The following is a 72,089-nucleotide window of genomic DNA, read 5'->3' on the forward strand; positions in this document are numbered from 1 at the left end:
GCCTGCTTTCCTGACACTTTCTTATAATGGGCGTGTTGCACGCCGCACGCTGTAAACCTCCAGACCAATACCCTGATGAGCATCCCTCAGTTCGTGACATATTTGATGTCTCGATTATTTTCGTGGAAAATGTGCAGCAGATTGTTGAGTGGGTCTTGTGTGCAAGACCTAATTATTCTGATCAATTGTACGCCAGCAAGGTGGCGGATGATCATGTTGTGGCAAGTCAAGTCATGGAACTTTCCGCAGGAAAATGGCGTGTGAACCTGAGAATTTTCATGGTCCGGTTAACTCCGTGGTGAAGTCGGACGGTCGTGATTGCAGTTTATGAGAAAAGGTGGCCGTTGATTATGGCCACATCTCGTTGGCACCTTGTAATGGCATCATGGCGCAATTGACACATGCCAGTGGCATAATAGCATGATTAACGCATGCCAATGACACAATGGCACGACCGGCGTATGCCAGCAGCATAATGACACAAATAGCGTTTGGCGTAGCCATGGCCGCTATATCTTGGCATATTAGTGTTAAACCCAAATATGGCTCGGCAACATTGGCTCCAGTTGACGTATAAAACTGAATGCCCTAGGTACCTTTATTTAGCATGGTTGGCTTAGCAACTTTATCTAAATTAGGGTTTGGCGTACCAAAACCCTAATTAGCGCGTGTGTCATGTGGCTGCGACACGGTGATATTTTTGTGCGGATGGTGCCATGGTCGCGCCAAAGGAATTATGGCAGGGCCATAATGTGGGAACGTTCACAGGCGCAAGGATGGCCGTGGGTGGTCATAGCACGGTGCCCTTTTTAGGGTTTTATGGGTCCCGCATGGCTCGTGGTACATCGTGGGGACAAAGTGGCGCAATTTTGGGCCACGACCAAGAATTAGAGTTTCGACTAATGCCACTAAAGCAAAAACGTGTTTTCTGATAAGAATGCCTTGGTTGGAGTCTGTTATAGCGTTGACAACGAACAAAAAGTGGGTTACACGTAGCTGCGCTGTTTGTGGCACGTTGGCATGTTACTGCGGTGGAGTGGCATGTTGGCATGCCGATTATCACGTTGGCGTGACATGGCACATTTGGCATGTCATTAGAATTTGTCTTGGCATGTCACATTTGGCATGCCATTAGAAATTGGCGTGGCATATCACGTTTGGCATGCCATTAGCAATTGGCGTGGCATGGCACGTTTGGCATGCCATTAGCATGTTAGCGCGGAATGGCAGTTTGGCATGTCATTAGCATGTTGGCGCGGAATGGCAAGATAATTGGCATTGTGGCCATTCGGTGTAATTTTCCTCTTTTAATACTGTGGCGGGTTTAGAGCGACCTGATTAGTCAATAGGAAATGGGGCCGGCCAAACATAGGACGTGGCCATATCTCTGGTGCCCGTGGCGGATTTAAAGCGACCTGATTGGTTGATGGAAAGAGGGCTGGCAAGGTATGGGCCCGGCCACACCTCATGTGCATGTGGCGGATTTAGAGCGACCTGATTGGTCAGTGGAAAAGAGGAGTGTCGACAAGCAGCATGGGGGCGTGGCCATCTGCAGGTGGCGCCGGCTAGCCTATGGCACGACCACACCTCCCTTTGTTGCTGCTCCTATTTTTTGCGACTCCTCTTTTATTCCTTGTTTTCTGATTTTGAGTATGACTTTGCACATACTAATCCATGGCGGATCAATTGCCTAGTTTTCTTAGGTTTAGTTTCGACCAGCAGGGTCTGATATGCTGCGCAGGGCACAAAAACCCTAATTTTTGCAAATTAATTAGATTGGTGTTTGAATCTTGTGAATTATCACAAAATTGATTGAACTCTGCATGTTGACACAGAGTTTTAGATTTATTTCCAGAGAGCAGCATGCTTTCGGACTGAGTACTTTTATGCAAACCTTAACCTTGATACATCGGGAAATGCTACTCGGCTGCGAGCGAACACTAATTATCATGTTATATTAATATTAAGGGTTCAGCCGGGGAACATAGCACAGAAAGTATTCAATGAATCCTATATTAATGAATAATACATGCAGGGTATCGAAATTTACAGAATATCTGGGATTGTTGCTACATGCACCATTCTGGATAAATTTCATGTAAACATATTGAATTGCTCAATTAATGCGCCAATGAAGAGGTTGTGAACTCATCACTTTTACATGGCTCTGTCTCTTTGCAGAATGACATCATATTAAATGAAGGGTTGTACAATTTTAGCACTGAACTAAAAACCACCATTAACAACAGGATGAACACACACATAGTTGAAGCACCAAGGAAATCAAGCATGTCGGATTTTAGAGCTGTAATGCTTTTAACAAGTACAATCCATATGTAAAATGGGTTTGTCACTAAAATTAACAAAGGGGGAGATTGTTAGAGCATTGCTGGTTGAACCCAATAGCGTTGGTATGTCAAGTTATTAGTCAATTTTAGTTTCCAAAATGCATTCTTGATTTAGTATACTAAAGATAGTTTCAGACTAGATTAAGTCTAAGAAGTAGAATCAAAGCTATCCTTGAATAGATGAAGTTTGTAGACTACAAGAAGACATCAACAAGGACTTCATCAACAAAGGTATGTGGTAATTGATTTCATTTGGATTCTTATTCAATTCTACCTTTCTAAATCTATCGAAACAAATGCTCACTCTATGGAACAATTACTATGATGGTAAATGTACATTTATGTATATATACTCGAGGTTATTTGATCCATGATTTTTGTGACAATAACCTTTATCCCTGGAAAGGTTCTCATGCTATAGTGAATGCGTACGAATTCAACGAGCCAAGAATCACTCAATTCCGAGTTATATTGATGAAGCTATGAGTGATTTATTAAAGTAACAATTATAAGTGTTGCTGTAATTGTTACAGTTCGTTAGTAGGAAACAATCCATGAGCTGTTTGTAACGGTTCAGGACTTGAGCCCAATTACGTGACTAGAAGCCATTTTTGGTCATGTAATTGATGTTTCCTTATCTATGCAAGATAACTATTACTCCAAACATATTTGATTACCATATTAAAGTGTGTGTGATTCCTTCCTAAGTATAAATGTGATTTACTCACATAAATACAATATTTGCTAATTAATTAATTATTTATTTATTTTGGAAGAGTTGTAACTTAGGAAAGACTCCCAAAATTAGGAGAGTCTTGAAAAGGAAAATAGCTTTGCGTGGATTCCAAGTTATTGTTCACTATAAATAAAGGGTTCATGAGTGCTACACGTCGTTATCCCCTTTGGAAAATTTGTGTAACCTTCATAAGGTTGTTTTCCATGTCTTATGTTCTTCGTGAACAAGAGTGAGATAAAAGTCTTTGTATTGGGGTCACAAAGCCGAGTTGGATTTAATCTTCGTGATTGATTATACAACTTGTAATCTAGGTTTTTCACATCTTGCCTATTCTAAGGTTTTCTCTTCTGATATAAAACCATTCAAGAGTTGTTGATCATAAAACCTAGGTTTTGATAGATTTCAGTTTCCGATCGTATACCAACACTTGTTAGTCGAAATCGGAAGCTAGAAAGAAAACTTCGATTAAGGTATCTCGTAAAAATCCTTAAGAAGTTTTAAACAAGATATCTCTAGATTTATTCTAGTTGTTCTTGTTGTAAAATTATATGGTTTTCTTAACTTGGAAATTGATCTTTGGAATCGCGCAAGTTCACTTACGAAAATCAGGTTCACGGATTCCTTGTGTGTACGCATACTGATTGTAAGTTAAAACCCTAATCTACAAGTTTGTTTTGAAATTACTTTTACCTAGTAATTGTTTTTCTCAAAACAAACACAAGATTTCCAAAACCTTGATTTTCATCTAAAGGGAAATCGATTCGATATTTTGTGAAAACAAAAGATTGAAAAATATCAACCGTGTTGTTGTATCTTCTAAAGAGAGCCTTGGGTTCTGCTAGAAGATTTACGAGAAGAATTCCTAATGAGAATCAGTGTTCTGCTAGGAGTTCTATAAGTGCTTGAATACAGCTGAAGAAGGTACTACATCTAATCCGAATAGGTAGTAGGAAATTGGTGTAACAACTTATAATCAGTGTGTGTTTATTCTGGACTAGGTCCCGGGGTTTTTATGCATATGCAGTTTCCTCGTTAACAAAATTTCTGGTGTCTGTGTTATTTCTTTTCCGCATTATATTTGTTTATATAATTGAAATATCTCAGGTTGTACGTAAGTTCAATCAATTTTGAATCCTACCTTTAGGTTGTTAATTAAATTGATTAACACTTGGATATTGGTTTTTGATACCGTCCAAGTTATTTCTTATATTCAATCGGAATCGCAAATTCCTATTTGTTTGATTGCGGATTAAATTGCGAAATTAAGATAGAACTCTTTGATAAACATTTCTTAAGATTGACTGTCAAGTTGATTCTCTTGAAAGTATATTGAAGTTAGTCCATACAGATTGCCAAACGAATTATTGGGTGTGGTTGTTAGACCCCCTTTTTTCAGTACGGAACGCGACTGTACCTTGATCAGTATGAGATTGGTTGGGGCTCAACTACATTCCAGTCCGAAGTTAACTTGTATTAGGATAAAGTCTGTAGCATCTTAATACAATGTGGTGTTCAAATCTGGACTAGGTCTCGGGGTTTTTCTGCATTTGCGGTTTTCTCGTTGACAAAACTTCTGGTGTTTGTGTTATTTCTTTTTCGCATTATATTTTCTATATAATTGAAATATCAGAGGTTGTACGTAGTTCAATCAATTGGTAAATCCAACAATTGGTTGTTTATTGCAATTGATTGACACTTGAACATTGGTCTTTGGTACCATCCAAATTATTTCTCATATTGATCCGACTCACAGATTCCTATCTGTTCGATTGCAGATTGATTTGAGAAATAGAGATATATCTCTTGGATATATTTTACTTGATTGAGTCCGGATGTCTAGTTGATTCTCTTGGAATTATATTGGAGTTAGTCCATACAAATTGGCTAAACGAAATATTGGGTGTGGTTGTTAGACCCACGCTTTTTCAATTGGTATCAGAGAAGGCAAACACATTTAAGACCTCATAAGTCTATGTTTCTAGCAATCTGACTCTATGGACAGAAAATCTATCTCTATAAACGTACCACCAGTCTTCGATGGCTTGAATTACTTATGGTAAAAAAATTGCTACGCGTGCCTTTTTCAAGCGCGTGATTTTCAATCATGGGTTCGTGTAATTAATGGCTACGATCCTCCGGTTGTTACAGATGGCGACGTAACTATTCCAAAGGATATTGGTGCATATGATCCTGCCGAGACTCTCGCTGCAAAGCAAAATTCCAACAGATTAAATGCTATCATCCATGCCATTACCCTAGAGCACCATGTGACTACGTGCACTAAGTCTAAAGAAGCTTGGGATATCTTAGAAACTGTATTCGAAGGAAATTCCTATGAAAAAGAAGCTAAGCTTCAAAAACTAAAGTCTGGTTGGGAAAACCTCTGTATGGCTGATGAAGATTCATTTGATGAGTTTAATCACAAAATGTCTGAAATTTTTAATGCATCTTTTATATTGGGTAAGATTATTCCTGAAAAGGACATTGTGATGAAAATTCTCAGATCGTTGCCAGCCAAATATGATTCTAAGAAACATGCCATCGTTGAAGGAAATAACCTTGATACTCTTTCCTGAAACCTACTCATTGGAAAGTTAAGAGTTTTTGATCATGATCAGAACACATCCAGAATATCCGTGTTCAATGTTGTGACCAACACAAGTACTCTTTCTAACTTGTCTTGGGCTTATGAATGTTGATCAAATCATATTGATCCTGACAGGTCATTGATTTTACAAAAGATCAAGGATATTGTGATAAGAAGCAAAATATTTGAGGAATATCTATTTCTCTCTCTCTCTCTGATGCTTTAGATGATTGAATACAAAGTAAATCAATTCAGTTGGTCAATCAGCATACTTCCGAAGTTTGCACAGAAATTTCAGTTTTGGCCACATAAACTTCTACTATCTCAAATTCTGATTCAGAATGCGAGTCTGACACTGAGATTTTTGAATTCTTGGATAAAAATGAAGAAATTCACCAAGAAAATCTTCAACTAAAAATAAAGTTGAAGAAACTTGAATCATCACTTCAGGTGAAAAATCTTGAGATTGACTGTCTTAATGATGAATTCACCAGAACCCTATCTTTAAAATAAAAAGAGATTAATGATCTTAAGTGTGACCTGGAAAGGTTATCTGGAAGCTCTGACATGATTTCAGCAATGTTATTCGGTCAGAAATCTTTTGGAACACAAATGGTTTAGGGTTCAAAAGCAAGACTATGAGCACAAATAATTCCTCCGGCCGGTTCTGGAACTATGAGTATTAAAAGTTGTGATAAACATGAGTCAATTCTGCAAAACGAAAATTCATACTTAAAGTGTATGTTTTGTGGAAATGCAAATCATTTCAAAGTAAGTGTTGGAAATTCAAGAGGAACAACAAACGAATTGCCAAACTTCGGAATGGCATGTAAAGGATGAATCTGGTTTTGGGTAATCAACAGGGAAAACTGAAGACAAGAAGAAGTCTAAGAGAACCAGAGTCAGACGAGGTAAGAAATCAGTTTATGCAACAAACCTTGATAAGTCACCAGGTGACACAAGATGTGAGCATTCTGCTTAATCCATCACTATTTAATTATAGTGATGTCTGCATCGTTATTATTAACTTGAGAATATGAGGATTGCATCAAGGTTTCTCAAGTCTTGTATAGTTGTTAATTTCTTATTCTTGGCAGTTTAAGATTATCTAAGTTAAGAGTTGCAATTGAATATTTTCTTATCAAAATAGATAATAGATCATGAACTGTGAAGACTTTTTCAAAGTTCTTTTTAGGGTTTACTTATCTGTACTCTATTGATATTCATTTGTGATCAAAATGCCCTTCACTCCTTTCTCTTTGAAAGATACAGTATCATGGCTCCTGTAACTAGAGGTACCACAAAAAGGGATGCAGTAGAAGCAGTTAATGTGTATATTTGTGAAGGAATCCTTTCGTCAAGGAAGAAAAGGGATAAATCTACAAATGATGAAATAAGTTCTTCCTCTAACTGTTTTTTGTCTATTTGAAGGATTTCATCAGCAAAAGAAATGATTTAAAATCTCAAATCATGATCTCTTTGGAAAGGATAACTCACTATGAACAAATGTTGTCTTTGACAAAGAACACCTTGTGTGAACTGAAAAGAGAACTTAGTGTGTTAACTGATATTCTGAAGATCTGGAGGAATTAAATGATCCCATAATCAATGAGTTCTTCAATAATGAGAAGGAATTCTCAGTAGATTCCCTGAGAAAGCTCTACAATGTCTAGGAAACTTCTTATGAGAATTTATTCTTGTGTTTTAAGAAGGATAACTAGGGTTTGGAATAACAATTATTGTGAGTACACATAGATATTGCCAATGATTTAATCTTGCAATGTTTTTAGATTTATTTATTTAAATTCTAAAGTTTGTTTGGAAGATGATTTTGCAGTACTTAATCTTTATTGGTTTTATATATTGCAAATAATGTTACGGGACATATGTGTTTACGTCTGTGAACTATGATTGTGCCATATATGTCAAAAGTTAAGTCTATTATGTCATTATGCAAATATTAATGGAAAATAGAATGAACTTTTGATGTCAAAGATTAAGTCTATGGTATCATTATTCAAATATTGATGAAAAATATCATCTCAGAGAGGTTAGCATATCAAAACCAGTATAGAGAGAAGCACCGAAAATTTAGGAACTTCTGAAATTTTGTGATTCTTTTCACTTATTCTCTTCGATCTTCGATCCCCATTTCTCTTTCAAATGTTACCTTGATGATTATGTTTTCCCATGATTCAGTTGCCATTCCTGTTAAAAAAAATTTATGCATTATTCTGTCTTAGTTTTGTCAGACACATTCTAAGTTTTTTCTAGTTAGTTTTTTTTTTCATCCTTTTTTTTTTTTTTTTTTTTTTTTTAGTTTTCATGGCTTTCAACCTTTATGCTTCTATTCATGCAGTGCACTATCTAATGAATTCTTAAATCTCTACTTGCAGGACCTCATCCTTTTTGAACCATGGGGGGTGTCCATTATTGGACCGGTTTTATTCTCTTCCTTGTTCAAACTCTATTGTTCACAACAGTCTGCACATCGTCTCCTTCTGTAGTATCGCAGACCATCACTCTCATGATGGACTCTAACAGTATGTTCAAGTATTTAGATAGTAATCATGTTTATGATTCCAAAGTCTCAAACAAGTTTCAGTCCCAAGTGCTCATCTCAGTTTCGCAAACTCGAGTCAACACTCTCAATTTTCTGGAGCCAGAAAAGTGTCAAATTTTGAAATCCCTTGATTGGCGGCATCGCAGTTGTAGTGCGATCTTTCAGCAGCAAACTTTTCACCCTTCTGTAGCCTATCTTGGTAAAAATAAAGGTTTCATTACGATTATCTCGTTCACAAAGTCAAATCTATACTATTTTAATACCAGATATTCGCTTTTAGTCTATGCGGTTGTAAACTTTCCGGAAATAAAATATTTTTTATATCTCTTCAAAACCAATTATGGAAGTACCGTAGATTCATTCACTATATTTAAGCAAAACTGGTGGGAATATAATACTCATTCTTTACTCTCAAATCTCTTTCATTGTATTCAAGATAAGAAAAAATGGCTTCATCTTCTAAGAGCCCTGTTACTTCTATCACCAATCAACTACATAATGCCAACATCAGGAACATTTCAGCCATAAAATTAAGGCAAGCAGCTGGGTCTGTGAAGGCACTTTCAGCAGCTACAGAAGAGAGAGGGCATACCTTGATAGGTAAGGTCTTTAATGAAGAGCCTTTAGAAAAAGATCTAGTTAGAAAGGAACTAAAAACACTTTAGAAGCCATACAAGTTCAGAGAGGTACATGCTCTTGATGGAAACATATTTCTTTTCAAGTTTCTAACAAAAGAAAGGATGGAAGCGGTGCTCAAGAAAAATCCCTGGAATGTTTGCAAGTCTCACTTAAATCTACTTCCTTATGATGATGTTATTCCTCTAGAAGATTGGAACTTTACTCATAGTGAATGGACTATTCAGTTCAAAAATATGTTGCTTGAACATCATTCTGTTCAAGTAATTGATGAAGCTTTGGTTGGACTAGGTCCAAAGATTCCGACTGATCCTCCAAATTGCCGTTCATCCTATGGAAGCATGATATTAGCAAGAGTAAAGATTGACTTAAGTAAACCTCTCTTTAGAGGTGGGTGGTGGAACACAAGAGTTGGAGGAGTTACTTGGGTAATATACCATTGGGACCGTCAACCGCATAACCTTTGTACTCATTGCTGGACATCACAACAAGGAGGAGTGTGCCAATGTTGATCATGATCTGAAAATTCATCGATATACAAACGAAGAGTATATCAATTATATTCACGGTTTGGCTGAAACATATGGAGTTAAAATCTGTGAAGACCTAGACCTGCTAATCCAAAGAATTTGTGAAGCTAGTAAGAAACAAATAACTTAACAAGGAGAGGATCGTGAGGATACCATACGACCCAAAAGATCTAGGAGTACTGAAGAAGAAAATGACGAGTCCACTGAGCGCTTAGAGAACAGTGAACTGCCTTCTTCTAATGAGCAAAATATCTCGAAGAATCCATCTTCTGTTGAGTTTGATGGAATGGAGCACGATTTGATAGAGAAGGGAGAGAATATCACTAAAAATTACCCCCAGGTGATGGATGAGGTTGCTGCTTCTTCAACTGTTTTGGTACCCTCTTTTCCTATATCTTCCTTTTTCCAGTATTTTCTTTTTCAACAAGTTTTCTCTACGGATATTCCCTGTGCTTTTTTCTATTTTAGGCTTGGAACTCACGCTATTTTCAGTATGAAAATACTTAATTGGAATTGTCAAGGTTTCTTAGGTAAAGACACTAAAGATCACCTTCTTTATCTTAAAAACCTTCATCGTCCTGACATTATATTCATATGTGAGACAAAAATCAATGACAGTAGAATCATCAGGTTATCTAACTTTCTAGGAATGCTCAATAAAGCTTTTGCTCCTTCTGTTGGTCTAGCAGGTGGCTTACTTTTGTTATGGAAGGATGGTTTCACACTAAAAATAGATCACCAGGATGATAAAATCTTTCACACTCGTGTCATTAATGATGCTAGTAGAGGGGAATGGTACTTAACTTGTGTTTATGGAACTCCTTATAATCATGAAAAAGAAGCTCAATGGTCGTTCATTAAGAATTTTGGTAGGACTATTAATAAACCCTGGGTTATCATTGGTGATTTGAACATCACTTTTACACCCAATAAATAGAAACACTAATTTCAATAATACCACCTCAAGTGATGTCCTAGACCTCATTAAAGACTCTGACCTTACGGATTTAGGCTTCCGTGGCAACCCTTTTACCTGGAGTAGTAATAAACACGGCACAAGTCGTTTTAAGTCCAGGTTAGATAGAGCATTAGGAAATAGTGAGTGGTACCTAGTTTATCCGGATTCCATTCTTAGACATATTCCTCAATATGGTCCTGACTAAGGCTGCACAAGAACCGGTCAAGATGACCTGTACCGGACTGGAACCGAAAAAATCGGACCGGGACTGTACCGGAACCGGTGTAGCCGATACAGGGACCGGTACCCATTTTGAGAACCGGGATAACACCAGGTACAGGGACCGGTTTTGGGGTGGTACCTGACTGGAACCGGCCCAAAAAAACCGGTTACTCAATACCGTTGATTTTAAAGATTATAATTAATCCTAGCTCTCAATTTCTTCTTATATAAGTTCGACTAACCTAATCCTTCAGTGCACCTCGTTACTTCCTCCTCTCCTCCTTCACTTTTTCTTCTTCAGCGAAGAAGCAAACCCTATCACCGCAACCGCCACTTTCTTCTTCATTTTGCATACATAACTCTATCAAAACAACCACCATCTTCTTCTTTACTTCTTCTTTAGTTACTAACATCTCAATCTGATTTTGGGTAAAGAAGATTAGTTTTTTAGGGTTCTTATTATATTGCATGTATGATTAAACAACATCAACAGGTAATCAATCTCTCTCTCTCTCTCGCGTTTGATTTGTATTTGCTTCACTATCTTTTGATTTGGGTTTTGTTTAGAGTGGTATGATTTTGCTGATTTGGTCTGATTTTTGCTGTCAATATTCAATTTCTTACAACCGGACCCCTGTGATTCCATGTTTATGTGATTTGATGATAGATGCAGAGAAAATGGTTATCATTAATTGTTAATAATTGATGTTGCGAAGTTGATTTGATGATGAATCTGAAGTTTAGGGTTTCATAAGAGGAATTTAAAGAAGACTTGAAGATGAAATTGAAGGTATGAAAGGGTGGGAATCAAAAAAGGGTTTTTGAGATTTGGGTTCTTATTTAAATTTAATTGCAAGAGAGGAAACATTGGTGGTGACTAAAATCAAGTGTGAAGGAGTCTGCTGAATTTAGTAGAACATGGGAATGGATCAAATTTGATGGATTTTGGTAAAGAATCTAAAGATGCAGATCAGTTCTTGATAATGCTTGATGGATTTGGTGGTTTATTTCTGTTTATGTCTCTATTCAATTTCTTTTTAATTATGTTTATGTCTCTATGCAAACAATCTTTTTATTGTATTTTTGTTCGAATTCTTAGGAACCTAGAAATGTTTAAATTTTGTGAATTTAATAAGTTTGATAGATTGATATTGGGGTTGAATTTATGGGTTGGTATTTTGTTCATAGAATGGGTAAAAACCAGGTACCGGTGTTGTACCGGACCTGTACCGGAAGTACAGGTACAACACCAGGTACAAGTACATGTATCAGTCCTCAAAATGAAGTACCGGTCAACACCAAGTACATGGACCGGTTCCATAGGAGAACCGGACTGTACTGGACCATGTGCAGCCTTAGTTCTGACCATGCCCCTATTTTGTTAGATATTTCAAACCAATATAGGTTTACTGGTAGGAATTGGAATTTTTTTGAGCATTGGCTCAAACATGATTCTTTTTCTGAGAATATCAAAACTGCTTGGTCTGCTAACTTTTCTGGTTCTAATGCTTTTGTTCTCACAAACAAGTTGTCTAATACAAGAATTTGTTGTCTCTATGGAGTAAAAGTACGTTTGGTGACTTCAATAAACGTATCACACAACTTCAGTCAGAATTAATCTCCTTGCAAGTTACTGATGTGAATAGCTCCAATACAGAAGCGGTTATTCATTTAGAAAGTGAGATCAGACAACTCATCGAAATTCAAGCAAGATCTAATAGGCAAAAGTCACGTGAGCACTTCTATAATGACATGGATATGAACTCGAGGTTTTTCTATATTAGAATGAATAAAAGAAAATGTCGAAACATAATTGATTCTCTTTTGGTCCCTAATGGCACATGGTGCAATGACATGGATTCACTCTCTAATCTTCGAAAACAGCATTTTCAGAATATTATAACTACTTCCAACCCACCAAGCAGCCAGAATTTCCTCAGACATATCCCACAGTGCATTTTTTTAAAAGACAATGAAGAACTTGAAGCCATTCCTTCAGAAAAAGATATCAAGCACTCATGATGATGGAGCCATGGACATCACCGGGACCAGATGGTTCCCCCCTGGGTTTTACCAGACTCAATTGCATGTAGTGAAGGAAGATGTTTGTAAGATGATCAAATCTTTCTCTCATTCGGGTTTTTTACTTCAACAGCTAAATAACACTAGGGTCTCTTTGATTCCTAAAGTATAAATAGCTAACAAACCGGAATATTTTCGTCCCATAGCTTTGTGCAATACAGTATATAAAATCATCTCGAAGATCATTGCCTCGAGGATGAAGAAACATATTGCAAAAATCATCTCTCCAATGCAGTCGGCTTATATACCAGGTAGACTAATCTCAGAAAACATTTGCTTAGTGCAGGAAATTGTGCAAGCCATGAAGAAAAAAGAAGGATTAAGGGGTCATCTTGCTCTTAAAATGGACATGTATAGAGCATTCGATAGACTTGAATGGAGTTTCCTATTAGACATTCTTAAACAATTTGTTTTTTCAGATAAATTTCGACAGCTTATTTTCCAATGCATCTCTACAACTCATATTGAAGTCATGTTGAATGGTTCACCCACGACAGTATTCAAGACGACTAGAGGAATTAGATAGGGTGACCCGTTATCACCCTATCTATTTATTAGAGTCTTTCTCAAGATTCTTAGCTCACTTTGAATCAACTGGGCAACTTAGAGGTATGAAAATTTCTCGTTCAACACCAAAGATCAACCATTTGCTGTTTGCGGATGATTTTCTCTTGTTTTGTAAATCTAATGATGCACAAGTTCAAAAATTGCTAAGCGTGATACATCAGTTCTCCATATGCTCAGGGCAGTTGATAAATTTCAACAAATCTGCCGTGTTTTTCAGTTCTAATCTTTCACTTGAAGAATGTCAGACTATCAGTGGAGCTTTACAAGTCAGATACTTAAATATCTCATACGAAAAATATCTTGGTCTTCCTTCTTTTGTTGGTAGGAAAAAGCGTATTCCTTTCCCAATTCTCTGTGATAAAATGGATCACAGATTTGCAAATTGGAATGGCATCAACATGTCTGAGGAAGCGAGATCAGTTATGATTAAGAATGTCTCCAACGCGATACCAATATATCATATGGCGAGTTTCAGGCTTCCAGATGTTACCATTAAAAAGATGAGTTCAAAACAGCAGCAGTTCTGGAGAAATAAGAATTCATGTAGAGGCAACTATATTATCACATGGAGAAGAACTCAAAAACCCAAAGAAGAAGGGGGACTTGTATTTCGTGATATGAAAATCTTAAATAGGTCTTTACTTGCAAAATCATCTTGGAAACTTTGTTCTGACACAGAGTCCATGATCTCTACAGGATAAATACTTTCCAGATGGTGACCTTTTAAATTTAAAAAAGAAGATCAATACAACTTGGTCCTGGAGAAGTTTGAGTTCGGAGCTAGGGTTTGTGCAATCAAACAGTTGTTGGTGTATAGGAAATGGCAGAAAGATTTTAATATGGCAGCACAAATAGATCCAAACTTTAACAAGCCCTCCAGTTCCAAAACAAGGTTGTACGTCTCATCAGCAATATAAATTTGTGCATCAACTGTTTAACCAGAACAACAGCTCCTGGGATATACAAAAAATGCAAGAGCTATTCGAGTCTGACATAGTAAACTCCATTATGGGATTACAGATTCAAAACAGCTACAAAGATAGGCTGGTCTGGTTGTTAGAAAAAAATGGAAGGTTTTATGTAAAATCAGCTTACAGAACAATGTATGAAGATCAAGAGATATCAGATTCGGTAGGGCCAAGAATGATAAAAAAACTACAAATCGCTGTGGAAACTGCCTCTTCTCCGGTAAGACAATTTCTATGAAAAGTTGTCTCTACTCTTGTTCCAATGAGAGATATTCTCAGTTCTAAGATACCTGGAATCCCTTCTGTCTGCCCTTTCTGTGAGCAGGTGCTAGAGACTCCATCTCATGTTATGATGGAATGTAACTTAGCTAGAGCGGTGTGGTTTTCTATATCTGGTTGGTCTTCGAATGGTTCCTCTTCCTTCTCATATTGGATATGTAGCTGGTTTGATGACTTTCATGATAAGAAGATCTCAACAGGCGAAATATGCAAAAGAGCTATCATTGCATGGCGCTTATGGTCTGACAGATGTGACAAAACTTTCCAGGGCACTAATCCTTATCCGTAAATAACTATCTTAAAAGCTCGCAGGTTTATTAGTGAAAACTTAGCACACAATAAATTGCATCATACTACCTCTGTTAGAGTTTCTTGTAGAAATATACATTGGCTATATCCTCCTGTAGACGTTGTTACCATTAATATAGATGGTTCTTATTTGTATTCTAACAACACAGGTGGAATTGGATTAATGGTTCAAAATTTTGACGGTGAGCAGCAAGCAGCTGAATGCATCTAACAGACATAAGGAATGCTGCGCAAGCGGAGTGCATGAGTTTATGGGAAGCTGTGAATCTGGCGCAAGTCTGAAACTGGAGAAAGTGCACTTTGAACTTGACGCAAAGACGTTGGTGGAAGAAGTCAATAATAATGCCTTCATTGATTGGCAATTGCTTAATTTCGTAAAAGATATTCAAGGTTTTTTCAGTATATTTAGTTCTTGGAAATGTTCATACATTCCCAAAGAAGGTAATAAAATGGCAGACATTCTCTCTAAACTAGCTAGAGAGAATGCTTTATCAATAGCGTGGTCTAGTTATTCTCCGTTGGAAATTAGAGCACAACTTGCTGTGGACAAATCTCTTGTATTGAATTAACTTTTCTATCAATACATCATTTCTTGTTTCAAAAAAATAAAAATAGATGAAAAATAGAATGAATCTTTGAATATTCCGCAGTATTGATCTTTCCCTGATCCAATTCTATGTGAAAGTACTGTACGGCTACGTAAGTTTTCTTATGTTGAGCATTTCTGATTAAATTAATCATTGAGGTTTCTTTGTGGTTAATTTAATTGAGTTTTCTGGATAGAAATTCATGTTTCATGTAATTTTTTAATGTCCAAATAAATCATTTTTTTCTTGTAAAAGTAAGGTCGCTCTTGTTGTTCTTTCGGGAATGACACTTTATGAGTGAGAGTTCTTAATTAAACTTGTGCTTAATTGCCAAATCTTTGTCCGGAGTGCGGTTGTGGAATATTTAGGAGTTATCTTGTATCTTTATAAACTTTTTTATGAATACACTAAGTTTCGACTATGTGAAATCTTCGAAACAAAGTCGATATGTTCTCTTTTAGTCATGAAGTATCTCTTTGAGAATTTCATTATGATCCCACTAGTTTTCATACCTTTTCCAATTTATATTGACAAAAAGGGGGAGAATTATTGTGTAGTCCACACTACAAATACATACGGTTTACGGATCATTATGTAGGAGGGGGGGGGGGGGGGGGGGGGGGGGGGGTGGTTTTCAATGTGAGATGAAGTATTGACTAAGGGGGAGTGATACATATCACCATAGTATTATTGTCAAAATTGTGATACAATTGAACTTTGATGTTGTATAATGATATTATGACACTGTATAACAATAATTGAGAACATCTGTTTTCTTATTGTTATAGCTACGGATCTTCAACAACTATGATGCTGATTTGAACACGTTCAGAATCACTGGAGTACTTGGAAGTGACGAAGATTTCGAGTAATGTTGAAGAACCAAGGAAATCAAGCATTTGGATGAGAAGCTACAAAGTTTATTTATTTAATCCATATGTATTGATAATTTTGTCATTAAAATTGACAAAGGTGGAGATTGTTAGAGCACTGCTCGGTCGAACTCTCAAGCGTTGCTATCTCAAAATTGTTTATCAAGTTTAGTTGTCAAAACTATAAGTCTTGATTTCTAGTCTACTTATAGCTATGTCTCATATTAGGAAAGAATGTGTAGCTGAGCTTTAGACTTTACGGTGTTCATCGATTGAAGACGAAGAACTAGTAAGGGGAGCTTGTGGAACTTCATCAATAAAAGGTATGTGGAGACTTGAACTCATCTATCACTATAAGTCTATTTCAATTCTATCTCCTATTGAGACAAAGTCGTATAGCTATATAGACTTTACATTATACACATGATATTTAGAGTTGAGTTTAACTCGTATACATATTTCTCGAAATGTGTGTTGGTAAGCTTTCGCTTTAACCAAGTTCATCTTTTATTCTATGCCGAAAGTCAAAAGATGATCATGTGAAAATCGCCTGGTAACATCTTATATGATTTGTGTGAGACAGTCATTTGATGTAGACTCAGAATGTTTCATATTGATCATTTGATCACTTGAAAATTGCTTTGAAGCTAATAGTTTGTGTGAGACAGTTATTCTCGTTTTCTAAGAATGTTTCAATGATTAAAATGGGAGTTTAGAACAATTAACCATTGATTGGATATAGTACAGTATGCGTACTTGTATGCTAACTGTTGCAAGTGTATTCCAAGTCCGGGAACTTAATATGCATACCCGTATGCATACTTATTCAACAGTTGAAGTCTGGGAACTATAGTATGCATACTCGTATGCGTACTTATTTCAACCGATTTCGGTCATGAACGACAGTATGAGTACCATTTTGCATACTGGCGAACAATACCAAGTCCAGGAACTTAGGTACGCGTACCCGTTTGCATACTTGAGTGGGTTAAGTTCTAAAATCGGTAACATATATTTACATACTCATGAAAAAACAAAGAATGCAATCTTTGGAAACTGTGGCTATAATGTTCATGAATTGATTCGAGCGAATCAAAAAAGATTTTGCTTCAATTGTGTCTTGTATACTTCTATGAGAATATAAACAATTGAACAACTCTATAACTAGTTTCATTTGAGTTATTTGAACTAGCTGTGATTAAGATGAACAAGGTTGATATGAAAGTGTTCATATGGCTAACTTCGATTAACTATTGTTGAGCCAACTAAGTGTACACGTTTAGATACGGTTAACCATATCTAAATGAAGGTACATTTCTTTTGTATGTAACAAACCGAGACCATCTAACGGTTGAAATATATTGGCTTGAATCTAATTAGGTTTTCATCTAACGGTCAATGTTGAATTCTTTGTTACCAAGGTGACATTGATTGCAAACACTGATTTAAAGACTATATAAGGGAAACCTAACCCCACACCTGTTATGTGATACTAGTTGCGACTAGAGTCGATTCTCCTTTAACCTAGGTTTTTCCTAAACCATTATAGGTTAACGACTTAAAGACTTCATTGGTATTCTGAAGCCAGTCCCAACTATTTTCTCTGTAGTTGAGTGTTCCGATCTTACTTTGTTCAATCGTATTGAGTATTATCTTCTCTAAGATTTGATCGAGATTTAATCTCTGATATGTAAGATAAAAAGTAATCACAAAGCTCTTCGTCTCATTCTTTGTGATTCCACAATATCTTGTTCCACTACCATACGGTTAAGTTATTGTATTGATATTACTAGGCTATTCTTCGGGAATTTAAGTCCGGTGTATCAATTGGTTCCTGTTCACCTTGATTTATCAAAATACGGAACAAAAACTCGTAGGTATTTATGTGGGAAACAAATTTATCTATTCAATAGAATTTTCGTGTGAGACAATTTTTTTTATCAAGTCTTCGACTTTGGGTCGTAGCAACTCTTAATTGTGGGTGAGATCAGCTAAGGGAATGAAGTGCGTAAAGTCCTACTGGGATTCAGAGACCTAAGGAACACGACTGTACCTTGATCAGTGTGAGATTGGTTGGGGCTCAACTACATTCCAGTACGAAGTTAACTTGTAGTAGGCTAGAGTCTGTAGCGGATTAATACAATGTGGTGTTCAAATCTGGATTAGGTCCCGGGGTTTTTCTGCATTTGCGGTTTCCTCGTTAACAAAACTTCTGGTGTGTGTGTGTTATTTCTTTTCCACATTATATTTTCTATAACTGAAATATCACAGGTTGTGCGTAGTTCAATCAATTGGTAAATCCAACATTTGGTTGTTGATTGAAATTGATTGACATTTGAACAATGGTTTTTGGTACCATCCAAGTTATTTCTCATATTGATCCGGCTCACAGATTCCTATCTGTTCGATTGCAGAATGATTTGAGAAATAGAGATATAACTCCTGGATATATTTTCCTTGATTGAGTCTGGATGTCCATTTGATTCCCTTGGAATTATATTGGAGTTAGTCCATACAGATTACGAAATATTGGGTGTTGTTGTTAGACCCCCGCTTTTTCAATTGGTATCAGAGCAGGCAAACACATTTAAGACTTCATAAGTTTGTGTTTATAGCAATCTGACTCCATGGACATAAAAAATATCTCTATAAACGTACCACCAGTCTTCGATGGCTCAAATTACTTATGGTGGAAATTTTTTATGCGTATCTTTCTTCAAGCGCTTGATTTTCAATCATGGGTTCGTGTAGTTAATGGATATGATCCTCCGGTTGTTACAGAAGGCGATGTAATTGTTCCGAAGGATATTGGTGCATACGATCCTGCCGAGATTCTCGCTACAAAGAAAAATTCTGACTGATTAAATGCTATCATCCATGCCATGCCATTATCCTAGATCTTCAGTACCATATGACTACGTGCACTAAGTCTAAAGAAGCCTGGGATATCTTAGAAATTGTATTCGAAGGAAATTCTTCTGAAAAAGAAGCTAGGCTTCAAAACCTAAACTCTGATTGGGAAAACCTTCGTATGGCTAATGAAGATTCATTTGATGAGTTTAATCACAAAGTATCTGAAATTGTTAATGCATCTTTTGCATTGGGTAAAACTATTCCTGAAAAGGACATTGTGATGAAAATTCTCAGATCATTTCCATCCAAATACGATTCTAAGAAACATGCCATCATTGAAGGAAATAACCTTGATACTCTTTCTAGAAACTCACTCATTGGAAAGTTAAGAGTTTTTGATCATGATCAGAACACAGCTAGAACATCCGCGTTCAATGATGTGACCAAAACAAGTACTCTTTCTAACTTGTCTTGGCTGATGAATGTTGTTCAAATCATATTGATCCTGACAGGTCATTGAATTTACAAAATATCAAGGATATTGTGAGAAGAAACAAAAATTTTGAGGAATGTTTCTCTCTCTCTCTCTCTCTGATGCTTCAGATGATTCAATACAAAGGAAATCAATTTAGTTGGTCAATCCGCATACTTCCGAAGTTTGCACAGAAATTTCAGCTTAAAAAATGTCTGACACTGAGATTTTTGAATTCTTGGATAAAAATGAAGAAATTCACCAAGAAAATATTCAACTAAAAATGAAGTTGAGGAAACTTGAATCATCACTTCAGGCGAAAAATCTGGAGATTGACTGTCTTAATGATGAAAGTCATATTTCTCCAAATATGAGCTTTCGCTTCAACCAAGTTCATCTTATATTCTAGACGAAAGTCAAAAGATGATCATGTGAAAATCGTTGAGTAACATCTTACATGGTTTATGTGATGCAATCATTTGGTGTAGACTTGGAATGTTTCGTTATGATTATTTCAATAACTTGAAAATTGCTTTGATGCCAATAGTGTGTGAAAACGGCTATTGTCATCCTGTAAGAAAGTTTCAATGATTGAAATAGAGTTTAGAATACTTAACCATCACTGGATTATGAACATAGTGTGCATTCTTGCATGTATGTGATCCATGACCGGAACTGTAGTATGCATACCCGTATGCGTACTTGTAGTTGTGAAATTCTGTGTACCTTGTACACATACTGGTACGCATACTTGCGTAAGGTATAGGTCCGAGAATTTCTGCTGGGTTTTGGAAGTGTGCTTAAGTATGCGTACCTGTTGTTTGTGGGTGAAAATTGTTTCTGCCGGTTTTGGTAAATTCGTGTGTGTGGATGAGAAATGAGTCTAAACCCTAAACAATGCACTGCACGGGAGTACTTTTGATTCGAGAGATCAATATGTACAATCCTGGCCTAAACCAAGAAATGGTCGTTCCAGGCTTGCTTTGGACATAAAGTGAAGGAGAAGGGTTGGTCTTAGGGAGGGAAGCGAAGAAAGTGTTGAGACCAAAATCGTTGATTCTGAAGGTGTGGTTGTTTACGACTTGTATCAGAAAGTAGAACTGGCTAGCAGAATGGATATCTATCAGGTGATTTCTGGATACTGTGTTGTTCTCTGACCAAAACTTGTTGTCTGGTGGAAATAGGTGAAACCTATTTATACAAGTCGTAATAAAACGTACCCTGGTCTCGTAGGAAGTGGAAACGATTGAGTAGTGGAAGAGTGGAGTAACGTGTAACGTCAGGAATTATGTTTCCATAATGAAGGATCCGTTTACACCATTACTTCTTGCCATTACTAACCACCCCGCTTTGTGACACTTTCTTGTAACGGGCGTATTGCACGCCGCACGCTGTAAACCGCCAGACCAATACCCTGATGAGTATCCCCCAGTTTGTGACATGTTTGATGTCTCGAGTGTTTTCGTGGAAAACATGTAGCACTTTGGTACGTGTGGCAAGTTAAAATCAAGAGGCTTGCCGCAGGAAAATAACATGTGATGCTAGTAGGCTCGTCTTGGTTGGTCGCCTAAAACTTGACACAAGTCTGCCAGTTCGGTGGCGAACTTGGATGGCTGAGATTGTATCTCATGAGGAAGGATAGCCGTTGATTATGGATGCCTTCTGTAGGCGCCTGATGATGGAACAGTGGCCCTTTGGTGTATGCCAGTGGCAATGCGGCATGGCTTGGCATGGCTCGTGCATGCCAGTGGCACGGTGGTGCAAGTGGCGCCTGGCGTAGCCATGACCACTAGATTTAGGCGGCTGGTCGCCTAAAACTTGCCACAAGCCTGCCAGCTCGGTGGCGAACTTGGATGGCTGAGAATGCATCTCATGAGGAAGGATAGCCGTTGATTATGGATACCTTCTATTGGCGCCTGATAATGGCATAATGGTGCTTTAGTGCATGCCAGCGGCATTGCGGCATGGCTGGCATAGCTCGTGCATGCCAGTGGCACGGTGGTGCAAGTGGCGCCTGGCGTAGTCTTGGCCACTAGACTTAGGTGGCTGGTCGCCTAAAAGTTGCCACAAGTCTTTCAGTTCGGTGGAAAACTTGGATGACTGAGATTGCATCTCATGAAGAAGGGTAACCGTTGATTATGGCTACCTTCTATTGGCGTCTGACAACTTTGCCTAAATTAGGGTTTGGCATGTCAAAACCCTAATTAGCGCATAAGGCATGCGACATGTGACCGTGGATGGATGAGATGATTGTCCCAAATTCAATATAAACCATTTGAGTTGGCTAGCCAAGTTGGATGGCTGAGATGATTTACATAAATTTGTGTTAACTCATGAAATTTCGTAATCATAAAATTCAGATGTGGGACACTCACTAAAATCGTTGTAGAATTCTCGTACGAACTCGGATTTTGACGGTCCGCCCCTCCATTATGATCAGAAAAGAATTTCCTATCTCCTATCACGGGAATATGTAGGTTTTGAGCTCATTTAGGAGGTGAAAACCGCCCGACAGTTTAACTCAGGAAGAATTCAGGAGGGATTCTGTCAGTTTTCAGTCGTGACCTAGCTCTCCTTTTATGTTGTATCTCTTAGCTCGTTGCTCCGGTTGATTTGAATATTTAGTATGTTATGCTAGACATCCATACGAAACTTTTGGAATGTATTTCATGCTAAAATTGTTTACCAAACGTTCCCAGTTGTTTGTACAATCTTTGGGAAGCCAATTTGGCATGGTGACCACTTGACGCAATTCCACCTCTTTTAATATTGTGGCAGGTTTTGAGCAACCTGATTGGTCAATAAAAAGAGGGGGTCGCCAAGTACGAGTGTGGCCACACTTTTGGTACGCATGGGAGGTTTAATGCGACCTGATTGGTCGATGGGGAATAGGGCCGGAAAGTATGGGCCCATCCACAACTCATGGGAGTGTGGCAGGTTTAAAGAGACCTGATTGGTCGACAAAAGAGTAAGGGACGGTTGGGTAGCATGGGGCGTGGGAAAGTGGCGCCGGCTGGCATGGCCACGCTTCCTCTCATTGTTGCTCCTACTCCGCGACTCCTTTATTCTTTGCTTTCTGATTTTGGGTAGGACTTTGCATCTACTAATCCATGGAGGATCAATTGCATAGTCTGGGATTGTTGCTACATGCACCAGTCTGGATAAATTTCATGTGAACATATTGAGTTGCTCAATAAACACGCCATTGGAGAGGTTGAACACTCATCACTTTACAGGGATACGTTTCTTTGCAGAGTGACAACACATTAAATGTGAGGTTTTATAATTTTAACCCTGAACTTAAAACCACCATCAATATTAAGTCCCCTGCTTAGCACGTAAAAGTGGCATTCTTGCGGGGTAAGCATGAGATGGTGATGTATGAGGATAAAAATCGAAAGGGAAGACATTATGAAATTTCCAGGAAAATTCGACTAACCTTTGGCATGAGGCATGAGTAGTCTATGATCCTTGTGTTGGCATACTTCTGGCTTGGCCACAGGGTGCTGATGCCATGTAGTGTTGGTGTAGTGAGCCTTGAATAGAAAGATGAGTATTGAGGTGGTGGATCCGTTAACAGTATAATGTATTGAGGCAGTATTCATGACAGCACAATTGTGAATGTTGAGGAATTTCCATGTCTCAACACTAAAAGGAGGATGTGTTGAGGCAGTATGCCTGACAATAAAGTAGTGAGTGTTGAGGAATTTACACGTCTCAACACTAAGAGGAAGGATGTGTTGAGGCAGTATGTCTGGCAACACAGTGGTGAGTGTTGAGGAATTTACACGTCTCAACACGAATAGGAAAAGTGTGTTGAGGCAGCATGCCTGACAACACAGTAGTGAGTGTTGAAGAATTTACACGTCTCAACACTAAGAGGAAAGATGTATTGAGGCAGCATGCCTGGCAATACAATAGTGAGTGTTGATAAATTTTCACCTCTCAACACTAAGATGAAGGATGTGTTGAGGCAGCATGCCTGGCAACACAATAGTGAGTGTTGAGGAATTCACACCTCTCAACACGAATAGGAAAGGTGTGTTGAGGCAACATGCCTGGTAATACAGTATTGGGTGTTGAGGAATTTACACGTCTCAACACTAAGAGAAAGGATGTGTTAAGGAAGGATGCCTGGCAACACAATAGTGGTGTTGAGGAATTTGCACGTCTCAACACTAAGAGGAGGGTGTGTTGAGGCAGCATGCCTGGCAACACAGTAGTGAGTGTTGAGGAATTTGCACGTCTCAACACTAAGAGGAAGGATGTGTTGAGGTAGCATGCCTGGCAACACAATAGTGAGTGTTGAGGAATTTACACGTCTCAACACTAAGAGGAAGAATGTGTTGAGGAAGCATGCCTAGCAACACAGTAGTGAGTGTTGAGGAATTTACACGTTTCAACACTAAAAGGAAGGATGTGTTGAGGCAGCATGCCTGGAAACACAATAGTGAGTGTTGAGGAATTTACATGTCTCAACACGAATAAGAAAGGTGTGTTGAGGAAGCATGCCTGGCAACACAGTAGTGAGTGTTGAGGAATTTACACGTCTCAATACTAAGAGGAAGAATGTGTTGAGGAAGCATGCCTAGCAACACAGTAGTGAGTGTTGAGGAATTTACACGTCTCAACACTAAGAGGAAGAATGTATTGAGAAAACATGCCTAGCAACACAGTAGTGAGTGTTGAGGAATTTGCACGTCTCAACACTAAGAGGAAGGGTGTGTTGAGGAGGCATGCCTAGCAACACAGTAGTGAGTGCTGAGGAATTTGCACGTCTCAACACTAAGAGGAAGAATGTGATGAGGAAGCATGCATAGCAACACAATAGTGAGTGTCGAGGAATTTACACGTCCCAACACTAAGAGGAAGAATGTGTTGAGGAAGCATGCCTAGCAACACAGTAGTGAGTGTTGAGGAATTTACACGTCTCAACATTAAGAGGAAGAATGCGTTGAGGAAACATTCATAGCAACACAGTAGTGAGTGTTGAGGAATTTGCACGTCTCAACACTAAGAGGAAGAATGTGTTGAGGAAGCATGCCTAGCAACACAATAGTGAGTGTTGAGGAATTTGCACGTCTCAACACTAATAGGAAGGGTGTGTTGAGGAAGCATGCCTAGCAACACAGTAGTGAGTGTTGAGGAATTTGCACGTCTCAACACTAAGAGGAAGAATGTATCGAGGAAGCATGTCTAGCAATACAGTAGTGAGAGTTGTGGAATTTACACGTCCCAACCTTAAGAGGAAGAATGTGTTGAGGAAGCATGCCTAGCAACACAGTAGTGAGTGTTGAGGAATTTGAACGTCTCAACACTAAGAGGAAGAATGTGTTGAGGAAGAATTCCTAGCAACACAATAGTGAGTGTTGAGGAATTTGCACGTCTCAACACTAAGAGGAAGAATGTGTTGAGGAAGCATGCCTAGCAACATAGTAGTGAGTGTTGAGTAATTTGCACGTCTCAACACTAAGAGGAAGAATGTGTTGAGGAAGCATTCCTAGCAACACAGTAGTGAGTGTTGAGGAATTTGCATGTCTCAACACTAAGAGGAATAATGTGTTGGGGAAGCATGCCTAGCAACACAGTAGTGAGTGTTGAGGAATTTGCATGTCTTAACCCTAAGAGTAAGAATGTGTTGAGAAAGCATGCCCGGCAACACAGTAGTGAGTGTTTAGGAATTTTCACGTCTCAACACTAAGTGGAAGAATGTGTTGAGGAAGCATTCCTAGCAACACATTAGTAAGTGTTGAGGAATTTGCACGTCTCAACACTAAGAGGAAGAATGTATTGAGGAAGCATGCCTAGCAACCTAATAGTGAATGTTGAGGAATTTGCACGTCTCAACACTAAGAGGAAGGATGTGTTGAGGCAGCATGCCTGGTAACACAATAGTGAGTGTTGAGGAATTTACACGTCTCAACACGAATATGAAAGGTGTGTTGAGGAATTTGCACGTCTCAACACTAAAATATTTAAAATTCATTGAATATACCTAAGAGATATAAAACATTTAGTTTAAGGATAGTTACTTAGCTCTGCCTACGCTAGGCATGTCCTTCGCGCATGATTGGGCTTTGGGTATTTTAGGCTCCCACATGAGCGAGCAGCATCAGGTGTTAGTGATGACATCAGGATGATGACGAGTTGATAGACGGACAAAAGTCTCCAGGTCTTTGATGGGATGAAACAAAAGGTGGCCACAACTATGAACCTTTGCTGGCTGCGATCACGATCCTTGACAGGGAGGAGTATGGCGGCTACGACATGATCTTTGGCAGGAAGAAGTGGCGGCTACGTCACGATCCTTGGAAGGAAGAAGTGGCGGCCACGACACGATCCTTGGAAGGAGGGAGGCGTTGAAGCAGCTTCGGCTCTTGGAGAGGACATTGAAGCTTATGGAGCAAAACGCTGAAGCTTCGGCTTCAGATCCTGGAGTAGCTTATGGAGAGAACGCTGAAGCGGGGCGGCTACTGGAGCGAACGTTGAAGCAGAGCCGCTGCTGGAGAACGTTGAAGCGGAGCGACTTCTGGAGAGAACGTTGAAGCGGCTCTTGGAGAGAAACGTCGAAGCGGCTCCTGGAGAAAACTCCAGTGAGGGCGCTATTAATCCTTAACTTCGAAATACGACTTGATACGATATGGCATATGGGAAGACGGCACAAATAGTTCTGGTCGGCAAGTCGTGTTTTTATCCTCATGGGAAAGAATACTCTTCTTCTGTTTGATTTTCCCTTGCAACTCTCAGAGCCTTGATGGTTACAATGTTGAAGTCCGAGCCCGCGTCAATTAGTATGCTGTCAAACTCGACATCCTTCAAGTGAATAGTGGTTAGGAGTCCCCAGTTCCATCTATCAATTGTGCTTTCCAGGAGAGGTTGGGGTTTGGGAACGGCTTCCCTGGATGGAAACAACTGCTTTCCTGATGCAGTATGGTTGAGGGCTGCAAATATGTCTTGACGCTGCGCCTTGGAGAAATACAGAATCTCACATAAATGTTTCATCATAGATTGCACGATTTTGTGGGAGAAGTCACCAGAAATCATGCAACTCCTGACGGGAAGAGGGTCTCTGTGAACTCAGGAGGGTTGCTGATTTTCTTTGCCTCGATTTTGGAGAAGTCATTCCTGATCTTCACGTGTGATGAAATTGGATTGCTGATTCCCTTCTAATGGGTGTTCAAGAGCAACGCGAGACTCTTCATCTATAAACGCGCGTCCTTCTGAAGTGCCTGCGCCGGATGTTAAAAGTATTCCTTGTCAGCTCCATCTGCGTTTGACGTGACTCTTGTGGTGGCCGCTCCGTTAGTGTCTTGAGGAAAATAGGTATCTCTTTCTGAGTTGTAGCCATGTATGTCTGAGCCTTACGAGAACCTTTTGTCTTTCCATCAAATCAAAAGTGGTAAGAGGATACCGGCTTCCTCTGGTTCCTCCAGTCTCTCGTTCTGATGGTGGAGTAGCAGCGGCTCTGGTGACGGTTGGAGGTGTTACACTTGAAGAAACGTTGGGGGTGGCGGCAGCGGCTCTGGTTCTGGTGATCGGAGGTATAACGCCTGAAGGAATATTTTCCGCGCCGCTGGTGTTGACAAGTGGCGTATTAATGCCACTGGAAGGAACGTTAATACCGAGGATGATTTCAGCGCTAGTGTTTTCAGGGTTTGTTGTTGATCCGAACCTGAGTTCTACCATCTTGAGATCGGGATTGAAAAATGAAATTGGAAATTGGAAATTGATATTGCAACCGAGAGATTAATCTCTCACTGTGGTCGCCAATTGTTTATGGGTGAAAACTGCTTCTGCCGGTTTTGGTAAATTCGTGTGTGTGGATTTGAAACGAGTCTAAACCCTAAACAATGCACTGCACGGGAGTACTTTTGATTCGAGATATCAATCTGTACAATCCTAGCCTAAACCAAGAAATGGCCGCTCCAGGCTTGCTTCGGTCACAAAGTGAAGGAGAAGGGTTAGTCTTAAGGAGGGAAGCGAAGAAAGTGTTGAGACCAGAATCATTGATTCTGAAGGTATGGTTGTTTACGAATTGTATCATAAAGTAGAACTGGCTAGCAGAATGGAAAGTTATCAAGTGATTTTTGGATACTGTGTTGTTCTCGGACCAAAACATTTTGTCTGGTGGAAATAGGTGAAACCTATTTATACAAGTCGTAATAAAACGTACCCTGGTCTCGTAGGAAGTGGAAACGATTGAGTAGTGGAAGAGTAGAGTAACGTGTAACGTCAGGAATTATGTTTCCATAATGAAGGATCCGTTTACACCATTACTTCTTGCCATTACTAACCTCCCCGCTTTATGACACTTTCTTGTAACGGGCGTATTGCACGCCGCACGCTGTAAACCGCCAGACCAATACCCTGATGAGTATCCCCTAGTTTGTGACATGTTTGATGTCTCGAGTGTTTTCGTGGAAAACATGTAGCACTTTGATACATGCGGCAAGTTAAAATCAAGAGGCTTGCCGCAGGAAAATAGCATGTGATGCTAGTAGGCTCGTCTTGGTTGGTCTCCTAAAACTTGCCACAAGTCTTCCAGTTCGGTGGCAAACTTAGATGGATGAGATTGCATCTCATGAGGAAGGGTAGCCGTTAATTATGGCTACCTTCTGTTGCCGCCTGATGATGTCACAGTGGCGCTTTTATGTATGCCAGTAGCAGTGCAGCATGGATTTGCATGGGTCGTGCATGCCAGTGGCACGGTGGTGCAAGTGGCACCTGGCGTAGCCATGGCCACTAGATTTAGGCGGCTGGTCACCTAAAACTTTCCACAAGCCTGCCAGCTCGGTGGAGAACTTGGATGGCTGAGATTGCATCCCATGAGGAAGGGTAGCCGTTGACTATGGCTACCTTCTATCGGCGCCTGATAATGGAACAGCGACGCTTTAACGCATGCCAGCGGCAATAGGCATGGCTGGCATAGCTCGTGCATGCCAGTGGCACGGTGGTGCAAGTGGCGCCTGGCGTAGTCGTGGCCACTAGACTTAGGTGACTGGTCACCTAAAAGTTGCCACAAGTCTGTCAGTTCGGTGGCAAACTTGGATGGTTGAGATTGTATCTCATTAGGAAGGGTAGCCGTTGATTATGGCTACCTTCAGTTGGCGCCTGACAACTTTGCCTAAATTAGGGTTTGGCATGTCAAAACCCTAATTAGCGCATAAGGCATGCGGCATGTGACCGTGGATGGATGAGATGATTGACCCAAATTCAATATAAACCATTTGAGTTGGCTAGCCAAGTTGGATGGATGAGTTGATTTACATAAATTTGTGTTAACTCATGAAATTTCGTAATCAGAAAATTCACATGTGGGACCCCCACTAAAATCGTTGTAGAATTCTCATACGAACTCGGATTTTGACGGTCCGCCCCTCCATTCTGATCAGAAAAGAATTTCCTATCTCCCAACGCGGTAATATGTAGTTTTTGAGCTCGTTTAGGAGGTGAAAACAACCCGACAGTAAAACTCAGGAAGAATTCAGGAGGGATTCTGTCAGTTTTCAGCCGTGACCTAGCTCGCCTTTTATGTTGTATCTGTTAGCTCGTTACTCCGATTTATTTGAATTTTTAAAGTTATGCTAGACATCCATACGAAACTTTTGGAATGTAGCTCATACGAAAATTGTTTATCAAACGTTCCCAGTTGTTTGTACAATCTTTGGGAAGCCAACTTGGCATGGTGACCACTGACGCAATTCCACCTCTTTTAATATTGTGGCAGGTTTAGAGCAACCTGATTGGTCAATAAAAAGAGGGGGCCGAAAAGTACGAATTTGGCCACACTTCTGGTGCGTGTGGTAGGTTTAATGCGACCTGATTGATCGATGGGGAATAGGGCCGGCAAGTATGGGCCCAACCACAACTCATGGGAGTGTGGCAGGTTTAAAGAGACCTGATTGGTCGACAAAGGAGTAAGGGCCGGTTGGGTAGCATGGGGCTTGGCCAAGTGGCGCCGGCTGGCATGGCCACGCTTCCTCTCATTGTTGCTCCTACTCCGCGGCTCCTTTATTCTTTGCTTTCTAATTTTGGGTATGACTTTGCACCTACTAATCCATGGAGGATCAATTGCTTAGTATGAGATTGTTGCTACATGCACCAGTCTGGATAAATTTCATGTGAACATATTGAGTTTCTTAATAAATACGCCAGTGGAAAGGTTGAACACTCATCACTTTACATGGCTCCATTTCTTTGCAGAGTGACGACACATTAAATGAGAGGTTTTACAATTTTAACCCTGAACTAAAAACCACCATCAACACCTGTACGCTTACTGGCAAACCCAAACTCAGACCGACTACTTAGGTATGCGTACCCGTATGCGTAGTTGAGTGGTTAAAGTTCTAAAATCGGTTGGCTCATGAACTAATACATTTATATATTAAGGAATGCATTCTTTGCAAACCGTGGTTATAATGTTCATGAATTGATTCGAGTGAATCAAACCGATTTTGCTTCAATTGTGTTCTTGTATACTTCTATGAGAATATAGCAATTGAACAACTCTTTAACTAGTTTCATTTGAGTCATTTGAACTAGTTATGGTTAAGATGAATAAGGTTGATATGAGAGTGTTCATATAGCTAACCTTGGTTAACTACTGTTGAGCCAATATGGTGTACACGTTTAGGTACGGTTACTAAAATCTAAATGAGGGCACATTTCATTTGTGTGTAACAAGCTAAGTTCGATCTAACGGTTGAAAGATACTAGCTTGAATCTAATAATGTTTTAATCTAACGATGAATATTGAATGCTTTGTGTTTGTGGGTGAAAACAGTTTCTGCAGATTTCGGTAATTTCGGGTGTGTGGGTGAGAAACGAGTCTAAACCATAAACAATGTACTGCAAGGGAGTACTTTAGATTCGAGAGATCAATCTGTACAAATCCGGCATAAACCAAGAAATGGCCGTTCCAGACTTGCTCCGGTCACAAAGAGGATGAGAAGGGTTAGTTTTGGGGAGGGAAGCGGAGAGAGTGTTGAGACCAGAATAGTTGATTCTGGAAGAGTAGTTGTTTTGTGACTTGTATCATAAAGTGGGAAGCTAACAGATGGGAAAGATAACAAACGTTTTCTGAGTGTTGTATGCTCCTGACCAGAACTTGTTGTTCGGTGGAAATATGTAATGCCTATTTATACCAGTCGAAGTGAAACGTACTCTGGTCTCATTAAGAAATGAAAAACGGGTGAGTAAATGGGAGGAGGTGGTAACCGGTAACGCTTGGAATTGATTTTCCATAAAAGAAAGCGTTTTACCATTACTCCATGTGTTTACTAACCGCCTCATCCTTATGACACTTTCTTATAACGGGCGTAGTGTATGCCGGACGCTGTAAACCGCCAAATCAATACCCAATGAGCATCCCCCAGTTTGTGACATGTGTTGATGTCTCGAGTGTTTTCGTGGAAAACATATAACATGTTGTTGTTGTCTGGAAAGTTGAGCTTGGGAGACTTGCCGGCTCGGTGGTGACCTTCAACGGTCGAGATTTTGCATCTTAAGAGGAAGGTAGCCGTTGATTATTGCAACCTTTCGTTTGGTAGACAGTGGCATGAAAGTATGATCAGTATGGCTTTAATGAGGCCCAGTTTAGGCGCGGCCAAAAGTTAGGGTTTTGGCTTTGCTTAGACGTGACCAAACTAGGGACAAAGGTTGCCATGCGTTAGCTGGTAACCTTGGACGGCTAAGATCTGCATCTTAGATGAAAAAATGGTCGTTGATTGTTGCAGGCCTTCGTTTTGGTAGCCGCATAGGGAAGGTCGGCATGGTATGGCGCGACAAGGTGGTTGGCATGCCATTGGCACATGTGGCATGGCATGCCTTAGCGTGGCCAAAACTAGGTTTTTGGGCCAAAGGTTACCATGCGTTGTTTGGCGACCTTGGATGGCTAGGATTTGCATCTAGGATGGAAGGGTGGTCGTTGATCGTATCACGCCTTTGTTTTGGTAGCCGCACGAGCAAGGCCGGCATGGTATGGCGCGGAAAGGTGGTTGGCATGCCATTGGCACATGTGGCATGGCATGCCTTGGCGCGGTTTGACCTGGCCAAAACTAGGGTTTTGGCCCAAAGGTTACCATGCGTTGTTTGGCGACCTTGGACGGCTAGGATTTGCATCCAGGATGGAAGGGTGGTCGTTGATCATCGCACGCCTTCGTTTTGGTAGCCGCATGGGGAAGGCCGGCATGGTATGGCGCGACAAGGTGGTTGGCATGCCATTGGCACATGTGGCATGGCATGCCTTGGCGCGGTTTGGCATGGCCAAAACTAGGATTTTGGGCCAAAGGTTACCATGCGTTTTTTGGCGACTTTGGACGGTTAGCATTTGCATCTAGGATGGAAGGGTGGCCGTTGATCGTCGCACACCTTCATTTTGGTAGCCGCATAGGGAAGGCCGTCATGGTGTGGCGCGACAAGGTGGTTGGCATGCTATTGGCACATGTGGCATGGCATGCCTTGGCGTGGCCAAAACTAGGGTTTTGGGCCAAAGGTTACCATGCGTTGTTTGGCGATCTTGGACGGCTAGGATTTGCATCCAGGATGGAAGGGTGGCCGTTGATCACCGCACGCCTTCGTTTTGGTAGCCGCATGGGGAAGGCCGACATGGTGGGGCCAAGGCCAATGACGCGGATGACTTGGCATAGTGGGGCCAAGGGTTTGATACGGACGACTTGGCATGGTGGGGGCAAGGTGTGGTTGGCTTGGCATGCTAGGGCCAAGGGTTTGGCATGACATTGGCGCATGGTTGGGACCAAGGAAAGTCTCGGTTGGCTTCACATGGTGGGGCCAAGGGTTTGGCATGCCATTGGCGCATGGTGCCGCTAGCATGGTTGGGGCCAAGGCAAGGTGCGGTTGGCTTGGCATGGTGGGGCCAAGGGTTTGGCATGCCATTGGCGCATGGTGCGGCTAGCATGGTTGGCATGCCTTGGCACGGAGATGTGGCTGGCATGGTTTGCCATTGGCACAGTGGTGCGGCTGGCATGGTTGTCATGCCTTGGTGTGGAGATGTGGATGACATGGTTTTCCATTGGTAAGTGGTACGGCTGGCATGGTTGGCATGCCTTGGCGTGGAGATGTGGATGGCATGGTTTGCCATTGGCACAGTGGTGCGACGGGCATGGTTGGCATGCCTTGGCATGGAGATGTGTCTGGCATGGTTTGCCATTGGCATATTGGTGCAGCTGGCATGGTTGGCATGCCTTGGCACGGAGATGTGGCTGGCATGGATTGACATTGGCGCAGTGGTGCGGCTGGCATGGTTGGCATGCCTTGGCGTGGATATGTGGCTGGCATGGTTTGCCATTGACACAGTGGTACGGCTGACATGGTTGGCATGCCTTTGCGCGGAGATGTGGCTGGCATGGTTTGCCATTGGCACAGTGGTGCGGCTGGCATGGTTGGCATGCCTTGGCGCGGTTGCATGAGGATTAGGGTTTGGCATAGATGATGTCGGTCAATGTTAAGGGTTCTGCCGTGGAACATGACACATAAAAAAAAAGGTACCCTGGTAATTCTTACGTAGGCATGCTGATCGATTCAATAAATGTGCTAATGGTCATAGTGACATCATATCAGTTATACAATTTTACAATTTTAACCCTAAGTTAAAAACCACCATCAACATTAAGTCCCATGCTTAGCTCGGAACAGGAGCATTGTTGCGAGGTAAGCATAAGATGGTGACGGGCAAGGACAAAAATCGAAACGACAAGTCGTGGAAAGATGGTCAGGAAGGTACGACTAACATTTTTCGAGAGGTAAGGAGAGTCCATGATCCTCGTGTTTGGCGGCCTTGCGTAGATTCTATTCGTGGTGTAGAACGTGAACTGGTAGGGTGATGATCGTCGGCTTAGTCTGTCCATGCATCACCTTGGCCGGGTTAGGGAACATCATGATGTTGTCTTGGAGAGTTGTCGGTGTTGGTGCGGCAAGTCATGGCGCGGACGGATTGGCATGGTGCGGCCAAGGCAATGGCGCAGTTTGGTGAGGTAAAGCATGCGCGGATGGCTTGGCATGTGGGGCCAAGGCATGGCGCGGTCCTGGTGAGGCAAGCATGGCGGACGACTTGGCGTGGTGGGGCCAAGACAATGACGCAGTTTGGTGAGGAAAAGCATGCACGGACGGCTTGGCATTTGGGGCCAAGGAAATGGCGTGGACGGTCTTGGCATGGTAATTGGTCTTCGCGGGCCCGGTTGCCTCTTTTCCTTACTTGACTCAAATAGGAAGTCCTTTCCTTATTCAAACCCCCAAGTATCACGCCTATAAAAGGAGGGTCGGCCTCTCCTTTTACTTCACACCTATATTTTTTTTATTCTGTCCATGTGGTAACAGTAAAGCGGACGAGCGAATCCCAGGTATATCTTCCAACATTTCCTCTTTAACTTGCTTTTCTTGTTTTTTTTTTTTTTTTTTTTTTTTTGTGTTATGCAAACCCTAGCTATAGGCGTATATTTTCGTGAACTTGTAGAAATGTTGTCCTTCTGCGTTGGTATGAATCCTAGCCGTAGGTATTCTTTGCACGAACTTGTAATAACATTTAGGAGTGAATACCGTAGTGATGTTGGCCGCCTCAATTACCGTGCAAAGTAGGCATGCATGAGCTGGTAATTGTCATTCCCTTCCAGGGAAAACCTATCTTCTAGGGTTTACTCCTTTTTCCTGGTGTGACCGTGTGTATGGTTCCCGTGGTGGGGAGCGCCTCCGCGGTCGGGCGCAAATTTCCCGCTGCAGGGTACGGTCTTGGCATGAGGAGGTGATGCAGGGTCTGTCAGTCCCCATTTCTTTGCCTATGCGCATTATGACTTTGAAACAAATTGGCTTGCGTCCAGGATGGATCTCCTGTGTCTGATAAAATAATTTCCATGCACTTTCCGTAATAATTTCTCTTCGTATTGTTCCATTGTAGTTATTTCGAAGGTGGAAGTAACGTGAGAGAATTTTCGTTAGGATGTCATTTGAGAAAAGTTCTGCCGTGCCGAAAGATGTTGGCAATTCCAAGCCAAACATAGATGATGAGTTATTTACAACATCCACCACGATTAGGAGAAATCACACCAAGTATGTGTCGATTCTTCTGACTGGTCCGGAAAGTGAAGGAGAGGCCCGGTCGGTTCGGTCAGGAGGTGTAATAATGTTTTGTCTTCAAAGAAAGAGTATCATGCTTCTCCTATTGACTTTAAAATCTCAGTGAGTCCGTTGCGTCCCTTTGATAAATGGATGCGATTCATGATGAGCCAGGAATGTGTAAAAGCCATTTTGACCAAGGCGCAGATCATTTATGCTGTCGCGGCTTCCGCAGTGATTCAAATTAGGAAAGATATTCCAGTCTTGGTTGATTTTATTTCCAGATGGTGTCCAGATACTCACACGGCCATATGCAGGTGGGGTGAAATGACTATCTCCTTAGAGAGCATGGCCGTGTTGCTGAACCTTCCTGTAATAGGAAACCTCGATGTCAAATTGTCAGTAGATGAAGAAGAAATGCGCGCCGCTCTGGTTGCGAAATCAAAAGGATTCGTTCGGAAAGAAAACGAGACGAGGTGCTTCTATGGCTGGTGGGTGTCTCAGTGGTTTCCCGATGGGTTGGAACCGAATCAGAAGAATAGTACGCTTCATGTCGCGGCGTTCTTGGCTCTTTGGTTATCCAGAGATATTTTCGATGACGGCTCGGGTAAGAAGGAGATAAGACATGAACTTATCAAGTTTGCCATAAAATTGGCAAAAGGTGTCATTCTCCCTATTGGCGGCTTGTTTCTTGGTTCTATGTACACACACTTGGATCAGCTGGTGGAGGACATGTGCGCTTCAAATGGTTACATGAAAGTGGATTCGTATATTGATGTCGCCTTTCTCCAAGCGTGGCTGTGGGATCACTTCGAAAGGTATGCTCAAAAACCATTGGCCGTACTTCCAGAGTCTTGGGGTGGCTCTAGGATACTGCGCTGGTCGAATAGGCGCCCAAATATTGGTTAGAACCTGGTTGGATTCCTTGACAACTCGCACACGGTCAATTTTCGTCCATGGGCTCCGGTGCATGCATCCATAACTCAGATCAGTACCTTTGCTCCTGCTCCGAGCATGTCTTTGTCTTTTGATAAAGAGGATATGAGTGTTAGAGAGATGGTGTTCATGCGAAGCTGCACGCCCGGTTATGTGTCGTCTTTATTTCGAGGATCTTGCAAAGCAGTCTCTTACAATATCGATAGGGCGACTCGGCATATGGGTTTTGACCAAGGGGTCCCACTTGTTCATCGGCCGGTTGTTCCAGAAGTCTCGTTGCCAACTGTTCTCGATGCTACTATTCTTGTGTCGGGTAAAATTCTCCCTTTCCTGCTTGCGGAACGAAATCCATCAACAACCTCCAAATATAAAATATTTTGCAGGATGAGTTTCTCGTTTTCCATGGATTCGTGAATGATGTGGTAGAAAACCGTCGCGATAAGCCTTCTCCTGCGGTTTTAGCGGAGCATCTACTTCTGAGGGATCCTTCTTCGCCCAAGCGAAAATCCGTTAGACCGAATGCAGATAGTCCCCAAGTGAAGGAGCGAAGATCTAAAAGCCGTACAGATGGTTCCCAGTCAGTTTCGACATCCCTATGGACTTTCAGTTCGTCCAATATGCGGGTAAGCGTGATTTTTCTCTTGACTTTGGTTGGATCGTGTATATCCTTGTTTCTTTCCTGAGTATCCGTCTTTGTATCTTTCCTAGGGTCTCAGCAGCGTGAACGCCTTTACCAAACTTGCAAGTAGTCAGAAAACGTCGCTTCTCGAGACGGAGAGTGGCGGTGCTGAGCCTATCTGTGGCGATGGGGAACCCGAGAAGGATGAAAGCTCAGAGTTCAGTGATGGCGAGAGTAGTTCTTCCGACAACAATGCTGAATCTTCCTAGCCAGTCTGAAAGCGAATCAGTGAGTTTCCCGCATGTTTTTTTTTTCCTCTTTGGAAAATATCTAATCCGTGATGTCATAGGGGGAAACCGTTTCTGAAGATGGCCCTGAGACGGAGACTGGTGGTGATACAACTTTGTCTCCAATTGTGGCAGCCGCACCGGGCGAACTTGAAATGGATGTTGATCGAGATTAAAATGTCGTTGTGACTCAGACAATGGAGAGTACTCCAGTGGCCGCAGGTGCAATTGTCGTTAGGAATCCCTTACCGGTTGCTGATGTAGACGCGGGCGCCACTTTCAACCCTCGATACCTGGTTCCTTATCCGGATCATGTGTTGATCGGGGGATTTAGCGTGTCATCCGAACATGCGGCACTATACACCAATATATGGGAAAGCTACGGATATATTTCCACGACCAAGAAGGTTACTAGTCGATTTGCGTTGGTTAAACGTGTGGAGGAAGCTTTGTCTTCGATTGACGACATGTGCAACGTGACCGGTAATAATGTTTCTGGGGATGTAATCTCGAGCTGGAGGTTCCATCGTGACATGTGTGTAAACTTCGAGTTCAATGTTCCTTGGTTCGTTGAAGGTTTCTCTGAGGTTGAAAAGTTGCTGGTCGAAACAGTCGAAGGTCCTTCTGAGGATACGGTGAAAAAGCAATAAGCGGAAGTTGAAAAATTGTCCAGGAAGCTGAAGTTGAAGAGTGCGGCTCTCCAAAGCACGAAAGAGGCTCTTGCTAAGAAGAGCAAGCCATTGTTGAAAAACTTTCCTTGAACGTATTTCTGTCTTCTGAACTTCTTATTTTTAGGTTTTTTTTTTGAAAGGCAAATGAAACGCCTAGTTTATGGTTTTGATTTCCTGGATTTTTGGGTTGATAGAAAAATGTTACCTTGAGGGTTTATGATCATTCTTTTGGAATGAATTGTTTTGGAATGGATTGTTTTGGGAATGATGTTGTCTTGGTTATGATTGCAAGTGACGCAAACATCCCAGGAAAACCATGGAACCGTGAGCGTTGCGTGTCAGTAGATGACATGGGGTGAAACATAAAATGGCTATCGGTTTCATCATTCCCGTGAAAACTTGAAATAGCAAACCATGTATTTTGTCTAGGTAAGACTTACTCGGTTTTTCAGGTCTCCTGATGAAAAGGGAATCTTCCGGGTGTAAGACCGAGTTTTACGGGAGGCACCGCCGTGATTGTGGAAAGTCCCAAGTCGTCTCATCTGATAATAGAGTCGTCTATCCCTGGTTGTATCGTTCGTTTTTAACCTCTAGGCAGTCCCCAGTCATCTCTCGCCATGTCAAGACTGATAATCGGGTCGTCTAGTAACTGAGTCGTCGATCCCTGAGCGGATCGCCTGCTTCTATCACCTTGAGGTCTGGGTCGAAGCATGAGATCGATGGTCGAAAATTGACATTGTAATCGAAATATCAATCTCCCACTGTAGTCGCCAATTGTTTGTGGGTGAAAACGGTTTCTGCTGATTTCGGTAGTTTCGGGCGTGTGGGTGAGAAACTAGTCTAAACCCTAAACAATGTACTGCAAGGGAGTACTTTAGATTCGAGAGATCAATCTGTACAAATCCGTCCTAAACCAAGAAATGGTCGTTCCAGACTTGCTTCGGTCACAAAGAGGAGGAGAAGGGTTGGTTTTGGGGAGGGAAGCGAAGAGAGTATCGAGACCAGAATAGTTGATTTTGGAAGAGTAGTTGTTTTGTGACTTGTATCAGAAAGTGGGAAGCTAACAGATGGGAAAGATAGCAAACGTTTTCTGAGTGTTGTATGCTCCTGACCAGAACTTGTTGTTCGGTGGAAATAGGTAATGCCTATTTATACAAGTCGAAGTGAAACGTACTCTGGTCTCATCAAGAAATGGAAAATGGGTGAGTAAATGGGAGGAGGTGGTAACCGGTAACGCTTGGAATTGATGTTCCATAAAAGAAAGCGTTTCACCATTACTCCCTGTATTTACTAACCGCCTCATCCTTATGACATTTCTTATAACGAGCGTAGTGTACGCCGCACGCTGTAAACCCCCAAACCAATACCCCAATGAGCATCCCCTAGATTGTGACATGTGTTGATGTCTCGAGTGTTTTCATGGAAAACATGTAGCATGTTGTTGTTGTCTGGCAAGTTGAGCTTGGGAGAATTTCCGGCTCTGTGGTGACCTTCAACGGTCGAGATTTTGCATCTTAAGAGGAAGGTAGATGTTGATTACTGCAACCTTTCGTTTGGTAGCTAGTGGCATGAAAGTATGATCAATATGGATTTAATGTGGCCCAGTTTAGGCGCAGCCAAAAGTTAGGGTTTTGGCTTTGTTTAGGAGCGACCAAACTAGGGCCAAAGGTTGCCATGCGTTAGCTAGTAACCTTGGACGGCTAAGATCTGCATCTTAGATGAAAAAGTGGTCGTTGATTGTTGCAAACCTTCGTTTTGGTAGCCGCATAGGGAAAGCCTACATGGTATGGCGCGGTAAGGTGGTTGGCATGCCATTGGCACATTTGGCATGGCATGCCTTGGAGTGGCCAAAACTAGGGTTTTGAGACAAAGGTTACCATGCGTTGTTTGGTGACCTTGGACGGCTAGGATTTGCATCTAGGATGGAAGGCTGGCTGTTGATCGTCGCACGCCTTCGTTTTGGTAGCCGCATGGGGAAGGCCGGCATGGTAAAGCGCGGCAAGGTGGTTGGCATGCCATTGGCACATGTGGCACGACATGCCTTGGCGCGGTTTGGCTTGGACAAAACTAGGGTTTTGGGCCAAAGGTTACCATGCGTTGTTTGGCGACCTTGTACGGCTAGGATTTGCATCCAAGATGGAAGGGTGGTTGTTGATCGTCGAACGCCTTCGTTTTGGTAGCCGCATGGGGAAGGCCGGCATGGTATGGCGCGACAAGGTGGTTGGCATGCCATTGGCACATGTGGCATGGCATGCCTTGGCGCGGTTTGGCGTGGCCAAAACTAGGGTTTTGGGCCAAAGGTTACCATGGGTTGTTTGGCGACCTTGGACAGCTAGGATTTGCATCTAGGACGGAAGGGTGGTCGTTGATCGTCGCACGCCTTCGTTTTGGTACCCGCATAAGGAAGGACGACATGGTGTGGCGCGGCAAGGTGGTTGGCATGCCATTGGCACATGTGGCATAGCATGCATTGGCGCGGTTTGGCGTGGCCAAAACTAGAGTTTTGGGCCAAAGGTTACCATACGTTGTTTGACGACCTTGGACGGCTAGAATTTGCATCCAGGATGGAAGGGTGGCCGTTGATCGTCGCACGCCTTCGTTTTGGTAGCCGCATGGGGAAGGACGGCATGGTGGGGCCAAGGCCAATGGCGCGGATGGCTTGGCATAGTGGGGCCAAGGGTTTGGTACGGACGGCTTGGCATGGTGGGGGCAAGGTGCGGTTGGCTTGGCATGGTGGGGCCAAGGATTTTGCGTGCCATTAGCTCATGGTGCGGCTAGCATGGTTGGGGCCAAGGCAAGGTGCGGTTGGCTTAGCATGGTGGGGCCAAGGGTTTGGCATGCCATTGGCGCATGGTGCGGCTAGCATGGTTGGCATGCCTTGGCGCGGAGATGTGGCTGGCATGGTTTTCCATTGGCACAATGGTGCAGCTGACATGGTTGGCATGCCTTGGCATGGAGATGTGGCTGGCATGGTTTGTTATTGGCACAGTGGTGTAGTGGGCATGGTTGGCATGCCTTGGCGCGGTAGACGTGGATGGCATGGTTTTCCATTGGCACAGTGGTGCGGCTGGCATGGTTGGCATGCCTTGGCGCGGAGATGTGGCTGGCATGGTTTTCCATTGGCACAGTGGTGCGGCTGGCATGGTTGGCATGCCTTGGCGCGGAGATGTGGCTGGCATGGTTTGCTATTGGCACAGTGGTGCGGCTGGCATGGTTGGCATGCCTTGGTGCGGTAGCATGAGAATTAGGGTTTGACATAGATGATGTCGGTCAATGTTAAGGGTTCTGCCGTGGAACATGAAACATAAAAAAAAAAAAAAAGTACCCCGGTGGTTCTTACGTAGGCATGCTGATCGATTCAATAAATGTGATAATGGTCATAGTGACTTCATGTCAGTTGTACGGTTTTACGATTTTAACCCTAAGCTAAAAACCACCATCAACACTTTCAAACCCTGATTTGAAAACTGTATAAAGGAGAACTCTGCCAACTGGAAAACCTAATCCTCACACCTCCTGTGTGATACTAGTTGGATATGCTAAAGCCGATTCTCCTTTAACCTTAGGTTTTTCACGAAACCCTGTAGGTTAACGACTTAAAGACTTCATTGGGATTGTGAAGCCACACCCAACTATTTTCTCTGTAGGTGGCGTTCTGATCTTGTCATGTTCTATCGTATTGAGTACTATCTTCTCTAGGACCGTCAATGGGTCCGGGTCCTCCCGGGTACCATACTACCCGGAACCGGACCCTATTATTTTTCCGGTTCCGGGTCTGGGTTTTAAATTTGTTGGCCCAGAACCGGAACCGATTAAACAGCCGGGTACCCAACGGTTCCGGGTATCAAACGGGTATTTAATGGTCAGTTTTACACTTATACTACTGAATAAAATTGCGCATCACACATTGATAACAATATCCGGTGCACACTAAGTAACATTGTCAAAAAAACACTTGAGAAAAAATATAATGCAAAATACACCAGCATCAACTCTGCCACCTCTCCTTAAACATCTTTAATAACACCACTGGTCGTCTAACCCCAAATATCAGCATTCCCTGAACCAATAGAGATGCTACGAGATGGACTTGCTTCCACCTATGTCCTACTATGAGGGATTTAAGCCAAGGCTGAGAATGAGATGAAGATGTAGCTTGTGTCGAGTGACGATGGTGTCAATGTGTATCTATCTGCTTATAAGAATTCTTTAAATTTGCAACTGGTCACCCCAAACTTCCACACTAGCAAGTAGCAAACTTATTCCAATAAAGAGATAGTATTCTTCTGATGATACTAAGCTTTGTCCACCCAACTCCATCAACAACACTGCTGGTATAGATAAGAAAGTCCCCCTAACAATGATTACTTCCATTCCTTTTGCGTCATAGTGAAACCCATTACTTGGTGTAATGTAACTCAAATGCTGATAACAACAACTTCACATAAATTATCGGAAATCTATAATGTATACGATACATCCTAAGCACATTTACTATTACTGTAACAACTCTAGAGAATTTTTTTTTTTCCTGTAAGATTACCAAATACAACAAGATATCAATAGGGTTGTAGCATAACTCGAAACCAATCTTATAAAATGAAAATTGGGGATGCCAAGTAGGACGAGAATGTAACAACCATACCTGAAGAAATGTTTGTTCATAAGCCTGTTCGATAATTAAACATATCTACCACAATAACAACTGCAGCTCTCGATTCTTCTGCAAAAGTCTTGTCATTTTTGGAGTGTAATCGGCATCAAAAACTAGTGCGCAAGCACTTAGGCATGCTGCATATAAAAGCATTTATGTCTGTAAGCTTTCATTAATCCCAAGACTAGAAAAATGTTCCAATAAATTATAGAACAACCAAAATACGTAGAAAATATGGTATGGAAGAAATAGATCTTCAAGCAAGAACAAGGTCACTGTCGTAGTATATAATTTACTAAAATTTTGACAATTAATTCCACTTCCAAGCATTCAAATATGAAATCTCTAATCAACACTTTATCAAACATATTATGAGCATCACTTATTATTTCACCTCATTTTACATGCGTATCAAATTGAATACCCATTTTCAAACTCTCCCATGAACAAAAATTCAACCCAATAAAATATTTAGTGTTTTATCGGTAACAAAATTAATCTTTATGCAAAAACATAGAATCAACCTTTAACAATAAAACATTAGAATCATTAAGATCAGTAATTCCATTGATCAAATTAACTTTTAAACTGACAACAAAAAGATGTAGCAAAGAAAAAAAATGGAAACCCTTACCTCGATCAACCTTCCACACTTCAGGTACATTTTAAGAAACCCTATATTATAAAAGTCAAAAAGTGACTTTTTTTTGGAGCCGAGATTTTTGGCTTTCGACTTCTGAAAGAAGCTGCTTCTCCTCATTAATTGTGTCCTAATTTTTCCTTCCCTCCACTTTCCTCGGTATCTTCTTCCTTCTTCTTCTTCCCTTTTTTTCAGATTCAGAATAGCTGTGAGAGAAGAATTACAAGCTCTGAAACAAGAACTAGGGTAATTTCTTTTTTTCTTTTTCTCATCAATTATGATTCATAGTAAGATCGATGGTGAATTTTTTCTATGAGATTGATTTGATTCGGTTTTATCATTTATATCTTTCAAAAATATCATCTTTATCTAGTTAATCCTTATCTAAGCATACATAACATGACATAGTTGATGTAGATCTAATTGCAGACATCTTTTTTCGTTGTTAATATGTGTTGGATTTCTTATTTCATTTTTTTTTGTTTGCTAATTTTTTTTACTGATAGTGAAGGATGTAGATATACAAAGGTAGAAATTAAATTGTGGTTTAAGATCTAAAACCCCCTTAAAATCTCTGTCTCTGCATATTCTTTGCTGATTTTTGGTTCCATTGGAGACTTGATGTTAAAATTACTAAACGATGAGGTTTACATGTTTTACATCAATTAGGAGGTATTTATGATATTGTTCTTATTATTTGTTAGATTAATTATGGCTTCAAGTTCAAGCCAAGCTGCAATGCCTTCTTTTGAAGAAGCTAAAGAGGTTCCTGCCAGTTGTCTCTTGTTCATGAATCATTTTTCATAGATCTGAAGATAGTTAAGGTTCAAGCAAGTGGTGAAGATAGGCAATTGGGAGTATTCTCAAAACATGATTGGACTGAGGTTTCATGGAAGCAATCAGGGATCCACAATCAAAGTTCCCCCACCCCCTGAAGATGAGGTTTCACTATTGTTATACTTCATTTTATTCCTACAAAGTTTGGTAGATATCTAGACATAACATGGTATCTAAGATACTTACTGATATCTATAGATGTGATATGATTTCATTTCAATCAGGGGCTAGCTGAAGCCACCCCCAATCAGAAAAAATTAGTTTACTTAGGCTGTAAATAATAGCCTATTTACCTCAAGCCAGATACACATATATTGGATTACAAATGAAAATTCAGTCAAAAACTTGCTTAATTTCATAAAAGAGGACTTGGATTTTTCTCAGTTTTATGATACTATCTCTTAGGATCTGTATGGAGTAATTGAATTAATATATGAATGTTTTATGTTAATCTTTGACGTCAACTGTTTGTGACTATCTAATTAGACGAATTAGATTATGGGGTTGGCCATGAGAATTGAATTGTTGTTGCTAGTATAGATTATTTAAGAATTTTTTACATGATATTGGGAATAAGATCGTTATTTCTTATTAGGTAGTTGTTTATTTAAGAGTTAAGAGATGAAACTGTAGGATTTATTCGCACTTAGTTTGTAGATATCATGGTGTCACAGTTAGTTTTTACACATTCAAGTGAGACAAAGGATTACATAGTTTCTGGACCCTTCCAGTGAAGAGTATGTCCATTTTATTATAGATTGTTGCCATATTGACAGCCCCAAAATTGGCCATTCTTCTGACAATACTAATAGTAGTAAAGTCAAAAGTAACAAGTCTCCATAGATTGATTTCTCCTGTACTAAACTGACATTCCAAAGCAGGTTTCCTCCAAGATGGATTGGTCTCACAAGTATGAATGGATACTTGTTTGTCATGACATTAGTGAATGTAAACTGATTCATTAGTGAATTCAGTTAATGGAAACTTGTTCGTCCCGACACATGTGCCCAATTTTATTTTTTTTGTAAGCATAATTTTTTTTCTAAGCCACCCCATCCTTGGATCTTGGTTCTGCCGCTCATTTCAATTGCTTGAATGTGTTGTTGTCTTCGTGCTTTGAAAAAATATATTAATGTAGGCATAACTTACAGAGGAAATTAATTGTTCCAAACTGCAGGTGTTCGTGTATGTGTATGTGTTGGTCTAGGCACTGTATATAAGTTTTTACTCACTAACTTTTATTATTTGGACAGGAAAATACTATGTGGTAGACTCGGGATACTCTAATATGCTGGGATATTTAGCTCCATATAGAGGAGAGCGGTACCATCTCAATGATTATCAAGCAATCAGGGTACCTTGTAGTGCTAGGGGAAAATTTAACAATGCACACTCGTCGTTCCGTAATGTGATTGAACGGTGTTTTGGTACTCAAAGCTTGCTTTCCTATTTTGAAGATGATGTCGTCTTACAGCTTGCGTAAGCAAAGGAATATCGTTATAGCTTCATGCGCAATACATAAAGAAGACGATGTGATGTGGATTCTTACCAAGATGGGGTTCGCCTAGGCATGTCCATGTATTGCCGTCTTCCATTATGAAAAATGTGTATTAAATTTCGGAATTTTAAACCATCCCATACTAGTACAAGTGCAAAACCATTATGCTTGGTTTTTATGGAATATAAAAGTTTTCTTTTTTAAGGATTACTGCAATATTGTTGTTATTTATGGGTTATATATTTTTCTTTTTAAAGATTACACTGTTGTTCATGAATGACTACAAGGACCATAAGAAAAAGGAAGAGTAGTATGTTTATATACGGAGGAACAAGAACAAACATAAATAGTTTTACAATGATAAAAAAAGAATTGCCTTCTGCTTCAGTTATGTTGCCAAACTTATTTATTGACTTTTTTGCTTAAAAGTCATGCAATTGTCAAACTAGCTTATCTACTTTTTAGTTTCTGAGAAGTTCAGAAGCACTGCTGACTTCTACTTCTGTATCCAAACAGGCTATAAAAAAGAAAAAAGATTAGAAATGGTATGTAAAGATAAAGGAAAGTGAGATTAGCTAGATGAAGAAATCATAGGAGCTTAGTAGTCCCCATGGAAATCCATCCCTTGTAATTTAGGTTCTCATAAAGAGATTTTAATTTGAGACAGAAAGGAAAAGATTTCAGAGAGTGCGATATTCTGCGATATTCACAAGTGAGGCGGAAAAGTGCCGTAACTTATTTTTAGGTTTTAGGCAAAATTATATCGGGTACCCAGGAACCGTGGGTACCCGCCGGGTATACCCATTTAGGACCCGTATCTAATCGGTTCCCTATTGGGTATTACCCGTCGGGTCTTAAAATACTAATGGGTCTGACATTAGGACCCGGAACCAGACCCAAATCAACCGGGTCCGGTACGGGTTCGGGTAAATGGGTACCCATTGACAGCCCTAAGATTCTTCTCTAATATTTGCTCAAGATTGATTCTACGATATGCAAGATAAAAAGTAGTCACAAACATCTTCGTCTCATCGTTTGTGATTCCACAATATCTTGTTTCGCTAGTCGATTAAGATTATTGTGAGGTGATTGATATTTCTAGGCTGTTCTTCGGGAATATAAGTCTGGTATATTAATTAGTTCCTGTTCACCTTGATTCATCAAAAGACGGAACAAAACTCGTAGGTATTTCTGTGGGGGAGAGATTTATCTATTCCAATAGACTTTTCTATGTGAGACAGATTTGTTTATCAAGTCTTCGACTTTGGGTCGTAGAAACTCTTGGCTGTGGGTGAGATCAGCTAAGGGAATCAAGTGTGTAGTATCCTGCTGGGATTCGAGATGTAAGAAGCACAACTGTACCTCGAATCAGTGTGAGATTGATTAGGGTTCAACTACATTCCAGTCTGAAGTTCATTGGTAGTAGGCTAGTGTCTGTATCGTCTTAATATAGTATGGTGTTCAAAGCTACACTAGGTCCCGGGGTTTTTCTGCATTTGCGGTTTTCCTCGTTAACAAAATTCTGGTGTTTGTGTAATTTCTTTTTCGCATTATATTTTTTTATATAATTGAAATATCGCAAGTTGTGCGTTGAGATCAATCAATTTGATAATCCAACCTTTGGTTGTTGATATAAATTGATTGACACTTGAACACTGGTCTTTGGTACCGTTCAAGTTATTTCTCTTCTCAATCGGACTCCCAGATTCCTATTTGCTGATTGCAGATTGAATTGAGAAATTGAGATATAAACTCTTTGATATACTTTTCTCTAGATTGAGTCTGACTGTCTAGTTGGAGTTTGTCTATTCAGATTTGCAAACAAAATATTGGGTATGGTTGTTAGACCCCCGCTTTTTCACTTCGGTTAACTGTTATTGAGCCAACTCAATATACACGTTTAGGTACGGTTAGCCATATCTATATGAAGGTATATTTTCATTTGTGTGTAACAATCGAAGACCATCTAACAGTGGAGATTACTTGTTTTATTATTAAGCAGACTTAGCTTGAATCTTAAATAAGGAGTTCATCTAACGCTGAATATTGAATGCTTTGTTACTAAGCTATCTTAGCTTTGATTCTAAGCAAACCCTGATCTGAAAGACTATATAAGGGAGAACTCTAGCAACTGAAAACCTAATCCCGACACTTTCATGTGTCCTAGTTGCAAACTAGAGTCACTTCTCCTTTAACCTAGGTTTTTCCAAACCATATTAGGTTAACGACATGAAGACTTCATTTGGGATTCGTGAAGCCAAATCCAACTATTTTCTCTGTAGTTGCGTATTCTGATCTTAGTTGTTCTATCGCGTTGAGTACTATCTTCTCTAACATTTGCTCGAGATTTATCTCCAATAGGTAAGATATAAAAAGTAAGCACAACAATTCTTCGTATCAGACTCTTGTGATTCCGCAATAAATTTTTCTGTTAATCAGTTGGGTTATTGTGAGGTGATGGATATTTCTAGGCTGCTCTTCGGGAGTATAAGAACGGATTATCAATTGGTTCTTGTTCACCTTGATTTATCAAAATACGGAACAAAAACCGAATAAAGAATAGACATATCCGTGGGATACAAATTTGTTTATAAGTCTTCGACTTTGGGTCGTAGCAACTCTTAGTTCTGGGTGAGAACAGCTAAGGGAATCAAGTGCGCAGAATCCGGTGTGGTTCTAGAGGCGTAAGAAACGTGATTGTACCTTAATCGATGTGAGACTTGGTTAGGGCTCAACTACATTCCAGTCTGAAGTAACTTGTAGTAGGCTAGTACATGCAGCGGATTAATACAGTATGGTGTTCATAGCTGGACTAGGTCCCGAGATTTTTCTGCATTTGCGGTTTCCTCGTTAACAAAAATTTTGGTGTCTGTGTTATTTCTTTTCCGTATTATATTTGTTTATACAATTGAAATATCACAGGTTGTGCGTAGTTCAATCAGTTAATAAATCCGACTGTGTTTGTTAGATATAACTTGATTGACACTTGGGCATTGGTCTTTGGTACCGGCCAAGTTATTTCTCTTATCAATCAGATTCAAGGATTTCTATCTGTTCGATTTGCTGATTGGATTGAGAAATAAAGATAAAGCTCTTTGATATATCTCTTGATTGAACTCGCTTTTAAGCTGGTGCTCTCGGAATAATATTGGAGTTTAGTCCATACAGATTTCCAAACGAATTATTGGGCGTGGTTGTTATGCCCCTGCTTTTTTATTATCGACTAAACTGGGAGGAAAGATATTCCGGGATATTTTCGGATCTAATTTTGGCAGTTATGTGTGAAATAAGAGATAGTATTCTCCCAGGATTCGTAATCCTACATATCAATATTAGGGAGTTTTGGAATATTAAAGATGCGTAAAGCTGAGATAAAAAGGGAAATCTCCGTGACTTTTGCAGAATGAAAAATAAAGAAGATTTGTGAGGCTATTTGGGAGATACATCGACCTGATACAGGGTTGTGGGAGTCATAGAAGGAGACATCGGGATTTGGGGACCAAACAGAGGGCTTGGGTAGAGCTATGGTCGAAGGAAGAAGTTGTAGAAAGAATACATTATTGTAGGGAGGAAGAAGAAGAAGAAGAGGTAGTGACTAATCAAGTCAGTTGCAAACAGAAATAAAACCGTCATTCTTTCACAACAGCTGTAACAATTTATTAGCAACATAAAATTTGAATCTGCAACGCATAAATTGTAAAGGTGATTCTGTAACACTAATACACCGTTGCAGATTCCATGTTTAAACTTTTTTTTTTTGTATAAACTTTTTGAGCAATGGAAAAATCGTTTGAGCTTGTCTTTGACATGAGAACCTAAACCCCAACATAAGGATGACGGAGGAAGCCATTGTTCATAATTGTGGTAATTCCATTTAATTATTTTATAACTTTTTCACTAGTTTAAATTGATCTATAAATTTTTCTTGATTATTTGTGATTTGTTTGATAGCGTATGCTTAGTTTAAGTACTTTTGATGCACCATGCTTATGATTTACATATAATGCTTTATAAAATCTACCTTGACAAAGAATCAGAGTCAATACTTGTTATTTTATGAGCTATAATTGTTTGGAATTAATAGTTGAACCAAATTATGAATATGAGAATTGGTGGAATCCTGAGTCCAGTTGTTTGTGGATAAAAACGACTCGCTGATTTTCTGGTAAAAAGTGATGGAGGAGGCAAGTGCTCGATGAAGCAGATGCTCGAAGTAGCAAATCGACTGAACCTTAAAACAAATGTATTGCACATGAGTACTTTGAGTTCGAGAGACTAATCTATAGGACCCTCGCCTAAAGCAAGACAATGGACGTTCCAGGTTCAATTCGGTCACAAAAGGAGGAGAAGGGTCGGTATGTCGGGAGGGAAGTTGATATTGTGTGGAGATCAATGAAGATTGATGCGTTGGCGATGTGATGTGTTGAACTGCTTTGAAGATGATTCTCTGTTTGGACGAGAGAAATCTTTTGAAAGTGTTCGATAATTTGACTTCCAAAGGTTTGCTTACGTCGAGTCTTGTTAGTCTTATCGAATCTTAGGTTGAGAACCTATTTGTTACAACACATCAATCTCCTGCAAGTGGTGACAGTTTAAGGAAGCGGAAGAATGGAGAAGTGGGAGATCATGCAAAAACCACTTCCACTTTGCATGGAAAACTTGGTTGATCGACCATCCACCATTCCATTTTATCCCTTAACTTCCAGCATGAATTACCACAACTTTCATCGTGGATGTGCCTCATATCGCACGTGTTGTAGACCGCCAGACCAAAACCCTAGTGATATCCCTCCTTGTATCATGAATTGATGTCTCATGTGTAAGTCTGCTTTACAGAGACGTATTTTATATGGTCAATCTTTGACCTAAGAATATGATTCTTAACTCTGAACTAAAAAGACGAAGTTCAAGGTTATGATGGATGAAGCATGGAATGCTAGAACATCGACATGCTTTGTATACCATGGACGTTAAATTAGGTCATTGATGAACGTGACACATCATCATGCTAGTTGAAGCAGTAATGATAGTCGAATGACTTGAATATGGTTTGATGAGATTGCTGGATTGATTATAAACCGTTATGTTGGTGCACTGAGCACTCATGAAAGTAATCATTTTTTAAAGATCATAGAAGGTCTTTCTCGATCCATGTGTCATGAGTCAGTCGAATGACAAGGAGAGATCATAATATTAAAATAATGGTCGACTAACGAACCAAATGTTGATAGCTGAATCAACATGGGAAATACTGTCACTCGAATATTGGCACCCGAATCAATATGAGGAATATTGCTCTATAGAGAAATTAAATATTGATAGTTGAATCAATATTGCTAGAGGTGACGGTTCTGAACCTTGTTGGTCGTGACCCACATTGCTTTTTGGCGAGCAATTAGAGTTATTGACAGATGGAGCAATTGATGGTCAGAGAAAATACTTCTAGTCAGAGAAAATACTACTAAATCAACGAAGAATTGGCAGTAAGACCAAATAAAATATTCAATAAAAATAATTATAGCTGAACCAAATATTATTTAATTAATTACAATATCGATTGCTGGATCAATATTAAAATATTGGTGTTTGAACTTGTTCAGAACTATCCTAGACAAAGCATTCAGTTCAAAACCCTAATTATGATCAATGGATTATCAACTGAGATCAACCAATAGATGAGAGAGGAACCAGATACATGAGGTAATGGACCGACCATGTAGTATCTAGGTGCTCGACTGAGCATTCACCAATGTCCTTTGTAGACCAGTTGGTGGAAGGATGATTAATTATTGTTTAATCATTATTATAATAGTGTTTGACTGGGCATTAGGTAGTAAAACTGATTATGGAAATAGGAGGGACCGACCAAAGGGGCGTGGAACCGTCCCTTGGTGGTGATGTGAGTGGATCATCTTCCCAGTTACAGGAAAGAGCTTGAACCAAATATGGACTTTGGATGATTAATTAGGTCAAAAATCATCAAAGAAGGTGGGACCGACTTTTGGAAGCTAAATGGTCGACCATGACGGGTGATGGTGGCATGCCTCTATCGCCATGATGTCCAGTGACCGATCCTAAGAATTTTGGTATTTTCAATTGGTCCATCGAGCATTATTTGATCCTTTAATGAAGAATTTGAGCTTAACTGAAACTCTTAATATCGGTTGAAATACCAACCATTAAAAATATTAGAATAATATTATTTTAATATTTCCCATCGTAGAAAGACATGGTGGTTGCGGGGCCACTTGATTTGCTAACCGTATGGTCCATGGAGAAGGATTTGAAAAGATAAGGAAATAAGGAGTTTTGATAGAAATCGGAAGTCCTTGAAAGGTTAGGGGCTCAATTTCCGTTGTTGATTGATAAAAAAAATATTAATGTATTTCTAGGAATTCAACTGATGAATACTGCGACTAGAAAAAAATTAGTGGCTCTATACTAGCATGAATTATGTCTAGGAGCATATATGATGTGATCGACATCATATTTATTTTTTGGGTCAGACACTAGAGATGAAACCAAATTCAAAAGAGACGTTGAGTCTTTCAGCTTAATCATAAAATATATGGAACATTAAAAGATTTGCCTCAGAAATGATAATGTCGCCTACATATATTATTACCTTCATGAAGTTTACAGAACTGCAATTCACTTCTCTTGCAGAAGGTGAAGAAACGAATTTCTTATGATTCCATACAGATCAGAGACGCATAATTTCCGATGTGATTTTACGAATATGACATTCGTCAAAAATCCACCACAAGAAGTTTTGTTAACGAGGAAAACTACACTTACATAAAATCCCCTGGACCCCATCCAGATTTGAACATTGAACTGTATTAAGACGCTACAAACACTAGCCTACTATGATACTTCAGACTGGAATGTAATTGAGACTAAGTTCACCCTCCAAGAAATTTAGCTGCAGTCGTGGTCCTTACGTCTCTTGAACCTCTCAGGACTCTACCCAATCGATTCCCTTAGCCGACGTTTTTTACAGCCTGAGAGTTGTTTCAGCCAAATGAGGTATTTTGATAAGAACTTTCCTATAACAGATAATCCTATTTGATTTCCCTTTAGATCGAATATATTAAGGTTTGGAAATATGTCTTCAATAGAAAAAATAAGAAAACCTCACAAATGCGAAAAACTTACACTCAGTTAGACGAGCATCCTAGATTATTAACCACCTCTCTAGAGCATTCTTAAACTGATCAATAAATAACAATTTTAGATATCTATCTTGAGAAATCACAAAGTATGATACAAAGAGAACTTTGTGATTTTCATCTATATCTTTCCTGAAAGAGATTACTCAAACCTAGATTACAAAAAGAACAAGATCAAGATACACGAACTATTTGTGCTCACAGTCTTGCTTTCGAACCCTAAACCATTTGCGTTTCCAAAAGATTTCTGACCGAATAACATTGTTAAAATCTTGTCAGAGCTTCCAGATAACCTTTGCAGGTCACACTTAAGAGTATTTCTCTAAAAGATGTTACTCAGCGATTTTCAAATAACCTTTCCAGATAACCCTACTACACCAAATGATTGTATCAAACAAACCATGTAAGATGTTACTCGGCTATTTTCACATGATCATCTTTTGACTTTTGTCAAGAATATAAGATGAACTTGGTTGAAGCAAAAGCTTAGCAACACATATTTCGAGAAATATGTAAGTGAGTTAAACTCAGCTCGAAATCTCAAATGTGTATAATCGACAACTATATAGTAATACGACTTTTGTCTCAATATAGGAGATATAATAGAAATAAACTTTCCAAGTGATAGATGATTTTTAGTCTCCACATACCTTTTGTTGATGAAGTTCCACAAGCTCTCCTTAGTAGTTCTTCGTCTTCAATTGATGAACGCCGTGAAGTCTAATGTTCAATTACACAATCTATCCTAGTCCGAGACATCACTATAAGTAGACTAGGAATCAATACTTATAGTTTTGATCACTAACATTGACAAACAAGCTTGAGATAACAACGCTTGCGAGTTCGACCGAGCAGTGCTCTAACACGAAGTTAGACACATGAACACTTTTGTCTTAACCACATTCATCTAACACTTTTAGATAAAATATGATAATTAATCCATTATGAAAGATAATCAAATGAATCTAATTGTGGAGTTGTTCAATTGTTCACTATCTCATAGAAATATATATGAATAAATTGAAACAAAGTCGGATTAATTAGTAATTTTACAAAGTACTTACAAGAATCAATTCATGAACATAAAGCCACGGTTTGTAAAGATTGCATTCTATAATTCATAAATGTTATAGTTCATGAGTATGAGAATCATACTTAACCGATTTTAGAACTTAACCACTGTGTTCGCAAACCATGTATGCAAACAACATCTCCGGACCTTGGCCTTGTCCATCCGTTCGCAAACCAGGTATGCAAACAGTTGTACCAGACCTAACTCAAGTGAAACCGTTCTCATACTAGGCACGCAAACAAGGTTCCGGACCTTTATAGGTAAAACCGTTCGCATACTAGGTACGCAAACAAGGTTCCCGGACCTGAATTATAACAATATAGTTCGCATACTAGGTATGCATACCGTGTTGTATCCAGACATGGTTAATTGTTCTAAAATCCCATTTCAATTATTGAAACATCCTTAGAAGACGACAATGGTTGTCTCACACATACCATTAGCTTCAAGTAATCTTCAAGTGATAGAATGACCAATACGAAACTTTCCAAGTCGACATCAAATGATTGTCTCACATAAATCATATAAGATGTTTCAAGGAAATTTTCACATGATCATATTTTGACTTAATATTTAGTTTCCAACAAATAAATTGTCTTCAACTAAACTCGTCAAGAATAATGATGAACAAAGTTAAAGCAAAAATCTTCCGACACATATTTCGAGAAATAGATACGCGAGATAAAGTCATCTCGAAATATCAAATGTGTATAATGTAAAAGTCTATATAGCTATACGACTTAGCCTTATTAGAATATATAATAGAATAGACTTCCGAGTGATAGATAAGTTTTAGTCTCCACATATCTTTTGTTGATGAAGTTCCTCCAAGCTCTCCTCAGTAAATTTTTGTCTTCAATTGATGAACGACGTGAAGTCTAAAGCTCAACTACACATTCTATCCTAATCCGAGACATAGATATAAGTAAACTAGAAATCAAGTATGTAATTTTGATCAACTAAACTTGACAAACAAGCTTGAGATAACAACGCTTGCGAGTTCGACAAGGCCATGCTCTAACAATCTCCCTTTTTGTCAATTTTAGTGACAAAACTATCAATACATATGGATTAAAAAATAAAAAAACTTTGTAGCTTCTCATCCATCATGGTTGATTTCCTTGGCTCTTCAACATTCCTTGAATTCTTCGCTACTCCAAGTATCCGGCGATTCTGAACGTGTTCAACCCAGCATCATTGTTGTTGAAGATTCTTAGCCATAACAATAAGAAAACAGATGTTTTCAATCATTGTTATACAGTGTCATAGTATTATTACACATAATCAAAGTCCAATTGTATCACAACTTTGACAATAATACTATGGTGATATGTATCGTTCCCCCTTAGTCAATATTTCATCTCATAATCCCCTTACATAATGATCCGTAAACCATATGTATGTAGTGTGAACTACCAAATAATTCTCCCCCTTTTTGTAAATATAATTGGCAAAGGTACGAAAACTACGATATCATAATGACATTTTCAAAAAGATAATTCATGACCAAAAGAGAACATATCAACTTTGTTTTGATGATTTCACATAGCCGAAACTTAGTGTATTCATCAATGAGTTTATAAAAGATACAAGATAGCTCCTACAATATTCCACAGCTGCACTCCCATAAAGATATGGCAATTAAGCACAAATTCAATCAAGAACTCTCCCCCATTTTATGGCATTCCCGAAAGAACAACATGAGCGATCTTACTTTTACAAGAAAAGAAGGATTTCCTTGGACATTAACAAACCACATGGATTTGTATCTGGTAAACTCAAATAAATTAACCACAAGAAGACCTTATTGATTAATTTAATCGGAAATGCTCAACATAACAAGTGGATCATGAAAAGATCAATATTGTATGCTTACGGAGCCATACAGTACTTTCACATAAAAGTGGATCACGGAAAGATCAATACTGCGGAATTTTCAAAAGTTCATTTTATCTTTCATCAATATTTGCATAATGCCACAATATATTTGACTTTTGAGTATATATGAGATAATCATAGTTCACGGACGTAAACATAACACATCTCATAAAATACTTTTGCAATATAAAACCAATAAAGATTCATACTGCAAAATCATCTTCCAAATAACTTAGAATTAAAAAAATAAGTCTAAAAACATTGCAAGATGAAAATCGTTGAAATAGATATGTGTGATCAAAATATTTGTTATTCCAAACGCTAGTTATTCTTCTTAAAACATAGGAATAAATTCTCATAAGAAGTTTCCTAGATAATATAAGATCACGAGATAAATAAGTTAATCATCATTTTCCTCATCATTGGAATCCATCCAAGAGGCTTGAACTATATCCATTTATTTCTTGATTTTGAGAAATTTTGTAGCAATCACACACTATTTTTCTTGCACATATTTTACCTTGGAATTGATCTTACACATACCCTTGTGAATTTGTTGAAGAGGTCCCAAGGTGGTACGATCAAAAGAACCGTCAAGAGTATCACATATTTTTCTTTTGTATAAGTTCGTCTTCATACGTTTGAAAAATACTTGGACGAACTAGCTTGGGAGTTCCAATAGAGTTTTCAATAGGATCAATGGAGTGTTCACTACAAATTTGCCCAATTAAGCATGGAAAGCCTAACTTCTTCTTGAGTGACGCCATCGAGACCGTTTGGAGAATGACAAATCCACAAATATAAAGACCTCGAGTACCCATTTTAAAGAAATAGACTAACTCCGAAAATTCACGACTCCAACGAGAGTTCTCAATCGTGGAGGGACAAAGATTAGAAATGCCAAGTTTTCCGAAGATCCTTAAGGCAATACTAACACCATGTTTATTTACTCCTGACTTATCTGAGTCGTCTGGATATGAGTTATCTGGATATGAGTGAAAACACCTGACTCATATGAATCTGACTCGATATGTTTGTTTTGAGTCATATCTGACACATCTTACTCAAAAATATGTGAGTCAGTAGTTTGGTCCCATGAGTCAGGAGTATTTTGTTACCTGACTTAAATTGGTCCGAGTCAGGGGTTATGTCTGAGTCAGAGGTCGAGTCAGATCTGACTCAAAATGGAAAACAAACAGTTTGCCTGCTGACTCGGCACGAGTCAGGGGTCTGACTCAGATCCAGATGCCGAGTCAGCTGCAAACAAACAAGGTCTAAGATCTTGGGTAGGAAATTTCTCTTCTATCCAATCAAACTTCTAGCGGAAAAGACCAAAAGAAATGGCTTCACAAGATGGCCTTTCTCCTCTTGGTCTAGGTATACGAAAATTACCCAAAGGAATTTTGGTAACATTTGAAATCAACTCTCTATCAACTAGAATCTTTTTCCTATTTATCATAGTCTTGAATTCCAAGTTATCAAGATTAACATCATGGATGCTAGCATAAAAGATTCTTGTGAGAGTGTCAAAACCTTCACCATGACCATTGAAGATGTTACCAAAATTATATTTCTCAAAACTAGGGCTGTCAATGGATAACCGAAGTCCGACATCCGTTTTCGAAAATCCGGCATCCTATATGATTTAATCTGACATATCGGATATCGGAACCGGATATGTTATCGGATATTTTATCTTAACCTTATCGGAATCGTAATAGGCTAATTCCGTTAGGTTAATATCCGATAGCCTAGGGGTGTACTTGTAATTTCTGACCCCTAGGAATTATCTTATACTTGTAATCCAGTATCGATCTAGACTCATTACTCTATATTCTTCTCTGAACATTTTTTTCTTCTCAAGTCTCAATAAAGAAACTACCAAAGTACTGATTAAAATTAGAGAAATATCAAGATAGTAGGATAGATCGAGAGAAAGGGTCAAAGATTAGAGTATAAAGATCGATAGATGGTCAGAAGTAATTAATGATTGATGTTTCCAGATTAGGTTTTGATTTTTTTTTCTTAATTTGATTGTTGCAAAGCCTGCAATTGCATGTTTGATGTTTAATGTTTTTCCATTTTTGCTGAATTCACTTCAAGTTTATTGAGGGACAGATAAATTAGGGTTTCTATTTTTGATTTTGGTTATTGGGTTTAAATACAAAAATTAGATTTCGATTTTCTAAGAAGATGTTGATTGTTTCTCCTTACCCCTGGCAGTAATATAGGTTTGCAGTTATGTATTAATGGTTCTACAAATGCTGAAGTTAACTTCCCTAATGAAGATGACGACGACAACAACAACGAAAGCAATCAAATTAATTAGACCCATGTTCTCAAATTTCAAGATGATCTTCCTAATTTCAATTTTGGGTTTGCGGGAATTGAAATTGGTAGTACTGATTGTATCCAAGAAGAATTAAAAGTGGATTTACAACTATGAAGTTTCTGATGATGATCATTCAGTTTTCTCCTACTCAGACATAAAATCACAATGGGTTTCAGTCTCCAACTAAGAAGTGAAGATCTTCAGTTCTGTTAATTTAACTAATTAGCTTCCATTTTTCATTGATGTTTTTATGTAAAATTTGTTTATTTCGCTAGAAACCGGATCTTATCGGGAAAAAATCCGATATCTGAAAAGTTAGCCTAACGGAATCGGATTAGGATTTTTGGATTCCGCTGGATATTATCGGATATCGGATATCCGATAACCCCTAAACTTAACCTTATCGGTATTTCCAATATCCTGCGGATATTTATCCGTTGCCAGCCCTACTCAAAACACACCGAGTCTTCTTTATGACCACTTTCCTTAGCCAATTTCTTCTTTAGTATGAATCCACTAGAAGAAATTTTTTCAAAGGTTTTACTACAAGAATTATTGATGAATATAATTCTAATAGAGTCTTGGTCTTTTGGAACAATCTTACTTGAGAGAGAAGATGAACCAATATCCTTAGAAGTTTTCTTTGATTTCTTATCATCACCATTGGACCTTTCAATTATAACAATCAATATAAGAAGAACAAGATAAGAACTTACTTGATGAGCTTCCTTGAGAAAGTGCTTCTTTCACCTTTTTTAGACCTCCAAATAGGCTTCAATGGAGATGGTACACGAACCCTAGAAAATTCCCTGTTCATGTACGCGGACAAGAAGATGAATAAGAAAGGTACGCGAACGGTGACCTTTATAACCCCTTTAGTGGGTTTGGACCCGTGCAGGAGTCGTGACCCAAGAAAAGCAGGATTCCTAGATGGTTCAAACCGAACCAAGGCGTAAAAAAACCCGACCCATGAGGTTCCCACATTGTGAGAGTTTTATATCAGAGTGATAAGATAATCACATTTATTCTTAGCTCAATGAAAAGTTCAAGAACATTCAGAGCACAGGAACAATTGATATTTTTATTGCGTCACAGTATGGTAGATAAGATAGTAGAGAACTACATAATGTTATTTATCCTCAGGAGGGTAGAAATACTCTGACATAGAAGGTATGAAACAATTGGAGTTTCCTGAACACATTGAATACAATCAAATGTCAGAAAAATTATGCAAAAAATCTTTTCTTATAAATTAAAAATAGTTTATACCTGACTAACCCAAAATACAAAATCACAAAGCTTATCAAACCATTACTTGCCCCGTCTCAAGTTATATACAGATGGGGTGAAGCCAAATCTTGTTACCAAGAGGCTAGATGGGCAGGAGACTGCTCACGCACTATCTCAGGTTTATATTTGTGGTATGTACCAGAAGTATAATTATAGTAATGATGATACTCAGGGTTAATAAATATTTTTGACTCCTCCTTCTTTTGATTAAGGGGTGAACCTTTCCGATGTTTGGAACTTGTAACACACCCAGCAGAAATCTTTTTATTGATTTTACATGAGTTGTTAACCAGACCAGTCTGCACATCATTAATCCATGACTTAGCAGAATCAGAACAAACACCTGGATAACCTTTTTCCTTAATCGAATAAATTCGCTCGAAGAATTTAAATGCATCTTCAAAAGCTGTAAATATATCTTTGTCGATAGATCCATCATGATAGTATCCCTCGAATAGACCAAGTAACAATCTAGTGAGATTCCATATCCTTGAGCTTTTGTTCACAAAATTCTTTCCACGATTTTTCTTAGAGGATCCCTTTCCTTTTGGTTGTTTTCCATCAGCTAAGATTTTTGTCTTAGTCGACTCGAGATCATCTTGAGAGACCAGAGGTTTTGTAAAGAATAAACTCTGAACAACCTTTAAGGATTTCTGGCATGCGTTATATATGCACATAAAAAGTTTCCCAAAGTAATTTCCCATTAGGATAACTTTTAGGATCAAACAAATACAAACTTATCAGGTTTATCGTGTTTGGATGCTCTGATACCAAATGAAAAAACGGAGGTATAACAACCACACCCAATAATTCGTTCGGCAATATGTATGGACTAAAACTCCAATATAATTCTGAAAGAACCAACTTAAAAGCGAGCTCAATCAAGAGATATATCAAAGAGCTTTATCTCTATTTCTCAATCCAATCAACAAATCGAACAGATAGAAATACATAAGTCTGATTGATAAGAGAAATAACTTGGACGGTACCAAAGACCAATTCCCAAGTGTCAATCAAGTTACATCCAACAAACAAGGTCGGATTTATCAAATGATTGAACTATGCACAACCTGTGATATTTCAATTATCTAAACGAATATAATGCGGAAAAGGAATAACACAGACACCAGAAATTTTGTTAATGAGAAAACCGCGAATGCAGAAAAACCCCAGGACCTAGTCCATCTTTGAACACCATACTGTATTAAATCGCTACAGACACTAGCCTATTACAAGTTAACTTCGGATTGGAATGTAGATGAGCCTTAACCAAGTCTCACACCGATTAAGGTACAGTCGCGTTGCTTATGCCTCTAGAACCATGCCGGATTCTGCGCACTTGATTCCCTTAGCTGATCTCACCAACAACTAAGACTTGCTACGACCCAAAGTCGAAGACTATTAGAGCATAGCTCGGTTGAACCAACCAAGCGTTGGTATGTCAAGTTTGGTTGTCATATTTTAGTGAATCAAAACTCATGTTAAGAGTCGCTTGATTATGTACTAGAGTCAACTTCATATAGGTTAGCTTGAAAGTATTAGGATATGAGACATTACAAGTATTGTGAAGACTTGAAGATGTGAAGAAGCAAGGAGCTACAACGACAACATCATCCTTCCACTTTAGGTTAGTGATATTTGACTTGAACTGTTTCATTCCCTAACGTATCTTCCAAGTCGTGCATATTGAAAACAAAAATGCGAAGCATGATTGAACTCTAGATAGACATAGTATTAAGGAATACAATACAAGGTTTATTGCTTAACCATTAAACTTTATAGATAAGACATCGACATAATCGTTTAAATCCCATGGTGATTATGTATGGGTATGAGGTGAGGATTTCATCCTAGGGAACAATGTTTTACATGTGTTCTAAGGAAGTAAATTCATGAACTTGGTTTGTGAATCGAAAAGGAAATCGTTAGGTGTTATTGGTATTGTTATTAGTATGACTTTTATTAGTAAAACCGATCTTAAGTAATCACCTGAGATAGTATGATCGAGTTTGTGATTTTATGTCTGACCAAATCTCGGTAAAGGGGAACTAATCCTAGTAATAGGTGCAGTACATCACAAAGGGGAATCGATCCTTGTATGAGGTGCAGTAAGTTTATAGCAGAAATGGGAACCGATCCTATGGACATGTGCAACACGTTTTAGGAAAAGGGGAATCGATCCTATGGACATGTGCAACAAGTACAAGTTAGATACCATATATATGTGGGGAACCGATCCTAGTACCTATTAAACCGAATTTTGGAAAGCTAGTGTGACTATGCACAGTAATCACATGGAGGTAGAACCGAAACTTGTTTTGGTAGAACCGTTAAACCCATGATTTGTGATTGAATGTTCTTTGATCAATCACATAGTTCTTGAAAGTCAGATGAACCAATTCTAAACTTGTTTGGACGTGTGGAAAATCGGTTTCAAGGTTGTAAGTATGAAACAGGATTTACAAAGTTAGGATGTCGACATACTTTGAACACGTGTTGTGACTGTTAATCTTTATTTGTTCAAAGTTATTCCTTAATATCTAAGGGAAGAGAATCCCAGGATTGAAACATAAATAATTTAAGAATCTTTTAATTAAGGTTATTAATTTCATTTTTAGGAAACTAAGAATTAGTAATGTGCATTTACTAATTAAGATTTTCCAAGAGATTTCGATCATTATTTTTGGACTAAGCATTTCCAGGAAATATGGAAACCGAATTTTTGCTTTAATGAATATCTTAAGAATATTTTCGGTTTTGGTGTCCAAACTTCCTTGTCTATAATATTGAAGTTTGAATTTCTAGCAAACTAATCCTTCGTAACAACAAACTACCTCTTGTTGTGCTGCTACTGGTGAAGCCGCCTATTCGGAGTGGAGAGTAACTAATTAGGCGAAATCTCTTACGACCGCTCGTTTTAAAGTCTTCTTTGGGATTGAGAAGCTCTATTAGTACCGTTGGTGGGAAACTAGATAATTGCGGTTTATCTTTTGTTTCATTGATTTGATTGACTAACGATGGTTGAACTTGGATTGCACCTAGTTTATTTAGGCTTGAGGATCTTCTCTTCTGATATAAGATTCACTCAAACTAGTTCAAAGTTTCGACAGGTATCTTTAGACTGTTTGTAGTTCTAAATACGATCTTGTGATAATCCATTGTTAACAGAATGTGTTCTGTGCGTGATTGATCATAAGAGATTCAAGTGATTGTGTGCAGGTGTTTATTGAAGATCTAAGAATATTTGAAGACAAAGAAGATATTGAAGATTTCTGATTTGGGGTTCATAATCTTTGATGTGCACAATACTTGTTTCGGTAAAATAGGATCCAACTATAATCGGTTTTATCCTTGTGATAGAATTGGATTGATTTGTTTAGTAGATCGGCATCAACACAATTCTTTGGATTAAGAGTGTTGTTTGCAAAATCTTAACGATTACTTTGGTAATTGAACATAAGATAGATCGAAGGACCTGACGAAGGATTTTATGTTAAGATAAACAGAAGAGCCTTTTTCCGACTCATTTCACTTGGTTGAAGAGAGTTGATACCAAACCGATTTGTTGTTCCTTTACTGTTTGGAATACGAACCAAAGGAATTGTTCCAAGTACGTGACTTGTTCATAAGTTGTAGGCGTGGGAATACAGACGGAACTAGGTGAATTATAGGTTTAGTTGTTTGGTCTCAACTATACGAAGTTAGGTTATTTTGTATAGCGTCTTAATCCTGAGAGTATTCAATTCTGGACAAGGTCCCAGGTTTTTTCTGCATTTGCGGTTTTCTCGTTAACAAAATCTTGCTGTGTCATTTACTTTTATTTTCCACAATTATAATTGTTTTTATTCTAATTTAAAGTAAATTACACAAACGTTAATTCCTATTTACTTGATAAGTGATCTCATTGTGTTTGGTTAAGTCCGAACCTTTTTTATCAAGTAAACATACTTCGTTGTTGTATTGTCTTCATCTTATATCCATAGACGATCACACGAAGTGTGAACCGATTAGTTGTATTGTGTCGACTCAGTCCATAGACAATCACTTTCGGAGAAAGGACTTATAGGTAGGAAAAGTTTTAGATTGAGATATATTTGGGTATCCTCGTCTTTTCAATTGGTATCACAGCAGGCAAACACGAAAAGATCTAACAATCTGTGTTTGGTGCGATCCAACCTATAAGAAATTGAATCTATGTCCGATTCAGTTAACGTTATGCAAGAGTTTGAATACTCAAAAGTTGAAGATATTACTACTTCGTTGACTCGTGATCCAGGAGTTACGAAAACATCTATGTCTATCTCTGATGAAAGAGAATATGCTGATAAAGAGTTGGTAAAACTCCTAAAGCCTATACAATCTATGTATTCTAAAGTACTAATATTAAAGACAGAGTCAAATCTTCTTAAACAAGAGATCAAATAAAAATACATTCAACTGAATTGTCTAGCCAAAGAGAAAATGGATCTCACTGTCAAACTAGAAGCTCTTGGTAAATATCTCACATTAGATACAGAGACACATCCTATGATTCTAACTAATGATGTTGTTGTGATTTCTTCTGATAATGAGAAAACTAAAAGTCCTTTCTAGACTTTTATAGACTGTGATAAAACCGGTTTAATCACATCTGAAACAGATCAAGATGATAGTAGTTTGGCTAACTACATCAAGTTAGAAGAGGATGAGAAACCAGCTTCTAGATTTACTGATGATCAAACGAAATCTTGTCCAAAGGAAACTGTGAACCGATTCCGTGATGGTGATATTAAGGAATATAATTTTCAGTCACTTGACAGGAAACTTATATTTATTCAACATAGGGTAGTAAAATTTTTGAAGGAAGTTTCTTGTCTTAAAAATCTGAAAGATCATTCCTTAGTAGAAAGACATATTATACCACATCCCGATAAGATCAACTCAAAAGAGTCAGAGGAAAGAGTTGATAATCGCTTCTGGAAAAAGGTTCCTCCTCACCCATATCGAAACAATTCTAGTTTGATGAAGAACGACTCCAGAAGAAATGGAAAGAGAGAATCTCTGCCAAAAGAAACAATCAGGAATTTCCGATAGTTGTTTCATACAATCACACTAATGTGGATCATAAGGAAGTCCTTAGAATGAGAAAATCTTATGAAAAACTCATCGAAATAATTAAGAGAGATTTATCTATCTCTGAGAATTCTCACATTAGTATTGTTTCTCCACATGATCGTATCTCTAGAGTTAGAAAGGATCATGGTCTTGAGAGAAAATATTTTGTCCAGAAACTCCCAAAGAGAAACTTGAAGCATGTTTCTGTTATTCACGGTAAGCTGGAAAAAGCTTACTCCGATGCAACTTAGTTGTATCAAAATTGTGCATTCTCATCCTTTTTCGTGCTCATAATTTGGATGAGAAAGGCACAATAAAACATGAGCACAACTGTTTGTGTACTTGTTTATCAGAAAATTCTGTGACACTTTATGGATAGCTGCGAATCCATGGATGTCAGAAAAATTTTCCTGTTTAACATGATCTTCCAAAAAAAAGAGGTTTTATTTAGAATTTTAGAATTTTAATAAACCTTCCAGCTTGAGAAGTTCGGACTAAGGAAACGAAATATATTCTTTAATATTTTCGGATTCTCCTGAGATCTTTTGGTCTGAAAGTTGTCTATTTTAAAAGGAGAAACTATCTCTTGCCTGTATTCTGAAACCCTGATCAATCCTTTATATTTATACATAACCGAGCATGCCTCCAATAAATCGCAGTGTCTCAAAGACTAATTAGGAGGAAGCTCAAAAGTTTAAGGATTGTCAAGGAATCAATACAGATAGGAAGAAGAAAAGCATATCAAATATCATGTCTGATTATGATTCTGATAGTTCAGTTGGATCACAAGATGAGTCATGTCTGTTGGCTTACAACCTACAAGATCCAACTAAAACAAAGTGGATTCGTTATGATAGTATGATTGACTATATCCAAGGTTTTTAGGAACTAAGAACCAACCTTATTATAACTGTTCGAAATCAAGATTGGCTCAAAGATAAGATTGAGGAAACAAAAGGTGATACTGCTGATATAAAGATTCAACTTGAAAAACTTGAGAAACAAGAAGTGGTTGCAGACAAGTCTCTTGAGACATGCTTTAAGAGTTTGAACACTGAGGAGACCTCAGTGAACAACAAGAGCACCACTAGAGATTAAGTTATATGTTGTAATACTTAATCTAGTAAAATAGACATCAATTTTTGATTTCTTTCAATGATTGTACTAGTTTATTATGAATAAAATTGTTTGATTTATAATTTTTCTTGTGATAGTTTTCTATATACATAGCATGTGCTTGAATGCTTTTATCTTATTTCTATGTATGTTTATGGGATGTTTGATTTCGATTTTATTACCTTGATATTCGATCTCATAATGTTGTGAACCTTTTTGGTTTGGGTGATTTTTTGATTTAGCAGGATTAAGTTCTAGCCCATGTTGGTAGGCTTTATCAAAGAATCATGAGGGGTTCTGGTAGAAACAATATGTGAAAAAGTCACAATATGTTGAATCGGTTTTGGTTTAGCATAAAAGCATATGTGTTTCGACGGTTTTCAACTTTTGCTTGCAATTGTTAAAACCGATTTTCAACCTTTCTCTGGTAAAGGTTGGTTGTTGTTATTCTTTTGTTTTTGCATAAGAATGAAAACATGATGATATTTCGATATCAATTCTACCTGGACGAAGATGCAAACATATTGGAGATGTGGATGCAAAATTTGAGGTAACGAGTTTGTTAGTTAATCGCTTTCCTGTTTAAGAAAAGCCTGAGTTTATTTCATATATATTTATTGCTTTTGCTAACAAAATTTCGGTACAATTGATGTTTATTCCATTATGTGTGTATGGATGTGTGTGTGATTCAATTGTTTCCGGTTAAGAAAAACTATTGTTATCTTGCTTTATTGTGTGGTATCAATTGTTTAGGCTTACAAAATTTCGGTGCAATTGCGGTGCTATTATGTCTATGTTGTTTCAATTGCTTCCGGTTGAGGTGAATAATTATGCAAGTTGATTTATTTGGTTTGTATGAATTATTTATGGCTTCACGAAAGAAAAAGGTTTACGGGATGAGTTGTTTAGTCCAATTCGATTTTTGTCTATTCTTTATTCGATTTTTGTTCTGGTCTTCATCTATACCGGCATGGTCTTCATCTTCCCATAGATATGTCTATTCTTTATTCGATTTTTGTTCCGTCTTTTGATAAATCAAGGTAAACAGGAACCAATTGATAATCCGGTCTTATACTCCCGAAGAGCAGTCTAGAAATATCAATCACCTCACAATAACCCAACTGATTAACAGAAAAAGTTATTGCGAAATCACAAGAGTATGAGACGAAAAACTGTTATGATTACTTTTTATATCTTACCTATCGGAGATAAATATCGAGCAAATCTTAGAGAAGATAATACTCAACATGATAGAATAAGTAAGATCAAAATATGCAACTACATAGTTAGATCTGGCTTCACGAATCCCAAATGAAGTCTTCAAAACGTTAACCTAATATGGTTTTGGAAAAACCTAGGTTAAAGGAGAATCGACTCTAGTTTGCAACTAGGACACAAGAAAGTGTCGGGATTAGGTTTTCCAGTTGCTAGAGTTCTCCCTTATATAGTCTTTTAAATCAGGGTTTGCTTACAATCAAAGTTAAGATAGCTTAGTAACAAAGCATTTAATATTCACCGTTAGATGAACTCCTGATTTAAGATTCAAACTAAGTCTGCTTAAAAATAAGCAATTAATCTCCACTGTTAGATGGTCTTAGATTGTTATACATAAACGAAATATATCTTCATATAGATATGCGTAACTGTACCTAAACGTGTATATTGAGTTGGCTCAATAAAAGTTAACAAAGTTAGCCATATGAACACTTTTGTCTGAACCACATTCATTTAACACTTCTAGATCAAATATAATGATCAATCAATCATGAAAGATAATCAAATGAATCTAATTGTGTTTCAAATAGAATTGTTTAATTGTTCACTATCTCATAGAAATATTTATGAACAAATTGAAATAAAATCGGATTGATTCGTAATTGTACAAAGTACTTACAGGAATCAATTCATAAACATTAAGCCACGGTTTGCAAAGGTTGCATTCCTTAATTCATAAATTTTTTAGTTCATGAGTATGAGAATCATACTTAAGCAATTTTAGAACTTAACCATTGTGTTCGCAAACCAGGTATGCAAACAACAGCTCCGGATCTTGGCCTTGTCCAGCCGTTCGCAAAACAGGTATGCAAACAGCTGTCTGGGACCTAAGTCAGGTGAAACCATTCGCATACTAGGCACGCAAACAAGGTTTCTCGACCTTTACAAGTAAAACCATTCCCATACTAGGTACGCAAACAAGACCTGAATTATAACAATGCAGTTCGCATACTAGGTATGCATACCGTGTTGTATCCATACATGGTTAATTTTTCTAAACTCCCATTTCAATTATTGAAACATCCTTAGAAGACGACAATGATTGTCTTCATCTTAACTCGTCAAGAATAATAATGAACATAGTTAAAGCAAAACGCTTCCAACACATATTTCGAGAAATAGATAAGTGAGATAAAGTCAGCTCAAAATATCAAATGTGTATAATGTAAAAGTCAGTATAGCTATACGACTTAGTCTCATTAGAAGATAGAATATACTTCTGAGTAATAGATAAGTTTTAGTCTCCACATACCTCTTGTTGATGAAGTTCCTCCAAGCTCTCCTCAGTAGATCTTCGTCTTCAATCGATGAACGCCGTGAAGTCTAAAGCTCAACTACACATTCTGTCCTAATCCGAGACATAGTTATAAGTAGACTAGAAATCAAGTATATATTTTTGATCAACTAAACTTGACAAACAAGCTTGAGATGGCAACGCTTGCGAGTTCGACCGAGTAGTGCTCTAACAGATAATCAATGATATTCTCGTTTTATTTCCTATCTAATGCAACTACCAACCCTGTTCAATCGTAATAGGTCACTAGGTATCCAAATCACCAAAGAAACTTAAGAAAATCATGCTGAGATCCATTCCAGAATTCAGACAGGTGTCGTATTTCTTTCCTGCCTAAATTTATTTCAACTGGAGAGGATGAAGTGCCCGCGGTATCCGAAAACCGGGTGCCTTTAACAGTTGGCTGTTCTGGGGGTGTCCTTATCCAATTGAGGGGTGCCTTTAGTAATTTTCTCCAGTGGGTCCAAATACCACTTTTCGAGCTAACTTTCCCGCACATGTTTATTTCTCCAAAAATACTTATAAAGACATAAAATACGAAAATAAGTAAAAAATGGGTACTAATAATATAGAAAATCGAGATCAAAATAGACACATAGATGCGTATATCACTTACCAGAGCTCGATTATCAATTATGGCGGCTACATCACATGGTGGTTCTTTGTGGCACCAAAATGAGCTCCTTCTTAATTTGTTAACTAATATTCTTCCGATTTACTAATTCTAAAGTTACTACTTTATTCGTAATGTTATTAACTGATATCAGGTAGAGCAATAGTTATAGGTAGTCTCCAAATGGAGACTAACTCTTTCATATGAAGGAGGACTAGTTCAATGGAAGGAGTGAAGTCACTGTGGGAAAAATGAAATAGAACACTAGACGGCTAACTATCCCCTATTTATAAAAGAAAAAAAAATCCAAAATTTTATATAATAATTGGAGGGAAAATTTAATATTTAAAAAGCTGAATTTAAACATACACGGGGGACAGTCCCACGTGAAATAGTAAAAAACAATCCAGACAGGACAATGTTCCTCGTCCAACGCAATTTTTTTAATACACGGGGACTATCCCCATATAGCTTTATTTTCTCAAACGGGAGATAGTCCCTCGTCTAGTGTTGCACTACCAACTACTCGTTCAACCGGACGAGTATATGAACGAGTTTGGGGTAGAAGTGACCATACTAGCCTCTAATTAGAGCAATCAAATGAAGGAGTGACAATACCCATAGCCTTTACTCCTACGATGCACACATTTTTGTTTTATGTATTATTTGTTTTTAATGAACGCGCGATTGGGGATACTAAAACTAATTGGAGGATAGAGGAAAAGGACGAAAACTGGATTTAAATATCAAATCAGGGTCACCCCTTATCTAAGTATTTTACCTAATACACAATTTACCACATACTAATCATGTTTAGTGCTTAATTATAATTAATAAATTCATAAGATTATTTGATAAATGATTAGTGTGTATTTTTATTTGTATTTGGGTGAGTGAGGTGAGAGTAGAAGGAGGGAAAAAGTATTTGAGATGGAACTTTTTTTGGTGAAAATGGAGGATGATTGCGAAGAGAGAATTGGTGCTAAGAGGTTGAAAATTTGATTTTTTCTTTGAATCCACCAGTTTTGCAGCTGAAAAAGCTCGGTGCCGGCATGGACGTGGTATGAATACAATGCCGGAAGCATCCATACCGGCATGGTATTCATACCACGTCCATGCCGGCACCGAGCTTATCCCCCATTTTTAATTTCAAGCCGGCATAGTATCCAACCAAAAAACTATGCCGATACAAAAGTTGTTTTTTACCTATCGCTATCAAGGGGGGAAGGGGGGCTACCCCTCCCGACCCACTAGCAGAGTGTGAGACAGCGTCTCGGAGAATTTTTTTCTGGTTTTGAAATTCAAAACCTATTCCGTTTCGATTTTTTTTTCTGGTTTTCAGTCCACTGCCGGCACAGTCAATTAATTCTCGAGCATGCCGGTACTGCTACCGACATGGTATGTTGCTTGAATTTCTTTGCCGGCACATGATATAAAGTATCCAGAAAATTGAATTTTTTTCCACTTGACTACCAGCATTGATAGATTTCTATTGAGCATGCCGGCACTTAGTTGCGGCATTGAATGTTAGTTACCAAGCATGCCGGCACCATTTTCCGGCATGGTCTTCATCACTTCCGGCGATGTAAATTTTTTTTATTTCCGACATGGTATTCATCACTACCGGCATGGTCTTTATCACTTCCGTCATAGTCTTCATCACTACCGGCATGGTCTTCATCTATACCAACATGGTCTTCATCACTTCTGGCATGTCTTCATCACTACCGACGTGGTCTTCATCACTTCCGAATGTTAAAAAAAAAAATCGTTTTCAAAGTGAGGAGCCGGCAAAGAAGGAGAAGAGAATTTAAAAGGAAGTGGGGAAATTTTAGAATTTGAAAGGGAGTGGGGAATATTTAGGTTTCAAAACCCTAACCCTAAAAGAGATTAATAAGAGGTGAAGATGGAAATGGGGATATGATTTTGTTTTTTGATTTTAAGTTTATTTGGTATTTTGTATTTTTGTCCTTCAAAAACATCCCTTAACAAACACTATTGGTTGAGAATTAATTTATATCCTTCAATTCAAGTATCCCAATCACGCATTCTTTTTAATGCCCATTTGTTTTATATACTATTTTTTTTTTCATTTAAGGTCCTAATTTAATGTTTGTACTAAAACTTCAATTTCAAGGTAGAATTTGGATTAACAATTCAAGCACTGTGGTCTAACTGGGTACATGGTATTTACTACAATTATTTACAACAATTCCTTAAAAAGATTTATGGCGGCGACAAAACCGTGCTCAGCTAAAGAATTGTGCAAACCATTACATAAAAATAAGACGCCATTATCTATCATTGTTACCCAATTGTAGTCTTTTTATACTTCCGTTTGTGTTTTTTCTTTTACGTTAACTGAATAAAATGCATTCACTTTAGTTAACAATAGTTACAATACTAGAGAAAAGTCATTTTTAATGATTGCAATCTAATTGTGGTCCTTTTGTACTTCCACTTGTGTTTTCTTTTTTACGTTAATGAATAAAATGCTTTCACCCCTTTCTTCTTATCACTGGTGTCAACCATTGCATGTTGAGCGAAGTTTTTCAAAAAAGTGCGATTAACTCGACGACCAACTCAGTGAAAAATCGGCGTGACACAGATGCAATTTTCAGCTTGATTTTCTTTCCTAATTTTAAATCTCTGTATTGGCGTGTTATTTCCCAGTGATTCTTATCTATCCTAACCTGTTATTTTGTTATCCAATGGAATCTTTTATTCCCTTTCACTAGTTACAGGTATCGGTGCTTGAATGGTTGCTTGAAATTTGGAGTGGTTTTGCCTAATCTTCCAAGTAATCTAATCTTCTGGTTCAATGACTCAATTTTTGATGTTTGCTAAGCACGCTTTGATGCAATTATTACTCACATCAGCTGATATCCTCTATTTCATAACTGTGGAAATTGAATTGTTTATTTTATGCCAGCTTTCAAGGGTTTCAAGACAAACCAGCCGACTTTCCTTTAATGCATTTACGCAATCGAGTAAATTATTAATTTGTAAGAATTCTTACACCAGGTGTACGACATTCATCCAGGGGAAAAGAGGTGCCAAATTATTATTACTATATTTTTACCTCGTTCTCTTCTCCAAAATTGTATCCTCTCTTCTTTTCTCTAGTTGTTCTACAATGGAACCTGAGATACTGCAAGTTCAGCAAAAGATGGAAGGAACTTCGTTAAGTGATAGGTTGAGAGCTTTAAGAGAACCAGAAATCTCAACTGAAGACTTATTACAGGGAGCAGTGCAGTATAAGTTCAGTTTCTTAGGAAAGGTTTATACTGCAAAAGTTTACTCAGTGAGCGACTTAGATAAAGAATTCAAAAAACTCTGCCCAAAAAGCAAAGATATCTTCATCAAAAAGGAGGATAATGATTGTCTTCTCATAAAGTTTCATACCCAAGAAGATTATGAAATAGTTCTCAAGTTTAGGCCTTGGTTTTTGGAAGGAGATCTGCTGGTTTTACAACCATGGAACCCTCAAATTCCAAAAAGCTTTATGGATCTAACTAAGCAACTTTTGTGGCTACGTCTACAATATGCAGCTAGGCTTCGTTAACGAGAATATAGTTCATGGTATAACATCTGCAATGGGGGAAGTTAAAGAGCTAGACCCAAAGGATTGCATAGTTCCTAAAGGAAAGGTGCAGAAAGCTTTAGTTCTTCTGGATGTCAGAAATCCTTTACGTTGGGGATTTTGGATGAAGAATGTTGCTGGGGAAGATGTGTGGATAAGATTGTTTTACGAAAAACAACCTTTCAATTTGTGCGGTTTTTGTTTTACAATAGATCATAAGGAGAAGGAATGTGAGACCATTGCTTCTTATCTACTTCAGTAACAGAGATGTTACTTATCCTCCACCTCTATTCTTGATCCTCCATCATGGACTAATCCGGATACAAGAGAAAAAAGAGCTGGTAATAAACATGCAAGTACCGAGCAAATGGATCAGAACAATGACAATCATAATCAATTTGAAGTTGTTCAAAGAGAAGAAGGTACAATGGTGATTGCTAATTCTTCTTGCATGTATGCAAATAATAACATTCCTAATTTGATGCAATTTAATGTAGAAATGTTCAAAGATATGGTCAGCTTGAGTGAGAAGGATGCAGACAATAACATAAGAAACATTCCTTTAGATGCCTCTTCTCCAGTCACTGTGG

At 38.8% G+C, this 72,089-nt stretch overlaps 3 long non-coding RNA genes across 3 annotated transcripts; 2 read left to right on the forward strand and 1 right to left on the reverse strand.

The window, feature by feature from the left end:
- Positions 1-10,848: 10,848 nt before the first annotated feature.
- On the forward strand, positions 10,849-11,744 carry LOC113293091. The gene is made up of 2 exons (XR_003332041.1): positions 10,849-11,073; positions 11,248-11,744. It is a non-coding gene; the product is annotated as an uncharacterized LOC113293091 (long non-coding RNA).
- Positions 11,745-41,042: 29,298 nt separating this feature from the next.
- LOC113298795 lies at positions 41,043-42,512 on the reverse strand. The gene is made up of 3 exons (XR_003334391.1): positions 42,440-42,512; positions 41,797-41,942; positions 41,043-41,682 (listed from the first exon to the last, which is right to left on the reverse strand). It is a non-coding gene; the product is annotated as an uncharacterized LOC113298795 (long non-coding RNA).
- Positions 42,170-44,996, forward strand: LOC113298794. The gene is made up of 3 exons (XR_003334390.1): positions 42,170-42,691; positions 43,150-43,387; positions 44,536-44,996. It is a non-coding gene; the product is annotated as an uncharacterized LOC113298794 (long non-coding RNA).
- The last annotated feature ends 27,093 nt before the right edge of the window (positions 44,997-72,089 follow it).

This window comes from Papaver somniferum, chromosome 7 (genome assembly GCF_003573695.1).
Source record: "Papaver somniferum cultivar HN1 chromosome 7, ASM357369v1, whole genome shotgun sequence".
In the NCBI taxonomy this organism is placed as follows: domain Eukaryota; kingdom Viridiplantae; phylum Streptophyta; class Magnoliopsida; order Ranunculales; family Papaveraceae; genus Papaver; species Papaver somniferum.